We start from the raw sequence: 70,979 nt of genomic DNA, 5'->3' as shown, positions 1-70,979 counted from the left end.
ATATAAGAAAAGATGAGACTATACGCAAACCAGTTACGACCTGCATATTTTTCCGCATCTCGTGCATCAAAGCCTTTGTCCGCAGGATGTCTATAAAAACGTTCTTTTCGTTTTCTGTGCCTGTCTTTCATAAGGGCTTTCCTTTGGGTCTCAAATCCATGTCCCGCAGCCTTTGTGAGAGCTTATCTGCTGCATGCGAAACGATAAAGATAATAAGTGAAACATTAAGATTATATATTAGAAAATAAATTCGTCTTTGCATTTTGTACATTCTTTACTAAGTAAAAAATCACGATCCAATGAACTTTATTTTACCAGCCTTGTGTGGAGCGAAGTCATACAATATATCGTGAAAATTCTGCTTCCAACAGAGATCACACTCAATAGCAAGAATTGCCGAATTGTTCAATCTATCTTCGTGAATTGTTGATCTCATGTAATTCTTGATTAGTTTGAGGCGCGAGATGCTTCTTTCACCGATGCCACAGTTACGGGTATTGTACAATACCGTTTTTTAAAATCGCGCCTAGGATTGGCGTTTTCATTATTGAATGACACCCCAAAATGAGTATTTTATATATATTTCAGGAGATTTTTTTAGTTTTCAGGAGATTTCCATAACTTTTTCGTATATTTTGTAATTTCATGAGATTTGCAGGAGCTCCTGGAAAATTAGGAATCCGCTGAAACCCTGTTCTAAGTTGTAATGGTTTAATTTAATAATTTACACCAGTTGGAGCCAATAGAGAACAGCTTTATGCGCTTCGGACTGTCATCTCGATGGTACCAAGCTAGAAAACATTACGTAGTAATTACTTCTTGCTCTCCCTCCCCCGGGTGGTTTAAGCTTCCTGGGGAATACTAAAATTGATTTCTTAAAGAATATTTGAAGATTGAAGTATAGAGAACCAGCCCAAGGAGCATCCGAGTACCTTCAAGAATTGTGGATATTATAGGACCACGTAGTATGAATTAGGATAACAAGAGTAAAAAGTATGTGACATAATTTTCAGCAATATCTGAACATGTTCATCGGTAACAAGACTTCTAATTACACTTTTTGTTTTGTTATGTGTGAGATGTTTACCAGTCTATCTCTTACGTGACACTGCTTCCAAAAATCTGTGTTTAAATCCCTATATGGGGTTTTTGTTTGCTAGTTCGAATAACATCAGACAAGGATGACACAGAATAAGGAAATAACTTGGATAAGATAACAGGCCTCTTCAGGTTTATCACCAGTCACGATTGTCTGATGTGTAGCACAGGGATTCTCACATCAATTTAAAATGAAGGTCCAGATTATTAGTGCTCTATTTTTAATCTACGTAAACGTATGGGAGACTACCACAGGACAGCGCCAAAAAAAGCAGAGTTTATGAAATTTGCTTAATTATTTTTCAGATTTATCTCCAGAATGTACAACCGTTGTAAAAGTTGAAAAAAAAATTACTTATTTTGTCCCTTTGTGCATGGATCTTTTTTTTATTAATAATCAGTTGTAGTTATCTGTAGTTATTTTTAAAATATGTCCATTTAATACTTCGTAATGGTGTAGTAGAAGATATAGTTAATGAAATAAGCGGACCTGAAGTAGATTTCTGTAACTTTTCTATAGTTTTTAAGCAAATCAAAACGTTTTGTTTCGTTTTGCTTTATTTCTCCTTTTATCTGTCACCTGGTCTTCATATTTTTCTGAATCTTCTGTCATTCATAAAGAATTTTTGTAATACTTTCTTTTTTTTTTTTATTTACTTTGAGCTGACAACGCCCTGTTACGCACAGTTGACAAAAGTTAAGAAGTAAACTCTCTATTAACTCAGTCCGAGGAATTCTTCTCACAAAATGGTCTGCTATCGGAAGAAACTGTTACATTGTCTGAGAAAAAGTCTACTTTCTGCTCTTGTTTGACAGTCAAAGATTTACTGATAGATTACATTTATTAAATATTTAACGTAGTTTATCAAGTTTACTTTGTCTTTGTGTGTGTGTGTGTGTTTTGTCTTTTGTGTGTGTGTTTTGTCCTTTGTGATGCTTTGTCTTTCTGTTTATCACTGTGTATTACTGACTTTCTCTCTCTCTCTCTCTCTCTCTCTCTCTCTCTCTCTCTCTCTCTCTCTCACATACTTTCTAATGCACACACCTTTACGAATTAAAAAGTAAAGAACATCTTTAAGACCTTTCGATCTATCAGGCAGATGATGTAAAGTTCATCTGTTTTTTTTTTGTGGCGGACTGTTAACAAGAGTGTCATGTAGCCAGAGTAACGACCAACCGACGTTCATTTCTCCTACTGATGTCAGCCACTACGCCCCTTTTCGCGAAATTAATGAAAGTGAAATTGTAGGAAATATTTCCTTGTAATAACTTGACTTAGTCTATACAACAATCAACCATATCATTGCTTTTTTAAACAACTTTTGTCGTTATTAGGCCTATGTTTTACTCCCTAAAGCTAGACCTATGTTTCATTCACTACAACTAGACCTATAATTCATTCACTAAAGCTAGACCTATGTTTGATTCACTAAAGCTAGACCTATGTTTCATTCACTAATGCTAGACCTATGTTTCTTTCACTAAAGTTAGACCTATGTTTCATTCACTAAAGCTAGACCTATGTTTCATTCACTACAGCTAGACCTATGTTTCATTCACTAAAGCTAGACCTATGTTTCATTCACAAAAGTTAGACTATGTTTCATTCACTAAAGCTAGCCCTATGTTTCATTCACCAAAGCTAGACTTGTGTTCCATTAAAGTTAGAACTATGTTTCATTCACTAAAGCTAGACTTGTGTTCCATTCACTAAAGCTAGACCTATGTTTCATTCACTAAAGCTAGACCTATGTTTCATTCACAAAAGTTAGACTATGTTTCATTCACTAAAGCTAGCCCTATGTTTCATTCACCAAAGCTAGACTTGTGTTCCATCCACTAAAGTTAGAACTATGTTTCATTCACAAAAGTTAGACTATGTTTCATTCACTAAAGCTAGCCCTATGTTTCATTCACCAAAGCTAGACTTGTGTTCCATCCACTAAAGTTAGAACTATGTTTCATTCACTAAAGCTAGACTTGTGTTCCATTCACTAAAGCTAGACCTATGTTTCATTCACTAAAGTTAGAACTATGTTTCATTCACAAAAGTTAGACTATGTTTCATTCACTAAAGCTAGCCCTATGTTTCATTCACCAAAGCTAGACTTGTGTTCCATCCACTAAAGTTAGAACTATGTTTCATTCACTAAAGTTAGACCTATGTTTCATTCACTTAAGTTAGACATAGCATATTTCTTTCACTAAAGAGTCAGCAAATCCTCAGTTCCCTACAAATGTTTCGCTTTTTATTTCTACAATTTAAAACGTGCAATCTGACTTAATAATTTATTTATTTCTCCAATCTGTATTAGGCCTACATCTTAAAAGTTCTAGAAACAAAGACATAGCAGTGGCGGGACAGCCATTTAGGCATATGGTCAAAAGCCTCGAAACCCAAATGACCCAATAGCCCGTTGTCGATTGAATCGTTCGGTCGGTAATACACTAAAAGATTTATAGAAAACTAGCCAAATATGACCCGCGGCCTGAGGGCCTTACTTTTGGGTATTACTGATCTACTGAATTGAATTTAGATCTATGTCAGATATGGATAATGTTCCCTTCACATTTTAAAAAATTTGATACGAAAGTAAAAGTAGAGTGTGAAATTGGGTTTACCCGTTCAGTCGACATATTGATATCAAAATATAGAAATACTATGAAAACGGGTTTACCTGAGTTATTTAAAAGTTTCGTTCTTTAAAAAAGAAACAAATAGGTACTTTTTGTCTATTTTAGAGCCTCCGGTTGCGGAAGGGACATTGAACATACACTACGGTCTCCGTTATAATCTAAGTAACATTTATGCCAAGTTTTATCAAGATGGATCAAGTGATTTTGATTTTTTTTCGGGACATACATACATACATACTCTTTACATTGTGCTTTGTATTACAGATATTTATAGAGTAGGCCGACGGAGGGTCGCGATTAACAAACTGTTGTCATTTCGTCGTCTGCGAACAATAAATAATTGTGCAAAGTTTCTAATTGATCCTGGAATAGGAAGGTAAAGAAATACAGTTTTCGAAACTTGTACCCTACAGAAAGACAGACAGTAAGAGTTGATATAGTTTTTGAAATTTGTACCCGACAGACAGACAGACAGACAGACAGACAGTAAGAGTTGATATAGTTTTTGGAATTTGTACCCGACAGACAGACAGACAGACAGTAAGAGTTGATATAGTTTTTGAAATTTGTACCCGACAGACAGACAGACAGACAGTAAGAGTTGATATAGTTTTTGAAATTTGTACCCGACAGACAGACAGACAGAAAGACAGACAGTAAGAGTTGATGTAGTTTTTGAAATTTGTACCCGACAGACAGACAGACAGAAAGACAGACAGTAAGAGTTGATGTAGTTTTTGAAATTTGTACCCGACAGACAGACAGACAGACAGACAGACAGACAGAAAGACAGACAGTAAGAGTTGATATAGCTTTTGAAATTTGTACCCGACAGACAGACAGACAGACAGAAAGACAGACAGTAAGAGTTGATGTAGTTTTTGAAATTTGTACCCGACAGACAGACAGACAGACAGACAGAAAGACAGACAGTAAGAGTTGATGTAGTTTTTGAAATTTGTACCCGACAGACAGACAGACAGACAGACAGAAAGACAGACAGTAAGAGTTGATATAGTTTTTGAAATTTGTACCCGACAGACAGACAGGGAAAGTTGTTATAGATTTAGTAAAAAAACAGAGCTTATCAAAATTTCCTTTTTTTTTTACTACACCGGATACACCAAATAGCTAGCTATTTTTTTTTTCCTCCATTGTATGAAAGCCTTTAGTAGCTAAGACTAGGTAGCATTAACTTTTTTGTAGCACTAATTGATAAATGTGTTATAATGTAAGGTCCCTTTCAAATTGGAACCTAAATTAACAATCAAAGTAAAATATTCCCTACTGTAGTGAAAAAAAAACAGATTTTTAATTATTATTATTATAAATTGTATTTGTAGTTTAAGATATGGTAAATATGCTTTTACTTAAATATTAAATAATAAAAATTTATCAATTAACTGTTACAAAGTATATGTTTATTTCATCATTTATATAAATTCTTTTATAATTTTAATATATATCCCAAAAGTGAGTCCACTTATTAAAAAAGGTTGTGTAGGAAACATCACATTTATTTACGTTAATGCTCAATAAACGCTATGAAAGAATTGGGGCAAAAGATAGGATTGCTATAATTCGAAATCCTATTTAGTGAACTGAAAAAGCAACACAGAAAATTCCAATATCCAAGGTGAGCCAGTTTAATAACCACTCCTTACATTATAACAAATTACGTTGTCATTTTTAGCTTTCACATAGAGCTTAGATAAAGGTGCATTTCTTATTCCATATGCTAGAACAAATTCCTACAAGTCCTCCTTCTTCCATAGTGCCATTAGAGAATGGAGCGGGTTGCGTGAATCAGCCAGGAAAACCCTAAGACTAAGCAGAGTTTAAGTCATTGATTAACATGCATGACTAGATTGACATATTGAGTTATCTTCTTTTTTGAAGTAACGTCTGTAATATATAAGATAAGATGCGTTGTTTTTCATTCAGTCAAGGCGATTTAGAAGGTTAATCCATTTCTCCGTTATTGTGGCTAATGGGCATTTACACGACGAAAATTTAAAGGTCTGTGTATAGATGTAGCTGGACCTCCATAATCCAAACAGAATCACAATCTAAATAGGGCCTTATCATGACTTGCTGGCTTCACCTTCACCTCTGTTCAACTGTTTAGGCATATGATCCGTCGACCAGCTTTCTCCATTCCCATGTTCTTTCCCTTCAATACAATCTCTCTCTGATTGACAGGCTCGTCCATTCTTTGATGTTATTTCGCCATCATTTTCTCTGCCTGCCTCTCTCTTTCCTGGTACTATTCTCTGAATGAAAGTCTTTGCGAGCCATGAGCCCTTGTGAAATATCCAATAACTTTTAGTTTGTGCTTTTACAGCGGTCAGCAGGTCATCGTGGAGAACAATAGCCATTGTGATTCTGTTTTGAATTTCCTTATTCGTTGTGCGGTCATTGTAGGTGATATCTAGTATTCTTCTATAGGACTTAAATTTCATTGCTAGACTTCTTTTGTCTAGTTCAGGGGTCGGCAACCTTTTGAGTCGGAAGAGCCAAAAATTACAATTTACAAAATTTTTAAATTTTAAAGAGCCACAACGTTTTTTTTTTCCCTTGCCAACAGTACGTAGTACTCACATTACCATTTGTTTAATGAAAAAAAAAGAATTTTTTCAAATGACAAAATATTTATTTATTCATATATAAGTAGTGTTTTCACAGCAAAAGTAGATAATATAAAAATAGATATATATATATATGGCATTATTAGATAATTGTTTGGTTTATGTTGGTAGCAAATAAAGCAGTTAAACATTTATTTACAACACTAACTTGTACTTCAATAACAAGCAATTAAGCAAACAAATTCAATGGGAGCGATGGCTTTGATTTTAGAAATTTTGTATACATTTGGCTCATAACTTGTTGTTTTTAGTTTCAAACACGACTCTAAATTTCCATTTGTTTGTTGGCTTCTTACTTTTAATAATATCGTGCAAGAGAACGCTTGCTCGGACGAATATATAGATCCGAATATAGCACTCGAAATGCCAACTTCTTCACCTCAATGTTGCAAACTGGAAGATTATTCCTTGCGCCGAATCAACTCGCGGCATTTTTTTTAAAGACGTCCACTTGTTGCGTTACGTACATGCATTTCTGGACTTTCAACTCTTCCAACTTGCTTTTCAACTCTTTAAATTTTCAAGTCCACAAAGTTTTACTTTCAATCAATGGCATTTCTTGAAATCCAGTATCAATTTCAAATGGATCAATGTGGATTTCGTTACTATAAGTGTTGATTTACTAGTAATGCTAGAATGATTTTGTTAGTTTGTAATTCTTTATAACTGTCATAGAAAACTGTCAACAAATTCATCTTTGAATTATTTATTTTTTTTAACTGTGCTGAAGTAATTCGTGTCAACAGTTGCACTGATATTATCGCGATATTTCTTTAGACATTGAAAAAAAGTAACTTACCTCTCTTCTGCAATAATTTTTTTTTCCAAAAGAAGGCTAATCTTCTACCCAAACATCGGCTGGGTTTCCATTTCCTTGTGGTTTAACATTCAGCTCATTTAATTTTGCTGTTATGTAAAGTTAAAATTTTTGCAACCTTTTGTCGTTCTCTAATTCAGGGTGATAAATGTCTTTTTCATTTAGGAATGTATTTAATTCATTCAAGCACAAGCCAAAACGTTTCAACACCTTACCTTTGGAAAGCCATCACACTTTATTGTGAAGGAGATCGGAATACGCTTAAGAATTATTTAAACTGACGATGGTTAAGTGCTTTTGACAAGATGCTAATAACAATCTTACCGAGCTTATGAACTCAACTATTTTGGCCTGAATCGTTTGGTCTAAAAGCGCTTCTTGGTGTATTATTCAGTGAAACGTAAGAATTTCGCAATTTATTTTGCTTCGAAGAATCGTAGTTGCTCCTTGTTATTTAAACGATGTTAATGTCTTCAATGTATTATTGCTCGGCATACGCTCTATCATCCCCTCTAGTTTGTCTCCAGAGCAGTAGCAATCCAAGTTCTTCTTCAGATCAGCATTACTTGTAGATTGCTTCTAATTTTGAGAAGATAATTCGCTTCTAACTCATTTACCTGAAACAATAAACTATACGTCACAGCCGAAAGCGAATTAAAGCGTACATAGAAGCATCAGACGACGGCGTCATTCAAGAGCTTCCGACGGACTGATTACAGTGACAACGCGTGTAATGGGGAAGGGGTGTGGTGAAAAGCGAGTACAAGTGGCTGAAGATAGAATCAGTGCATAATCCTCGTTAAACGATTCAGAACTTTTTGAAAAAAAAGAATTCGATAAAATAAACAATATTTGCGTATGGAACGAAAGAGCCACAGCTTCACATCCAAAGAGCCGCATGTGGCTCGCGAGCCGCAGGTTGCCGACCCCGGGTCTAGTTCTACAGTTAGCTTCCATAGTTGTCAAGCATAAAAAGAATTAGGCCATGGCCATGGAGTGCATCAGTCTGATTTTAATATCGAGGGCTACGCCTTTGTCTTTCCAGATTGTTTTGTGCTTTGCAGGGGCTGCTGTGGACAGAACGATTCTGGCCAGTGGTTCTGGTTTGGTTCCTTCTTTACGTTATTTGCAGTGATCTACTTGTTGTGATACACTTGTTGTGATCTACTTGTTGTGATACACTTGTTGTGATCTACTTGTTGTGATACACTTGTTGTGATCTACTTGTTGTGATACACTTGTTGTGATCTACTTGTTGTGATACACTTGTTGTGATCTACTTGTTGTGATCTACTTGTTGTGATACACTTGTATTGATCTACTTGTTGTGATACACTTGTTGTGATCTACTTGTTGTGATACACTTGTATTGATCTACTTGTTGTGATACACTTGTATTGATCTACTTGTTGTGATACACTTGTATTGATCTACTTGTTGTGATACACTTGTATTGATCTACTTGTTGTGATACACTTGTATTGATCTACTTGTTGTGATCTACTTGTATTGATCTACTTGTTGTGATACACTTGTATTGATCTACTTGTTGTGATACACTTGTATTGATCTACTTGTTGTGATACACTTGTAATGATCTACTTGTTGTGATACACTTGTATTGATCTACTTGTTGTGATACACTTGTATTGATCTACTTGTTGTGATACACTTGTATTGATCTACTTGTTGTGATCTACTTGTATTGATCTACTTGTTGTGATACACTTGTATTGATCTATTGTTGTGATACACTTGTATTGATCTACTTGTATTGATCTACTTTTATTAGTCTACTTTTAGTGATCTACTTGAAGTGATCTACTTGTAGTGATCTAATTGAAGTGATCTACTTGTATTGATACACTTGTAGTAATTGTAGTGATCTACGTATAGTGATCTATTTGTAGTAATCTGTAATGATATACTTGTAATGATTTACTTGTGATATACTTGTATGGATCAGCTTGTAGTGATCTACTTGTAGTGATCTACTTGTAGTGATCTACTTGTAGTGATCTACTTGTAGTGATCTACTTGTAATGATCTTCTTGTAGTGACCTACTTGTAGTGATCTACTTGTAGTGTAGTGATCCACTTGTATTGTTCTACTTGTAATGATCAACTTGTAGTGATCTACTTGTAGTGATCTACTTGTAGTGATCCAATTGTAGAGATAAAGTGATCGACTTGTAGTAATTTAAATGTAGTGATCCACTTGTAGTGATCGACTTTTAGTGACATTCTTTCAGTGATCTAATAATACTGAAATGTAATCGTGCTCAACATTGACTAGACTCAAACGTTTAAACACCTAACAATTTCTTCCCAACTTACTCTGAAGTAGTTTCCACTAATACACAATAATACAAAGCTTTTATAAAACATTTTCAACTTAGAATATCACCCAGACATCTACCTGGAAATCTAATCACAAAGAGTGTCAAATTGAGATTGAAATCGTCATTTCAAATCGTTGAACAGGCGATGCCCTGAGATCTCAATAAACGCTCTGTAAATTTACCATGAATTTATTACATCATTTCGTCATGCATCTCAAAAGAAAAATGTATGAAGTTTGAGATATTCAGAAACAAATAGACTCTTAAAACTGGAGGTAAATGCTAGATCAATGACGAATTTCCTGGCCGTTATATTTAAAAATTAGATCTTTTTGGCAATAATCTTTTGTTAGGGTCGATACGTATTCTGCTAGACATGAGTGCACTTTGATTGAGATCCCAAATATTTGTTGAATTCAAAATTAAATAATTCAACAGAATACAAAATTTTTCATTTCAACATTGAATAGTTAAAATCTATGCCAATTGCATCTAAAAATCATGAAGGTTTTTGGACGAACAATTAACAAAAGAGAATATTGATGTGCAGTGAATTGACCTAGTTTAATTGAATGAAATGGGAGGGGGGAATTCTATATCGTCTGCTCTTAGTCACGCGTGACTTTAATGTAACTACATTAGCAAACAGGGGCCATACTACAAATATTGAAATATATGTCAGTGCTTTCTCAATTAATTAAAATATTTAAAGAGAATGGTTGGCTAGTGAGTCACATAAGAACTAATTGGTTTAGCAAGGATTAGAATGAGAGAAATTACATGGAAAATGATAATACATTTAACTGCAGTTGCTACACTCTACTTCTATTAGCTGCCCAGTGTATGGAATGAATGGAAATTTCTTATGGTTTTGTATTTTTAAAAAGAGGAAAAGTTGTACGGACTTTTCAATTTCGAAAGTATATATAACAATCGAGATGGTATGGAACACTACATTTTCAGATTTTGAGACTCCTCATTTTGACAATCCTTTCATGTCTGATTTACTCAGCGACGGTGTGAAACAGATCTACGAGTTGGTCAACTACGTCGTCTTCTGCAACATCTTCTCCGTCTTCGGAATCTTTTCCAACATCATCAACATCATCGTCTTCTGCAGGCAGGGCCTGGACAGCACCGTCAACATCAGCTTCACCGGCGTGGCAGTCTCTGACCTCTGTAGCCTCGTGACCTTGCTGTGGTTCAACGTCTGCGTCAATCCGCTGTTCGTGAACTCGGGCGTGCCCATGGCGCCGTCAGAGGTGCAGCACCTTACTGGAGGGTTCCCCCACGCCTGCTTTGCGAGGATCACCTGCTGGATAACAGTGTATATCACGGCCGAGAGGTGCCTGTGTATTGTCTCGCCCCTGAAAATAAAGCAAATCATTACCACTAAGCGGGCGACTTCGGTTATTGTAGGTATCTACATAATAATGATAGCGTCACTACTTCCCGAATACACTACCATGTATATTGGATGGAGGCAGTATTCAGAGAAGAATCGATCCATTATAGGACTTATTCGAACTAAAGAAAACGACAAAGTCTCTGGGTTAACATTTCTCTTATACGCTATTTACATTTTAGTTTCGTTTTTCGCTGTTATATTTTTTACAACGATACTCGTAGTGAAGTTGAAGCAGAAAACGAAATGGCGAGAGGAATCGACTTTTGACGATAAACAATCGAATACCATTAGTAATCGAGATAAGAAAACGATTCGTATGGTCATCATGATTGCCGCTGTTTTGATCATCTGCTACCTGCCGTCAGTTCTGCTCAGTGCTGCAGGATTTATCGTTCCTGGATTTTTCGTTGTCGGCCAGTACTCTAACGTCTTCTTTGTCACGTGGTCGTTCGCGTTTGTTCTAGACTCGGTCAACTCCAGCGTGAATATAATACTCTACTACACCATGAGTTCTAAATATAGACAGACACTACATGAAATAATGGCTAGCAAAAACTCAAACACATAAAATTATCTTATCTTATCTTATAATATATAAACGTTTTTTCAAAAAAGAAGATGATTATGTCCTAAAACTCATGCTGCAAGGTTAAGAAAATTAAATCTTTTCTTGTAGAATGGTAACACGAGTGATCCTGATTAGAAAAAAAAATGTTTTTTTGTAAAATGTTTTACATGTTTCGGATGTTCCTTCAGAGTTGAAGATAATTACTTCCTAGTCCAAACCTCCCGCAGGACGACGGGGGATGGGAGCGGGCAGGGTTTGAACCCGGGACCATCGATAAATCTGAACGACAGTCCAGCGTGCAAACCGCACGACCAGGCAGCCAAAGAGAAAGAGAATAGATGCCCTAAATATATTACACCAGAACTGTACGCCATTTCCTAAACAATGTTTCTTATGTACTAGCGTTTAACTTACTTAGTTAAATTGACTTGATTCATTATAATTGTTTTTAAAGTATTTTTGTCTAGATACCTTTGTTTAATTCAGATGAACTTGTGTGATTGTAGAGATGATTATGTTAATTATTTTAACCCGTTTTAATTCCATAACACATCTTTCTCTTTTTAGTACAATATTTGGACTACCAATACAATGGATCATTTATATCGATGTGCTTATATACTAGTTGTTGTTTTAATGTTGTTTGTATTTTGGGTCATCCTTTAGAGTTGAGGTTAATCTAATTCCTAGTCCAAACCTAACACAGGATGACATGGGGGTAGCTGCTGGCAGCGTAGACCGAACGAAGGTCCAGCGCGCTTTGCCGCAAGACCAGGCAGATGTCTGTTTGTGTGCCTGTTAACTTCAGGTCTCAAAACTGAAAGGGCTAGCGATAAATCGTCTGCTTTGTGCTCAAAATGGATGCCAAGGCTACTTTAGGTCTTCAGAAAGCTAACCATTTGCACATTAAGTGAACAAGATTAGAAAGAGAGTTCGTGTTTTCACACAGACTCAAATGCGGTCTCCATTACGCGATGCAGGTAACAACGCAGGTTTCGATATTTTATGCACGACTATCAGAAACAATGAAATACAGGCTATCAACAACCACAATCTTAGTTCACTAAGTAAAGAAGTAAAGTCCCCCTTTTAGACCATGCGGTCTATACGGCAGATGATGTAAAGGTCATCTGTTATTCGGCCCACGCTTAACGACGTTGTCATGTGGCAAGCATAACGTGATAATGACCATCCGCCTTTACGTTTCTCCAACTAATGTGAGGTACCTATTACTGGGTGGACTCAGAGGCACTCATAAAGATCCCGAAATTAAAAAAAACAAAATCACAGGATTCGAACCCGGGACCCTCCGGTTTGGAAGCCAAGCGCTTTACCATTCAGCCACCACGCCTGCACTCCAAACACTACAAATGAAAAAAAGATGGACAATACAATAACATAGCAGTGGCTTAGCTAGGGCGGGGGGCTGGGGGGTCCAAATTTGAAATTACCACCCGGCTCCCACTTGAAAAGGGGAGGCCCCAAAATGAGTATCCTAAATTTGTTTTTACATTAACTATTACGCCATTATCTCATGTGACGATATTGAATGTCAAAATGCAGGGGACCCTAAAAAGGTCAAGCCCCCCCGGGTCCCCAAATCACTAGCTACGCCACTGAGACATAGGCTTACACATATGAAACCCTGAACTAGGATGTTTTCATGTAAGTAAAGTCTATGGTATTTTTCTTAGACACAACAGACGTGCGTAAGGCGAAGGCGTTGCTTACACAGCTGTATTGTTTGTCTTTCATGTTTCGGATGTTCCTTCAGATTTGAAGATAAATACATCCTAGCCCTACTAGGGACCAAAGACCATTGAGACCACTGAACGACAGTCCAAAGCGAATACTACATGGACATACAGGCTGACGTTGTTTTAATTTTTATTACAATTTTAAAGTTCAAAGTCTTGAATGAATGCCAGGCTCACTCCAAACACTAAGTTAAGTAGTAATGTTTCCCTTTCAGACGGTATGGTCTTTTATATTTAGAGAACAAAATACCAAGATAAATGTAGACAGGAGAACGGGATTGTGTACTAAGGACTAACTTGTTGTTGTTGTTGGCCAGCGGGGAGGAGCAGATAAGTAAAAGTGCTTTTAAAACGGGCCCAAAATATGTAAGCGTTTAAGTGTGGGTGGGGGCGCATTATGAAGCGGTTTTTTCTAAATCAAGTCAAAAGTCTATGCTGGAGAAATTACGATGTGCAGGTTAAAAAAAAAAAAAGAGGGTTCCTGAGAGCGAGAGAGAGAGAGAAGGAGAGAGAGAGAGAGAGAAGGAAAGAGAGAGCGGACCGAGGAAATTTCATTGTAACAGATACACTAATTTGCAGGCAAAAAAGTATTCTATGTTGATCCTTAAAATATGTCCCGTTTATAAAAAAAAAGAATGGGGTGTTCCGGCATAAAGCCTAGGACTAAATCAACGAGTGTAGCCGGTGTGTACTGATTATCTTGGTAACATAGTTTTTACGGAATCCTACTTAAAATAAATTAATATTTAAACGCTGCGATTTTGATCGTGAATATAACTTAGTTGTTCAAGGCTTGATTAAGTAAAAAAAGGTTAAATTTTCGTATTTAATCAACCACGGCAAGTGGGGGAAATTAGTGATGATCACCAAGTCATCAAGGCCTAGGATTTTATATTGTAGTTGATGCGCATTACCACTTCCGGCGATAACAACCTTACTGAACAAGTAACTTTTCCTTTCCACCAAAAACAACAAACTCTCGCAAGGAAAAATGAAACAAAAGTCTTTGTCCAGCATCAAGTTACCAGATCATCATCTCATGCAGTCATTCCAAGAATGTTTAAACTAATTGTAAAAAAAAAATGAATAGTTTTATTTGAAGAAGAAGCACGTTTATCTTTTTACTAATTGTATGATATTAAATTAATTTCATTTACTCGTCCGCTTTCGAAACGTACTTCACGTGACATATACGTAATAAAAGCCTGATACAGCAGACTTTGTTTGCTTTGTGATAAATTCTTGTTTGCGCAATGATTTCAGAAATATTAACCTGCAAAGCTATATTCTTAAACATAATGTTTTAAGTTTGACACTAAACACGTACTCTTCAAAAGATTGCTTAGCAATGTACGAGTTAGCACAATTGCATTCCTTACAAAGACATGTAATGACTATTTGTTGAGATGTCTGTTCCAATGTCATTAGGCATTAATTATAAAACATTCTACTTATTCAATGAGATTGAAGAAAAATATTAGAGGAGAAACTTTTTCTTGTACAGATTGAACTAGGAATCTTTAATTATTGAGTGAATAAATTAAAAAAAAAAGACGAATAAAAAATGTGTCATAACGTTTTAAAAAGGTTCATAGCATCGACAACCCTTAACTAATTGAAACCGAGAATCAGTTTTTTAAAACTGTTTAATAAAGAACAAGATGACGCTGAAGATGGAAATACGTCTTATGATAGTAATGACAGTAATATACAAGGATAGATCACGTTTCATCCAATGGCAATTTAAGTGGGTATTGTATATCTGGAAGCATTAATGAGGTTGTAAAGATTCGGAAATTTCGCGACGGTATATAACTGAGATGACGCTGAACTCTTCTTTTACTAGTTTTGAGAATCCTTGGAAGTCTGACTTGATCAGCGATAGTGTGAAGCAGATCTACGAGCTGGTCAACTACGTCGTCTTCTGCAACATCCTCTCTGTCTTCGGAATACTTTCCAACATCATCAACATCATCGTCTTCTGCAGGCAGGGCCTGAACAGCACCGTCAACATCAGCTTCCTGGCTATGGCCGTTTCCGACTTTTGTAGCTTCGTGACCTTGCTGTGGTTCAACGTCTGCGTCAACCCCCTGTTCGTGAACTCGGACGTGCCCATGGACTCATCAGAGGTGCAGCACCTTACTGGAGGGTTCCCCCACAACTGCTTCATGAGGATCACCTGCTGGATAACAGTGTATATCACGGCCGAGAGGTGACTGTGTATTGTCTCGCCTCTGAAAGTTAAAAGAATCATTACCACCAAGCGGGCGACATCGATTATATTTGGCATCTACATACTAATGATAGCGTCACTACTTCCCGAATACACTACCATGTATATTGGGTGGAAAGAGTACCCAGAAACGAATCGATCTCTTTTAGGACTCATTAGAACCAAAGAAAACGACAAAGTCTCTGGGTTAACATTTCTCTTGTACGCTATTTACATTTTAGTATCGTTTTTTGCCCTCATTTTTTTCACAACGATTCTTGTAGTAAAATTAAAGCAAAAAACGAAATGGAGAGAAGAATCGACTTTTGACAATAAACAATCGAATACCATTAGTAAACGAGATAAGAAAACCATCCGTATGGTCATCATGATCGCCGCTGTTTTAATCCTCTGCTACCTGCCGTCAGTTCTGCTAAGTGCTGCAGGATTTATCGTTCCTGGATTTTTCGATGTCGGCCAGTACTCTAACGTCTTCTTTGTCACGTGGTCGTTCGCGTTTGTTCTAGACTCGGTGAACTCCAGTGTGAATATAATACTCTACTACACCATGAGTTCTAAATATAGAAAGACATTACATGAAATAATATGTAAGCCAAACTCAAATGCATAGAATTTAAATTTGTTGTTCTTTTTGCTAAATTTTATTTCTATCTATTATAGTATCCGCTACGTTGAAATTCGCACTAGATGTTATGTAAGAGTTTTTTTGTTGTTTTTTTTTTTGTTTCTTTGTTAGGTAGTTGAGTTTAAGGAATGCTAGAATTCACGAGACAATTATATGCAGAGCCAATAGTTGAAAAATGGAGAAAGCAACAACAACAACAAAAAAAAAAAGGTTACGGACAAAAAAAAATATACATTGTTTATTGGTGGAAGCCAAGACATTTCTGTTACCATTAATGTAAGGGATACTAGAAGTTAAGGGTCTATTGTATCGGGGGTTTTGGGCGTTATAGTGTGGAACCAGTGGCGTAGCTAGGGTTGGTGGGTCCAAATTCGAAAGTACCCACTGGCTCCCCACTTGAGGGGGACTCCTGTTGAAAGTTCTAATTTTTTTACATAAAATATTTTATATTAAGCCACTGCCATGTACTCACGTATAGTCAAAATACTAGACAGCATTGATCTAGAAGATGTTATAGATGACCTTTGCTGCACAGAAAACACGACGTGAAGCGATATGATTGAGATTTGTCACATGTTGCATTATTAGCCAATAAACAACGGTATTACCCATTGAAAGAGTCTTAATGATCATTTTCTGTTAATTTTACTTATATACTGTACCAATTTGGAAGGAACTTAGACTTAAATAGGCCTATTCATTAAGTACATTATCTTATGTCATAATGTCTAATGTCAAAATGCTGCTGGGGCCCATAGCTACGCGGGACGTTACATTGGAGATTAAAAATAAAGGATCCCGACAAAACAAACAGCATGAAACCTATCAACTATTTCAACGGTGCGAAGTACAAGTATTAGGAATTCTAGTGTTCACGGTAGGGGTAATGTACATTTCGGTGTACTCTGGTATTTAAATGTGAAAGGCAATGCTATACTGACTAGATCTTCACCTAGATTTGGCTTAGAGCGTATAAGGAATAAATTTGTGGCAGAGGATACTAGTCCTTATGGGTTTAAAAAAATATGTGATGGAGCGTTATTGTGCATACAAATATTGTAGTAAATCTAAGGCAAGCAACGCAACGCAGCTCTACAGTAAATAAATTTGTTTATTTACCAGGACAAACACATAACAACCTTCTACATTCAAAGAGTCCTGTTCTATACCCAGCGAACTTGAATATAGACCAACGACCAACATTCCCTGATTCTCTGCAGGTCCCTACCACAGTCTTCAGGCAGCACAAAGGACGGCTCCTTAGTTCCGAACAGACTCTTCCCAATCTCTTGATGCTGATGTTATCTCCACTATCCCAGCGTCCCCCTGTCCTTGTCCAATAGTGCGCTCGTACGCACCACAAGCAATGGTGCAAGACAGGGCTACAACAATATTTAAAAAACAAATTAAATTTTTAGTAGAGTTCATTTTTCAGCTCCATTTTTTTTCTTTTTATTATTTTCGTTACAATTTAAAATGAATGTTTCCTGGTAGCTAAGCACGACTATCAGTTATTGTTATATAAATATATACATTACAATCTTCCATTTGTTTGCCAACGTGTAAAAAAAAACAACTCAACATTCATGTTTACCAGAAAGTCAACAAACAGGACCAAATGGATTGTAGGACTTTCACATAATAAAAAACTAGACAGACTTCTTAACGGCAACAATCCTTATATATCGGACTCTTAACTATCAACATTCTATTTAGGTGACGCTTTCCATGACATTAGCACTTTCTTTTCTTTCGTCCTTAACCCTTTCACGTCTGGCCGGAAGCGATATCGTTTAACTTATTTGCCCAGTACAGTTCTGGATGGTGCGCACCTAGTGAAAGATCGCTAGTGGTGTGCAGAGAAACAACTCTATTAGTAAGTTTAAAAAAATTGTTTTCTATCCTGGTGTAATTTAAGAGAAAACGAAAGGCAATTCAACAAACCAGTTCACAAAAAAAAACTCTTTTTTTAATACCAACAAAATAATAAGACAAATACAGAGAGCCATCAAACAAGATATATAATTTTGTTTCTCATTTCTGCAGTTGACCCAGTTTAGCACACTTTTAACAGAAACTCTCTCTATAAAAAAAAAAACATTTTTTTTCCTCTGGTACAGAAGAGTGCACAATACATTGGGGGCGGGGGGGGGGGGGAGAGATGTGTATATTTACAACCCAACATTCTTCCTTTGCCCATATCAGATGAATCTGGAACATGTAAAAACAATACAGTGCTGGAAATCATTTGTCACAAATCAGTTCTTTGACCATAGACATCTCTTATCTCATATAATACAGACGTTACTTCAAAAAAAGAAGATGATTACGTCCTACGCGTCATGCATTCAGTCATGCATATTAACCAATGACCTAAATTTCTGCCAAGTCACTGGTTTTCCTGGCTAGCTCAGGCAATCCATTCCATGCTCTAATAGCACTAGGGAAGAAGGAGTGTTTGTACAAATTTGTCCTAGCATATGGGATGAGAAATATGCCTTTATCTTTGTGTGTATTTCTGAGTATTTTATTAAATTTTGTTTTTGTATTTGAAGATTATGGTTCAGTGTGTTATGTATAATTGCTACTTGACATTTGAGTCTTCTATCCTGAAGGCTTTCTAAATTCGGGGATTTAACTAAAGGTGTTACTCTTGTTTGTCTAGTCAAATGCGAATATTCGTTTGTTATGAATCTCACTGCTCTATTTTGTGTCTGTTCCAATTTCTTAATATTTTCTTGAGTTGAGGGGTCCCAAACGGAGGATGCAATTCCAAGGTTAAATAACATTTTAGTTTTATGTTCTTATTTGATGTATAGAAATTTCTTTTAATAAATCCATAGAAATGTAAAGATACGCAAACGAAAGGTTTTCTATTCGCACATATTTAATTCTATTTTTTGATACCCGGCTACCATAGTGACGAACAAAGAATCTTTTGAGTTCGCACCTCGCACAAAAGAAAACTTGTGATTTTAATTACAAAATATCTAAATGCAACACAATTCCCATATTTCCGAGATTTTTTATCCGTAATGATCATAATAATAATAATTATAATTTTTTTTGTCCGTATAGAAATTCGTCTTACAATTTGTGCATTACATGGCATTACACTAAACAAAAAACATTTTAACTATATCACACAAATTGCTTGTCGCCACAGTGCAGCGCCATTTTGAATGTCCTCCTTTTCGCGCGTATATCATCTGTCCGGCAAGCATTGGCCTAAATAGTGAAATATGCGGTCGTAGTGGGCCCCGCTCTTTCATAGGCCATGCGCTGATTCTAGGTGTAAGTTATTAAATTAAACCATTTTAACTTATATATAATAACAGGGGTTCCGCGGCCTCTTTATTTTCCAGGGCCGCCTGGAAATCTACTGAAATTATTAAAATCTCCGGAAAAAAGACAAGATTGTTATTCTTGGGATGCCATTAAATGAAAACTGCATTGTGAGCTTTCATTTAATAAAAATTTATTGCAAAGACGAATGTATTTTCTAATATAAAATCTTAATTTTGACATTTCGCTTATCCCTACCCAGAGTAGGCCCCGAGTACTCCGTTCAGCATGAGCCCCTTAATTATTAGGGCCGACCCTAGCTGCACTGTTAGCAAAAAAACTCGATTGCAAAGCTCACTGCAAAGACTCCTTGAAATAATAAAGCAAATACAAAACAATATTTAATAAAATACTTAGAAAGACACAAAGATAAAGGCACATTTCTCGTTCCTTATGCTAGGACAAATTTGTACAAATACTCCTTCTTCCCTAGTGCTATTAGAGCATGGAATGGGTTGCCTGAGCTAGCCAGGAAAACCAGTGACTTGGCAGAATTTAGGTCATTGGTTAATATGCATGACTAAATGCATGACGCGTAGGACGTAATCATCTTCTTTTTTGAAGTAACGTCTGTTTTATATAAGAAAAGATAAGTACAAGAAATAACTAGAAAAAGAAATGATACATCAATATTAGATTGATAAAGTAGAAAAAGATGTTTAAAAAATATTTTTTTTTATTACTTTTTCAGCTTATTTTTAAAACAAACTTCTGAAGTAGGGGAGGTAATTAAATTAATTTACTCGTCCATTTTTATGACCCACCTTTTACCAATGATTCGTGTAAAAATCATACAAAGTTTATTATTATAATTTTAAAAGTTTGCTTTTTAGCATAATATTGTTTGCTTTGGAAAAAAAAATTATCTGTGAGCTATATTTTAAACAGCTTTTAACCAATTTTGTTAGCAATGTGTGCACACGCCAAGTTGCGTTCCTTGCGATTACTGAGAATTACTATTGATCCAGAGCTATGCGTCCTGAGTTATTTAATATAAACTATTGACTTACTTGTTCAATGTGATTAAGAAAAGTGGAAGATAGACACTTAATGCTGTCTAGGGTGAACTTAAAGGCTTTAATAATAGACTGCATCAATCTATCAAAAAGTAAAATTTAACAGTGGATGTGATAACATACCAGTGTCGAAAACGCATAACTAATTAAAACCGAAAATAATTTTTTTTTCTACTGTTTCAAATACATTAAATGGCACGGAAGGTGGAAATATATTTAACTATTATAATGACTGTAGTATACTCTGATAGACTAGGTTTCAGCGAATGGCAGTTTAAATGGGTATTTTATTTCTAAAAGTGTCGGGTAGGTTTTTAGGATTCGGTAATTTAGTGGGGGCGCTGTTTTGTTGACATGGCGTGAAACTCGTCTCTTAAAGAGTTGAAGATTACAGATTATGACACCACGATGTCTGACTTACTCAGCGATGGTGTGAAACAGATCTACGAGCTGGTCAACTACGTCGTCTTCTGCAACATCTTCTCCGTCTTCGGAATCTTTTCCAACATCATCAACATCATCGTCTTCTGCAGGCAGGGCCTGGACAGCACCGTCAACATCAGCTTCACCGGAGTGGCAGTTTCTGACCTCTGTAGCCTCGTGACTTTGCTGTGGTTCAACGTCTGCGTCAATCCGCTGTTCGTGAACTCGGGCGTGCCCATGGCGCCGTCAGAGGTGCAGCACCTTACTGGAGGGTTCCCCCACGCCTGCTTTGCGAGGATCACCTGCTGGATAACAGTGTATATCACAGCCGAGAGGTGTCTCTGTATTGTCTCGCCCCTGAAAATAAAAAGAATCATTACCACCAAGCGGGCGACATCGATTATAGTTGGCATCTATATCCTAATTATAGCGTCTCTACTTCCCGAATACACTACTATGTATATTGGGTGGAAAGAATACCCAGAAATGAATCGATCTCTTTTAGGACTCATTAGAACCAAAGAAAACGACAAAGTCTCTGGGTTAACATTTCTCTTGTACGCTATTTATATTTTAGTATCGTTTTTCGCTATCATTGTTTTCACAACGATACTAGTTGTCAAATTAAAGCAAAAAACGAAATGGCGAGAGGAATCGACCTTTGACGATAAACAATCGAATACCATTAGCAATCGTGATAAGAAAACGGTTCGTATGGTTATCGTAATCGCTTTGGTTTTAATCGTCTGTTACCTGCCTTCAGTTCTGCTATGCACCACAGGATTTATCGTTCCTGGATTTTTCGTTGTCGGCCAGTACTCTAACGTCTTCTTTGTCACGTGGTCGTTCGCGTTTGTTCTAGACTCGGTCAACTCCAGCGTGAACATAATACTCTACTACACCATGAGTTCTAAATATAGACGGACACTGCATGAAATTCTATCTAGGAAGAAAACAAGTGAATAGAGGTTTTTATTTTGTTGAGAACAAATTTAATATCAAAGTGTGGAAACGAGGACAAAGAGGGAGGGGGGGGGGATTTCATTAAAAAAAAAACAATATGTAAAGCAAGACTTAAAATTTGTTTATTATTTACATTACATTTGAATTACGAAAAAAAAGTGAAATCCTATAGCTTTAAAAGAATAGGTACATTCCAAAAGAACTAATCTAGTTTGAATAAGATCTATTGAACGAAGGAGAAGATCCTCAAACGTTTTAAATACCTTTGATCACTCCCGAGTACATTTTATGTTTTTTTGCTATTGTGTTAATTATCTTAATGTTATGAAGTTTTACCAGCGTAACAGTTTGGTCCAAAAATCTCACCAGACCTGTTAACAAGCCAAGAGTACAGTAGTGGTAATAATTATGAAGAGTACAATAGTTGTATTAATTCTGAAGAGTACAGTAGTGGTATTAATTCTGAAGAGTACAGTAGTGGTATTAATTCTGACGAGTACAGTAATGGTATTAATTCTGAAGAAGGCAAGAATAGTAGAGATTTCGATGTCAATGAAGAATTTTACCAGATCCATGGAGACGATGATGTAAAGATCGTCTGCTCCTTTCGCCAAGGGTGTCATGTGACCTGCGCAGAGACTAAACGGTTTTATTTTCCCCCAACAATTATCATAGTGTCACTTATCCATTAGGGTGAACTCAGGGACCTCTAAAAATCTCACAATTTAACGATGATGTAAAGATCGTCTGCTCCTTTCGCCAAGGGTGTCATGTGACCTGCGCAGAGACTAAACGGTTTTATTTTCCCCCAACAATTATCATAGTGTCACTTATCCATTAGGGTGAACTCAGGGACCTCTAAAAATCTCACAATTTTTAAATCATATTTTTATATACACAAGTGTATACGGAGGCGCGGCGGCTGAGTGCTAGGCTTCCGAACTTGAGGGTCCGGGGTTCGAATCTGGGTGAAAACTGGTATTTTTATTTTCTGGATTTTTAGGACGCCTCTGAGTCCACCCAGTTCTAATGGGTACCAGACATTAGCCACATGACACTCTCGTTAACCGTGGGCCACAAAAACAGACGACCTTCAAATCATCTGCCCTATAGATCCCATGGTCTGAAAGGAGAACTTTACTTTTTTTTTCATTTAACTTTACATCATACTTTTACAAACATACATAAAGACTAGCTCCTACGTTTATATCGGGAATGTTCATCTTGACATTTGAAGACTTTCCACCTTTCCCCCCTGACATTATATATCATTTTTCTTGAAGTGTGTTTCTGCCTTGCGAATCAACAGACATAGCTTCCAAGTGAAGTGTCCAGCTGTTTGCTTGCCCCGTCACAAAATATCTGCTCACAAAAATATTGATTTCACGTGGGCCCTTAGAATAAATGTTTACATTACAACCGTGCCTGGATGAGGTAAAGCTAGAACAAGTTTCGTGAATTCAAATATGCTAACACGTTCCTCGTGTAGATAGATTACACAACTTTTGTAGAAATAGTTATGTAATTTTTTTTTCATTTATATACTATAGTTAATAACGAATTATTTGTACTTCGATCAATACAAAAATAAAGTTTGATTTTTTTATTTTTTTTTTCCAAAGCGTATTATCAATGTAAACAAATTTCCTAATTAGTTCCTAATTATTTTTTTCCCATGATGGAAAGAATATATTTCCAGGAAGCCCAACAGGCAGACGAGACTCCAGACAGAACCTGATCAATAAGACTTTTCAAAATAAAAACACAAGATGAAATATAAAAATTATTTTTTTTTGAGCCCAAACTGGCAACCGAATTTTGTTTTTACACTTTTAATGTTCTCATCTTAGTCTTAATGCAATAACAAGACTGGATTGTCTTTTCCTATACTTTAGTTTCGTTTATAGGCTAAATAAGAGTATTTCTTCTATTTCGGAAAAAAAAAAAAAAAAACTATAACTAGCTAGCTATTTGGTTATCCGGTGTACAAAAAAGAAAAGAAGTTTTGAAATAGACAGTTGTTGTTTTTTTTTTTTTTTTGAAGATATATAATAATTTTTAGCATTGCGGTCCGAGGGTGATATCACCCTTCATTTGTAGTTCAATTATGTTAAGTTGGCAACATTGTCTTTTTAAAAGCGGTTAGGTTCAATGTACATAAAAATCAACAAAAAATGCATGAGCTAAAGTAGTCACAGGCCCCTAGGCCCTAGGCGTGTATGAATGTTATCTGTGTCTTGATGGAATAATAATAAAATAATAATAAAATAATCATTTCATTTAGGCTACACAGCCCTGTTAACAAGGCTCTATGATAACATAACAAATATAAACACGAGAGTTAAAATGGCATACTGATCTAAAACAACACAAATAAAAATGATAATTTATGAAGAAAAACTTTTATAAAAACTTTTTTTTTAAAGCAACACGAAGTGTACTCAAATTAGTTTGGATCAGTCTTGTCATTAAATTTGTAATAGATCTAGAGTCTAGACCAACAACAATACATTTGTGCGATTAATAATTTTTTTTACCATTTGTTTTTGTTTAGTTCTATTGCATGCTTTTAGCTTTCCTGTCACTTATCTGGACCAGTTGGGAGAATGAAAGGAAAAGAAAGGCAGATCTGAGTGGATTTTAGCGGAATTGCGTTTTTAAAAGCATTTACAGAAAAATAAAGGGGGGGGGGAGGGAAAGCGACCTCGTGGCTAACGCCTCCTCGGGCAGACGTGCTAACCACTCTGCTAGTGACGCATTTATGACTAGAGAAGAATGTATAGTCTTATTTGTTTGTTTTAATTTACGCCACCACCTTAGTCAAGCACTATTTCTTTCTCTTGTTAGAGATAACACCCAGAATAATTAATTAAATTAATTACGAATAGCTAATTAACTAATCTGTTGTTGTTTTTTTGTATTGATTCTTGTGTTGGCGTGTAAAAGAAATAATTGTGCAATATTGCAGCTTGATCCGAGCTTGGAAGTGGTAGTAATAACTTGTACAAACTTTTGAACAGACAGACAGACAGACATAGTGAGTTGTTATAGGCGGCTTTGTAAAAAAAAGAAAGATAAAACCTTCTTCATACAACTTATAGAACAATTATTTTGCGGTTAATAACCAATAAATGTTAACATAAAAAAGAACTATGGTCTAAACTGCCCACATGTTGTGACGTTGCAAGTCAGTGTTCAGGCCTTCTATAACAGATAGTCTCGCCTGAGTTTGATTTGGACAGGGAGATAATTTTCCTTATTTCTGATGAAACGTCTGAATCATATAAGAGAAATAATATTATTTCTTACTATTATTTCTTATGATTTCTTATTTGATCTTTAAAACATTTGCATTGCGTTCTCCGATCTTATGAAATAGAAATGGAAAATGGCCGAGTCAACAAGGTTAAACATTGATTCAAGTGAATTCCTTCTTTTTTAAAAATTCCCAGCTTGCGTGCCGAATTCACACATTCCCTAGACACCCGGATGTCAGTTTAACTTTCTAGAATAGTGATAATAAGATGAGTGCGAAGCAAGGAAAGATAACTCAACAGGAACAAGGGAAAGAAACAAGGCTATGGCGGAAATGGTTTTCTCCCTTGATCTGAATGCACTTCATGATTAGCGTTATAATAATCATGACATCTACTGGCAAGCATTAATAGGATTATAAAGATATTCTTGGCACAACGCTAAGTATAAAATCAGCACAAGTAAAGCGTTGTGAATTTTCTACCCATTTTATCATATACTAATCTTTATTTCTGTTATAGAAAATGTAAAATAAATACTTAAAAAAAAAAAAATTGTATCCACTATTTTGATTCAATCATGTAATTCATTTTTAATAGATCTAGACTACCAATAATACATTTGTGCTATTATTTATTGTTTTAGTTTACCACAACTTTTATGCTTATAGTGCGCTATGGTCCAAACACTTTTGTTGACCAGTGGGGGAGGGGCTATCTTCGAGAAGGTTTCCGTGCTGCCTTTTCAAAAGCGATTTTTTTTAAAAAAAAAAGAAAGTTGCTCGAGTCTAAATTCGAACTCGAGCCTCCGTGATGGAAGGCCGATATGTTTACCTCTGAGCTTTTTAAGTATTCATAAAAAATAGGTTTTATACTTAGCTTAAAATTGTTAGTGAACGAACTAATTCTCTACAAAAGGTTTATCTCCCATTAGCTTAGTACAAAAATAAATACATTGATTACGACTAATAGATTTTACTAATTTTTTATTTTTTTTTTATTCGTGTGTTGTTATCGGTGATGAATAATTGTTCAAAGTTTCAGCTTTATCCGAGAATGGGAAATGGGAGAAATAATTTGCACAAGATTTTCGCCAGACAGATAGACTTGATTTAAACTTGGTACAATATTTTCTTTTATAAAGAATCTGTAGAACGATTTCGAAAGCAGTAGACCGGAACAGGTTTGCGGTCCATTACTCTGGGAAGGTTTAGAAGTTTAGACTAACTCATCCGAAAGTCTATTTCATGCAAAAAGGGTAAGCAACTCAAGATAATGGTAATACTAAGTTAGACAACTCAAGTCTATCACCATCGCCTGAAGCACATACACTGGCATCAATAAAATGCTCGAATAACTGTACCGAGTTAGGGAGAACTCTGTTCAATTTATGTCTGGCTTTATTCTTGTGCTTCATTGACAATGTCTGTAAGAGTAGTTCTCAAACAGAATGAGCGTACTTTCACGAGTTTATTACTTTGCTGTAGCCAAGGCACGTACTAAGATTCTTTTTGAAAAATACAGATTTAACTTTCTGGAAACTGGAGTTCTTTTGTGTGTGTGTTTGTGTGTGTCTGTGTACGAGTCGAGGATTCTTTTGGTGGATAAAAATACTTTCACTCTCCAACTCTCTCTCTCTCTCTCTCTCTCTCACGCATCTCACTCTTCTATTCTCTCTATATATGTATAACTCTAAAAACATAAAAAATATTTAAAACAAACAAAGTCTATACGAAGTGCGAGGTAAAGTAAAGTTCCCCTTGCAGACCTTGCGAATACGAGTGTAGTTGTGTCAATTAGCTTGCATCAGTTATGTGATTCAGTTTGTCATAGATGTAGACCAACAACAACACTAAATCTATGCCGATTAGAAATATTTTTTACCAATTGTTTTTGTTTAGCAGTATTTCATGCTTTTAGCATTCTCAATGCACTTGATTGGATCAGTTGGAAAGGGGTCAGTATAATAAAGGAGTCTCTGAGTGATTGCTTATTTATTTTTTTTTAAAGTGACCGACCTGAATTCGAATTCGACGGCTTAGGAATGTAAGTTTTATGGCTATTTACAAACTTTTCTTTCTACAAACAATACAGAGGACTAATTCCACATATAGGAGGCGCGGTGGCTGAGCGGTAAAGCGCTTGGTTTCTGAACCGGGGGTCCAGAGTTCAAATCCTGGTGAAGATTGGGATTTTTATTTTCGGGATCTTTGGGCGCCTCTGAGTCCACCCAGCTCCTATGGGTACCTGACATTAGTTGGGGAAAAGTAAAGGCGGTTGGTCGTTGTGCTGGCCACATGACACCCTTGTTAACCGTAGGCCACAGAAACAGATGACCTTTACATCAACTGCCCTATAGACCACAAGGTCTGAAGGGAGAACTTTAATTCCACGTATACCATTTAAAATAATTGTGCCAAATTTCACCTTGATCCGAGATTGGGTGTGAGAGAAATAACGTGTACTTCCTTTTTACCAGACAGACGGACAGACGGACAGACAGAGTGAGTTAATATAATCTTTGTAAAAACAAAACAAAAAACAACTTTGTAATGTCATTATGTAATGACAAAGTTAAATAGCAAAAAAATTTTTTTTACATTCTTATACAATTTTAGTTCAGTAGATTAGAAAAAAAACAAAATGAACACCTTATAATTTTTAAAAAGTCAGAACTATTCTGTATCATACATTGAAACATATTGATTACAACAAAAATCTTATCTTATATAATACAGACGTTACTTCAAAAAAGAAGATGATTACGTCCTACGCGTCATGCATTTAGTCATGCATATTAACCAATGACTTAAATTCTGCCAAGTCACTGGTTTTCCTGGCTAGCTCAGGCAACCCATTCCATGCTCTAATAGCACTAGGGAAGAAGGAGTATTTGTACAAATTTGTCCTAGCATATGGGACGAGGAATGTGCCTTTATCTTTGTGTCTTTCAGAGTATTTTATTAAATTTTGTTTTTGTATTTGAAGATTATGTATATCTATATCTATATTAAATATCTTTCAAAAGAGCAAGATATGATCCAATGCAACGTTATATAAACTAATTAGGCAAACCATTGAAATACGAGAAGGTCTCAGCTGACAACCTTAGTCTGACATTTATAAATAGAAACATTTCTGTGAGTGCTTGAAGGGAAATGTAATTCAAAATTCTCAAATAGCCAAGGGAGATCATTTTTGTGTTTTTCGTTTGTTTTTATATCCTCGGGTGGTAGTTACCATGGTTTCCAAGAAATCATTGCGACAGAATAAAAGAATTTTTCCTTTTAGATTTGGCAATAAATGGAACAGATGATGTAAAGTGCGTGTGCTTCTATGACCGATGGTTAACAAGGATGTCATGTGACTAGCACAACCACCAACCGTTTCATTTTTTCACAACCAAGGTTAATAATCAGCTGAGTTAATCCAATTTTGGATAACAATAATATACAATTTTCATATTCTTCTTCTTCTTCTAGCCAGCTTTATTGCTGCTGAGATGTGAGCTCTTTTGCAGACTGTGCCAAGGAAAAAAAAAGTGTTTCTGTTTTACAATTTTCATATAAAAGTCAAGCGTCTTATCACCCAACTACTAGGTCTCTAGGAGGGGAAAATATGAATGATCATAAACAAATCCTAGTTTCCAGTCAACATTACAACTTATTAGTGTATATTATTTTACGTCTCCAGTTCAAACCTCTCTCGTGACTAAACCTAGCTACACCTCCAAGAATCACAAAGTAGCCAAATGTAATCCACCAGATACTGCAGCATTTTCAGTCTCTGTTTCTCCCCCACCCCCAGCCTCTGGTGTGTTCGACACCTGCGATACCGAGCCGCTCCTTTGTGCTCCTTTATGCTTGCTCTCCATGTGGGCCTATCGTAGACAACCAAATTGTATTAGATAACATATTTCAATCCAAACAAGACATTCCTCTCTTTAATTTATATAGTGCAGTTAATATAATGTAGGCTCTCTGCTCTATGAAAACATATCAGACACAAACACGAGAGTTAAAATGACAAACTAATCTAAATAACTCTTGAACAGGTAGGTCTAGAAGAATGGAGTGAAGCATGTTGTCTGTCTGAGCTCAATTGGGAGTGAGTTCCAAACCTTTGGGTCGCAGACCGTAGCTTTTGAGGGACAAACGTGGCACCACTAGAAGCGTTGAGTCTATGGAGCGCAGGGTGCTCTGAGGGACACATATAGAGTGATCAGTTCCATAAGGTACTAGGGAATTCTTTTGTTGTAGATGCACTGATGATAAAATGTGGCCACCTTGTCGTCTATTCTTGCACTCACAGGAAGCATTGGAGTGTACTCAGGAGAGTTGTGGGAGAATCGTGGAGCTATCTGTGCAGCGCTTTCTGAATTCTCAGTAACCCAGCAATTTATCATCAGGTCTACTCGCCAGCATAGCATTGCAGTAGTCAAGGCTGGAGAGTATGAATGTCACAGATATCTTTTATTGTTGACTCAGTTGTGCAGTAGGTTCGGCTTAATCTTAATAGCACGCGCAGTGGATGAGTGGTAAAGTGCTAGGCTTCCGGGTTCGAAACCATGTGAAAACTGGAAGTTTGAGTTACCACATTATAGGGCGCCTCTGAGTGCAACCTAATCTAACGGTTATCAGACATTAGTTGGGGAAAAGTAAATGCGGTTTGTCGTTGTGCTGGCCTGGTGGTTAACCGTAGGTCACAGAAGCAGACCACAGAGGAAAACAGAAGACAGAAGAAGAAGACAGAAAAAAAAGGCAGCAGAGGAAGGCAGAAGAGGAAGACAGAAAAGGAAGGCAGAAGAGGAAGGCAGAAGAGGAAGACAGAAGAGGAAGGCAGAAGAGAAAGGCAGAAGAGGAAGACAGAAGAGGAAGGCAGAAGAGGAAGGCAGAAGAGGAAGACAAGAGGAAGACAAGAGAAAGACAGAAGACAGAAGAAGAATACAGAAAAGGAAGGCAGAAGAGGAAGACAGAAGAGGAAGGCAGAAGAGGAAGGCAGAAGAGGAAGACAGAAGAGGAAGGCAGAAGAGGAAGGCAGAAGAGGAAGACAGAAGACAGGAGAAGAAGGCAGAAGAGGAAGGCAGAAGAGGAAACAGAAGAGGAAGACAGAAGACAGGAGAAGAAGGCAGAAGAGGAAGGCAGAAGAGGAAGACAGAAGAGGAAGGCAGAAGAGGAAGACAGAAGACAGGAGAAGAAGGCAGAAGAGGAAGGCAGAAGAGGAAGACAGAAGAGGAAGGCAGAAGAGGAAGACAGAAGACAGGAGAAGAAGGCAGAAGAGGAAGGCAGAAGAGGAAGGCAGAAGAGGAAGACAGAAGACAGGAGAAGAAGGCAGAAAAGGAAGACAGAAGAGGAAGCCACAATTATAATTGGTGGAAGACATCAAAGCATGCACTGAACGATCCTTCAGGAGACTTTCCGGAACAGCTGAGACCCGAGAAAAATAAAGTAATAAAAATAAATATAAAACCATGAATAGGTTGACGGAATATGAAAGAAATATAATCTAATAGTTACAAGTATTATTTGAATGATATTCACAGATATATCTTGATACTCTCTACATTAATAAAACAAAGAAATAGAATGTATTTGTTCAAAGTTTTACTCCGCTTTCAACAGTATTTTCATAATCATTTAGTAACGAAGCAAAAAATGTGTTGACCAAAAAAACGTTTTATTTTTTACAATGAAACAACAATTTTAAAAATATGCAAATTAATTAGCATGATTTAATTAAGTAACATTATCAGTTTGTAGGACAATATAAAGCTAGCTAGAAACAACAGAGGCTATGTGTATATTGATAATTGCAGGGCTTTCGAACCGAATCTTCAAATCAAATCTTGGTGAAGACTGAAAGTTGAACTTTGGGATTTGTAGGGCGCCCCTGAGTCCACCCAAATCTACTGGGTACCTGACATTAGTTGGAAAAGTAAAGGCGGTTGGTCGTTGTGCTGGCCACATGTCACCCTCGTTATTCGTCTGCCATAGAAAGCGATGAGTTTAACATCATCTGCCCTATAGATGTCAAGGTCTGAAAGGACCACTTTCTTATATATACATATATAAACTTAGAGAGAGAGAGAGAGCGAGAAAGAGAGAGAACGAATAATTACTGAACTTTTTAAGTAGGCGCGGTGATTTTTTTTTTCAAAACCCTAACCCCAGTAAACCCTAACTCTATTAAAATAAATAAATTCACTCCGCCCCCACCCTCAACTCCCAATCCCTAAGCCCCATAGCAAACTCCCTGTTTCAACAATAACAACAACTCGAGAATTTCAAATGTTGAAAGAGACCCAAGACCTGGTGGATGCGCTCCCTTCGTTTCCAATCAGGTAAACATTAGCAATGTAGAAAAAGTAAACAATTTACGCTTAGAAAATTGTATATATTTGATTAGTTTGATGGCCTTTTATGGCAAACTGACCTGAAAAACGGTCCTTTGGGTCTGAAAGGTAAATAAAAACATCCTATTCATACATATATATATTAGCCAGCGTTAGCTCTGGTGTCCGAAGTGCTTCTTTGAAAGTAAAGTGGACATTATCCAGGGTGTGTAGCATTACATCTATTACAAGGTGACAAGGTACGTGACGTGGTGAATACTTGAGGTGTGACAATTATATATCTACAGAGAAATCAATTGATAGCCTTTTTTTTTTGGAGCGCATAATTTATAGATAAAACATATATATTTATTCAAATATATTGGCACCTCACTTGCAACGTCTAATCATACGAATTAATAATAGTAAGACTATGGTTTCATTCAGTTGAAAGATTACATCCCGTAAAGTTAGATGAATGCCTGGGCACAGAGCGGCCTTGTGCCACTGCAGCCCATACGGCCACATAAGTTTTCATTCAATTTGACTTTCATACTGTCTAACAAAAACACCTTAAAATCACGTGATCTGCTGGGTACTATCATTGGCGTCTGAGCAGATCACGTGAACTTAATGACGTCATGGTTCGCAAGTGATGGTAGAGGTTACATGCCAGGGAAGACAGTCTAACCGATACCATTCGTACAGACCCGTGCCGTGGCAACGAGCTATTGGTCTAAACTGCCCACAGGTTGTGACGTTGCAGGTCAGTGTTCAGGCCTTCTATAACTATTGGTCTCGGTCCAACTCTGGGATCTTTAAGTGACAAAGTTTAAAAGAAATGAAACTGTCACGTGATCCCGCTTGTGCAACATGGTTAACAACCAGTGAACCTGGCACAAATGTTACAGGAGTAAATAAGTCTTAGAATTTTCGAAAATCTACAGTGAAAATAAGTGTTCAAGGATCAGCTGTAATCAGAAAGTAATACTTAAAAAGACAGTGGAATCTGGTGCCGGTAGCGATGACAAAATAGTTCCAACATTTAAAGTTGACAGCTGGTAAATTAAACTACGGCTAGTGCAAATGTAAACGAAATTGAAATGGTGTAAGAAAACATAGGGCATGCGCTCTGGGCTGTTGTTCCGTGGTCTCAAAGGCTAAGGGTTCGAATCCGCCCGCTGCCATACCCCGTCATCCTGCGGGAGTTTTGGGCTAGGATGTAATTATCTTCAGAAACTAAAGGAACATCCGAAACATGTCAAACAAAACAAACAATATGTTTTGAGGCTAATTTAAGGCCTTAGATGAGCCTTGACGTACCGAAATATTGTAAAATAAAATTTCTTGTTTTTAAATGAGTGTCACATAAGTTTGTCATTATAAAGGCATTTTAGTTCTTCTGTTGAAAGACACGAGAGGAAGGCAAAGCAGGGAGGTCTAGATCTCGAGGAGGAAGGGTTTTGATTCAAACATACAGACTACGGATTACAATCTACTTAGCAGCTTGCAAGCATTTAGCATCGCAACAAATTATCTATTCATGAGTTTAATTTGAAAAAGCAGTATACAAATTCTGGACATTTTTCTAGGAGATTGAAGAGGAGACAGAGACTTTCACTCTATTGATCGGTCTCCTCTTAAAGCTGCAATAATAATTTCGTCACAAATGTACACCAATTGTTAATTTTGTGTTTCTACAATTGGCTCTAAAAAAAATTCTTTCAATTCAATTAATTTTCTGTTTTAATGCTTTTCTATGGATTTTGTTTTATTTCGGAATGAATCACCTGAATTTCAACAACTTTTGACTTGGAAAGTTGCGTTGTAGTGATTTGTATTAGAATCACTTTATAAGAATGAATTGTGGTCACACTCCCAGGGGATATTTTGAAATAGAAGTTGCTCTGTTTCTGAACAATGTAGAATTCTTACAAATATATTGAAAGTTTCGATTCAATTTATTATGCAATCATCATACACAGGAATGTGGCCTGAGAGAATGTGAGAACCACTGATTCAAGTAATGTAGCTTATCCCGAATATCATTTCCGGTAATCCTTTTGAATCTCAGCTTTGACCTTGGAGTCATACCTTTTTTTTTTTCAAATTTAGACAAAGAAAAAAAAAAGTTTGTTGTTGTTTTGTAGTTCTTGTTTTAATCCAATGTATTTAACTATTGTAACAAGTTTTCGCAGCGTAAAATGTGTCTGGAAACTTAATAATTCCGTTGGAGGAGTTATCGTTGAATATTTTCATGCTTACGTTCGTGGTTGAGGCGTCGTCTGATGAGGCGGAACTCCGAATCATGTAGCACCGCCAGAACAGCTTGTAAAAAGATCGTCTGTACTTGGAGCTCATTCTGTAGAAGAGAAAGATGTTCACGCTCGAATTGATCGTCTCAAAGAGGAAGCCGAACGACCAGATGGCGAAAAAGAGGTTCACATATCGCCCGACAATGCTGAATTCCGGTTCGAAGACGGTCACCATTGACAACACGATGCCGGGCGTGTAGCAGACGATAAGTATGGCCGCTATGATGACGATCATGTAGATCGTCTTCCTGTCTCTGTTGGATACGTTCTCAGAGTGTCTAGAGCCGTAGACGGACCTCTTACGCCATTTTGTTTTACGCCGCAGGCTTACGACCAGAACGACTGTGAAGAAAATTACCGCCATAAAAGAGAGTTTCCCCAAGACTCCGTACAACAGAAACGTCAATCCTTCCACGTTCTTTCTGTTTTCTTTGAACACCAAACCAAGAAGAGTTCTGTTTTTCTCCGGGTAATATTTCCAGTCCAGATAAGCTGTTATGTATTCCGGGCTGAAAGAGGCCATCATCAGCACGTAGATAAGGATAATTATGAGCGTGGTCTTCGCTGGGGTGATGAGGCGTTTTATTTTCAAGGGGAAGAGAATGCAGAGGCATCTCTCGGCCGTGATGTACACGGTTATCCAGCAGGTGATGCGAGCGAAGCAGTCGTGGGGGATCCCCGCGGTCAAGTAGATGACCTCCGAGGCGGCGAGTGGAAACAGGTCGTCTGCTTCTTCGAAGAGCGGGTTCACGCAGACGTTGAACCACTGCAAGGTCAGCAGGCTGCAGAAGTCTGAGATGGCCAGGCCGAACAGGCTGATGTTGACCGTGTTGTTCAGCCCCTGCTTGAAGAAGATGATAATGTTGATGATGTTGGTGACGATGCCGAAGAGGCCGATTACTGTGCCCAGGAAAACGTAGTTGACCACCTCGTAGATCTGACGCTCGTGAGCGTTGATGATATCCTCATCTGGACCTTTGTCGACTCTAGCGTTGGAGAGTTTCTGGGGATAGTCTGTTACCTCCCCTACATCCATAACCACTCCAACCTCAATATAGAGTTATGCCTCTTTCGTCCATTCTGTGTTTGTCTTGGGAAGTGATTTTAAAGAATCTTTCTTTCTCCGACCGAAATAAAAAAAAAAATACAAGAAACACCTTTTAAACTTATTTCTGAGTCTTTTCCATTGTTGTCTTTAGCACTTCAGGCGATAATCACTGTAGATGTAAAAAAAAATACAATTTAATATTTTAAATAAAAAAATAAAGGATATTATAAATATTATTAAAGCCAAAGGGTGACCAAGTGGTAAAGAGTTTTACTGATAGAAACGACGCCCATTTAAATACTGTAGCTTTTTATAAACATAAGATTATATGATTTGCATTTATTAAATGCTAAAAGGTATACATTACAGAATTTACTTCCAAAAAGAAGATGATTACGTCCTACTTGTTTCCTGTGTCAATCTAGTCATGCATGTCAATTAGTTAATCTGCTAAGTCGTTGGTTTCCCTGGCTTATTCGGGCAACTCATTCCATGCTTATATTACTTATAATAATGACAGGTGCTACAGCAACTTTATTACTCAAAAAGACACAAAGATTAAGAAGAAAGGAAGAAATACTTCTACAAATCTGTCCTAGTTTAGGAAATAAGAAATGTGCCTTTATCTTTGTGTCTTGCTGAGTATTTTTTTTTGTTTCTTTGTATTTGTAAATTATGATTCATTGTTTTATGTATTATTGCTACATTACTTTTTAAGTGATTTTACTGATGGTGTTACTCTAATGATCTACTCAAATGTGAATATTCATTTGTTATAAATCTTTTGACCGACTATATGTTCTGTCTGTTTTAGTTGCTATATGTTCTAAAGTCGAGGGGTTCCCAAATACGTGACGCATATTATAATGTAAATCAATGCTTTTACATTGCATACTTCCTATTCTTGGGTCGAATTAAAACTTTGCACAATTATTCATTATTTCAAATAAAATATGAATCAATTAAAAAACAACAACCAATTAATTAATTAGTGATAATTAATTTAGTTTGATATTGTTTGATTACATACATTATTGATAAAAATGGCTATAAATATACAGATTTTCCCCTTAGATAAGCTTTATTTTAAAAAATGTGTTTTTGTTTTGTTTTGGGAATGTGGACGGGAATTTTTCATTAGAAGGTAAAGTATTTGTTAAAGGTAGATGTGCTGGCCACACAGCACCGCCGTATACAGTTGACCACTGAAACTATGTGAAGTCTTTCTCTCATTACTAACGCTTCACTTGGTTTTAAATGTGAATGTCTATTGCCTGTCACTTTTCTAATCAACAAGCCAGCAATTCATCGATATAAAATCAATTGATCGCTAATTTCAATCATCAGAGTCAAGTATTTAAAGCAAAATCAGTGCTGCACACGTTTTAAGCGAATAATCTATTAAGGGAAAACAGAATGCACCATTATAGCCACGCTTGTTTTGTTTATAAAATCAAAGTCACAAAAAATATTTCGTCAATATTTTAAAATAATTATTTACTTATAATAATGACAGGTGCTACAGCAACTTTATTGCTCAGAAAGACACAAAGATTAAGGCACATTTCTTATTCCATATGCTAGGACAAATTCGCACAAGTGCGCTTTCATCTTTAGTGCCTTTAGAGCATAGAATGGGTTACCTGAAACGACTTTTTAGCAGAGTGTTAAGTCACTGATAAATATGCATAACTAGATTGACACATGAAATAAGTAGGTCGTTATTGTCTTCTCTTTTTAATTAACGTCTGTAATCGATAAGCTATGATAAGATAAGATAAGATGTAAAGGTCAGCGTGTAGACAATAAGTGCATGCAGTTGTTAGGATAAGGCATGACTTGACGATACTTGACATGAAGCTGTTTATTTATAAAATATTATGGCATTGGTTTAGAGCGCCAATTACTGATCTACTGACACACAGATATATAGTAACAGCAACAATCTTTGAATCACGCAAGGAACAAATGGATGAAAGATATTCAACAACTCAATCCATTGAATCCAATAAAATAAGGGATATGTCCCATGTCTTTTTTGAAGTAACGTCTGTATTATATAAGATGTGTGGCTGAGACGCCCAAACCGCTTTGCTCACTAACAAGGGGGCTCCGAATAACGAATCCTGACTCGACCAGAGTTGTCTTTGCTGAGCGTCTAATAGCAGGAAACGTTCTCTCCCACATACCCCCTCCCCTAAATGGTCCACAAAAGAGATTGGACCATATCGCGCTGAGCATGATATAAGCATGAGCTATATAAAAGCCATTTACAAAAAAACGTTTATATCAATTAACATGTCTTTATAGTTCCATGTCCCAAGGGCATCTGTAATGATTTTCGTCACCCTTTTTTTTTTCTGATTCTTATTTTTAAATTTTGCTAGCTACATCACGTCGCAGTCAAGTTTCCCATATCTATTAAATATGCAAGTGCCCATCTCTCAACACTGAGCTATAAGAATAGACATCTTCTCTTTCACTGGTTATCAGAACTCGTGGACACCATGTTGGGAGAGACTCAAAACTTAGCCCAAGAAATTATTTATAGACAATGTCACTGGAACTCGCTCTCTAGCATTAAAAAATAATAAAAGCAAGGATTTCAGTCTGTGATTTATTGGCTTGCAATGAAAAAAAAATGACAAGCAAAATATTTTTTTAAAAGTCTTTTTTTTTTTAAATAGCTAATCTAACAAAAAGATCCGCAATATAATTGCCATATGTCTTAATACTGCATGAATAAGGTCCCTTATTCTATATAAAAAAATTACAGGATTGCCACTTATTTATTAACTACCTGGTTATTTGTATTCATTGATTGTTTGTTTGTTTGTAAAATGTTTTACATGTTTCGGATGTTCCTTCAGAGTTGAAGATAGTTTACTTCCTAGTCCAAATCTCCCGCAGGACGACGGGGGATGGGAGCGGGCAGGGTTTGAACCCTCGACCGTCGATAAATCCGAACGACAGTCCAGCGCGCAAACCGCACGACGAGGCAGCCATGTGTGTTGTCGTGTCCTGTCATCAGCTAGGATAAATTATGCAAATTTTCAACTTGATCCGAGAATGGGCGTGGGAAAAGTAACGCCAAAAAAAATGTGACCAGACAGCAAGAGTGAGTTAATAGAGGCTTTGTATAAAGAGATGGGAGAAAATAAAAGGGGAAGAAAACGTAATAAGGGAAATAACTCCACATATACAGCCACATCTCTCAATAAGTAGCATTTGTGGCAATTATACATAAAACACTGAACCATAATCTTCAAATACAAAAACAAAATTTAATAAAATACTCTGAAAGACACAAAAATAACAATAAGTTTCTCATCCTATATGCTAGGACAAATTTGTACAAATACTCCTTCTTCCCTTGTGCTATTAGAGCATGGAATGGGTTGCCTGAGTTAGCCAGGAAAACCAGTGACTTGGCAGAATTTAAGTCATTGGTTAATATGTATGACTAAATGCTTGACGCGTAGGGTGTAATCATCTTCTTTTTTGAAGTAACGTCTGTATTATATAAGATTAGATAAGATATAAGCTTTGTAAAAAGAGACGGCAATTAATCAAAATAGTTCACGAGTTTGTTTTTTTAAACTATCGACATAGAGCAAAGAAATAGAGATACTGAGTTCGATCTACATTAAAAAGTTGTGTTAGAATAGCGATATAAAAAAAAACGTTTGTTAAGCCTATTTATTATTTAGACAAGTCAGTGTCAGTTTTTGAACTGAAGCCATATAACTGATGCATTCTCCCACATTGTGATGTCTTCGGGTCTCTGCTTTCTTGACAAGCTGAAAGTCTCTGACAAGCAAAGCGTGGGTTTAAAAATAGAAGCGGATCACTGACTTGTGATTTCACTTTGACAGATGAGTTTTTTGCTGGACAAACCCACGCGTTGGGTGAGCCTAGATAAGGACGTTAGTTAAAAAAAATGAAGTTTATGAATTTGTCTTGTAAGCGTTCTGACGTACTTCAGACAGGAGGATTATTACGTCCTATCCCAAACGTCCTGCAGGACGGCAGGAGATGACAGCAGGCGGGGTTCGAACTCGACATCATCGCGCTGACAGTTTGGACATACCGCGCATCCAGACGACGATCATCATCCTCTGTCACTTGACTTTCGTCGTGGGGGGTACTTTGACAGTTCGCGTAACCACATCCCTCCACTTCTCCAGTCAGCAGCGAGGCCGGTCTATTCTTATACAATGTCCAGCCAGCGTGTCTTTGGACGGCCTTTTCTTCATGCTCCTTCCACTGCGCCTTGAAGGATGACTTTTGACAGTGAGTAATGTCTTACAATATGACCAAACCAGTTCAGCTTTCATCTCTTCACAGTATTGGAAGGTTCCTTTTTTTTTGACAGCCAGTGTTGATTTGTAAACACTCATTCGTCTTATTTGCCTGGTATCTGATAGCCTGCATTTTTCTGTAGCATATGCTCTCAAAGGCTTCAAGCCTCAGTATACAACTTCCACAGCCATATAGTTGACTAAAGACAACTAAATAAATAATACAATTACACTTTTACTTGGAAGATGATCTTACTCTTCCAGATTTTCCAGTTTACTCATGACAGCGGTTGCCAAACTTAAATGAGTTTTTTTTTATCTCGTTTATAGACTATTAGAGCCCAAAACTTCTTCTCAAATGATCAAATGTTTGAATTCTATTTGTTTGTTCTTTTATTTTTTTCTTTTCGTTTTGTTTTATTGAAGATGTTTATTTTGCTTGAGGTTACGGAACAGCGTTTTCCAACCTGGGCAACGCCAAACCCAAGAGATATCCGACAGACCAGTTGGGGATTAAGATTTTTGTTACCTTCACATGTCCCAAATTCTGTTGGGAATCTAATCCGTTTCTTCCAAATCCCCTCATTCAGATTATGCCTGCCCGTTAGATAAAGGAGTCTCGAGAAGGCTATGCACTGTAGCTGTGTTCCATCTCGTGCTGCTGGTGAGACTAGTGTGAGCATCGAATGTTCAGTTGACCACTGCGAAGGCCATTCTATTTCAGCCGAAGCTTGAGCTGACCACCTCCTTTAATTTCGCTTCTGGCGTTTAGCTAATGCCAAGGCTGTTTTCTGTTGTTTGTTTGTTTTTTTGTTGTTTGTTTGATTGTTGTTGTTTTTTTTTTTTGGGGGGGGGGGTTGTCCACTGCATTTTTTTCGTGCTAATTTTCACAGCGCGGTGCCACAATGTTCTATCACTTTCTTCTGTCTCCCTTCTTAGGAGGAGGGGGGGGGGGGGCACCATCATAATTCTTGAGCCCGGCCAAGGGATACATTTCTATGTCACTGAAGCTGGAAACGACACCATAAAATGAAAATAAGATGATGTAAAAATGACTAGAAAAGAAAAACTAGTTTGATAAAAAAAATATATATATTTTGGTCTAAAAAAAAACAACATTTTAAGCAAAAACTAATGATGATGAATTCGATTTGAAACCAAGGGCTATAATTTCTTTTTAAAGCGCTATTTTTTGATAATGAATTCCATCAATATCCCGTGGATTTTTTTTTCTTTCCATTTAACTGCGGCTAGTAAAGGTCTTTCAGTCTATATATAGAGCACCAGTATAAAGACACGAAGGGATGAAAAGACTTGATTATGTTTTCTTATTGGTGTTCAAAAAAACCTAATCAAAATGTAAAAAAAAATAAAAAAAAAATAGATTTTCGTTTAATATCTGAAGAGGTTTGCAAAGGTGAAGGCCATCGATAAAAATAATTTATTAATGTTTCTCTCCGTGAAATGATTTTGAAAGAAGTTCATTAATTAGGAATATAGTTGGAATTAAAAACAAACAATAAACATAATTATTTTTTTTATTACAAAGCTTATATGAACTCATTCTGTTTGTCTGGTAAAAAGTGTGGACACGTTATTTCTCCCACGTCCATTCTCGGATCAACCTGAAACTTCGTACTATTATTCACTGACATAGACAAGACATGAATCAATAAAAAAAAGTAACCAGTTAGACATCTAATTAGCCGCAAGGCAGCGGAGGTTTGGATTCAGAGTTTTCCTTCTCCTAGATGGGTAGCCAACCAAGGCTTAGGAGCCCCTCCTGCCAGAAGCTTACTGATTTAGGCGGCAGTTGCTCGCCTTTGCCCCTTCTCCTGTTGGTGATAACAGTTCCGCCGGGCTCAGTATCTGAACCACACAAGAAGGCCTGACGTTGGACTGGTTGTCAGAGGCTATTTGAGACGCGGGCCATTGGAAAGCATTTTATAGGTAATGTGGGCTTAGAACCATTACCACTTCCGGCGTTAAAAACCTTGCGAAGACATCGCCCTAGACCGCACTAGTTGGAGAGAGACAGTGACCAAGAAAGCTATGGACAGCGAGAAAACATGGGCCTCAGCTCTTGAAGTAAAGCGTGCCATACCAAAAATGGCAGGCTCCTCTACCACGAAAGCGAAAGCCACCTTGATCTGCAATATATGTGGACTGGAGTGTCTCTCCCAAATAGGGCTCCACAGACATATGAAAAAGTGTACGAGATGAACCATAGTCATTCTACCACTGAAGGAGGCCAATATATATATAGACAATGAATTACTTGCAATTTATTATTTTGTTTAATAGCAACAAAGGAAACTAATACTTCAACATTCATAGATATGGCTAAATATGTCGGGTTTTGTCCCCTTAAATAATTGTTAACGCTATTTCTCCCCACGCATTCCACGATGAATTCGATACTTTAAACAACTACTTGTATGTACCTGAATCATTAAATAGAAACAATCAAATATAAACTTTTCACATGCCAATTGTAAGTGATTCTGGTGTGAATGTACATTTTTTTTTATAGTTGTAATGTTTTGTTTGGTGTAATGCACAAATTGTAAGGCAAATTACCTTACGTAAATAAAGATTATTATTATTATTATTATTTTAAAAAATAATCAATTAGTCAATTAATTATTGGTGATTTATTTATTTTTTTCCGAATAAGGGAAATAAATTATATATTATTGGTAGATATAGTTAAAAGAACGGATTTCATTCCCTTTAGATGAGCTTTGTTGTTGTTGTTTTTTTTAAAGGATTTTTATATTTTGCTTGTTATCAATATTATTGGTAAATAGGAAAGACAATAAGCGATGATTCAAATTTGCTAGAAAAAGAATATGGAAGTATGAACAAGCATTCACAAGATCGTCACCTGATCTACTAGCTTTTGTCTTAGAAGTTTCATAAAGAATATGGAAGTATGAACAAGCATTCACAAGATCGTCACCCTGATCTACTAGCTTTTGTCTTAGAAGTTTCAAAAAGAATATGGAAGTATGAACTAGCATTCACAAGTTCGTCACCTGATCTACTAGCTTTTGTCTTAGAAGTTTCATAAAGAATATGGAAGTATGAACAAGCATTCACAAGATCGTCACCTGATCTACTAGCTTTTGTCTTAGAAGTTTCATAAAGAATATGGAAGTATGAACAAGCATTCACAAGATCGTCACCTGATCTACTAGCTTTTGTCTTAGAAGTTTCAAAAAGAATATGGAAGTATGAACTAGCATTCACAAGTTCGTCACCTGATCTACTAGCTTTTGTCTTAGAAGTTTCATAAAGAATATGGAAGTATGAACAAGCATTCACAAGATCGTCACCTGATCTACTAGCTTTTGTCTTAGAAGTTTCATAAAGAATATGGAAGTATGAACAAGCATTCACAAGATCGTCACCTGATCTACTAGCTTTTGTCTTAGAAGTTTCAAAAAGAATATTTTTTTATGTTGGGGGGGGTTCAGATCAGTAATCCTATATCTAAGATGAACTGCGAAGTGGTTTCCAGTTTTTGTTCTATATGAGGATTTAAAATCAGGGTTAACTCTTAGTTTAATCATGAAAATTTATGATTAAGGTACCCTCTCCAGGTTGGTAAAGGGGTAGGCTCTATCACATTCTATATTGTTTTGTTGTTGTTTTTTTGTCAAAGAGGCATATTCATAGATTTTTATTATGATTGATCTACTAGTATTTATTTATCTAAATAGCTTTCATACAGACAGTCAGACCTTACACTTTACTTTATATATTTGATACATGGCCTACAAAGATATACATACTGACGATTAAAAATATCAAGGCATGAACAAATGTATGTGAGATCCATATGATATATGGCAGAAAGCACGCGGACAGATAAAGCTTTAGATCTTCGATTACATCTTGGGTGGTGGTGGGACGCTGGAAGAGAGGGGAGGGGGAGTCAATCCGTTGACGTCTGCTTGTCCGGCTGGCTTTCAAATGCTCGCCTTTTATCTCACGTTTTTCATAGCTCTGACATTTTGTCTGCTTAATATTAGGGTCATTCGTTGGACAAGTTCTCTGAAAAAAAAAGCTTAATGTCTCAAGGTAATTCTAAGCTGACAGACATTCTGGACATTATATCTATAATTTTTATTACATATACATATTTTAATGTATGTGTGCATTTCCTTCTCTCTCTCACTCTCTCTTGCTATCTCTCTCACTTTCTCTCTTTTTTTATCCTTCTCAATTTCTCTTTCTCTCTCGCTCTCTCGCTTTATATATATATTGTCATAAACTTGGTGGTGGCACAGATGGGGGTAGTGGTGTGAGTGTAGTCAGACGACGCAAATCGCCCCAGGCCAGCGCTAGACGAGCGGTCAACCGTGACGAGCTACGACGGTCAACCGAGTCGAGTATCAACAGGACGGTTCGGGAAGGATCACCGTCGTGAACAGAGCTCATGAGCGTCACGAGAGTTGTAGTCATCTGACCACCTAGAAACGTCGAGCGGCGTCTGTCCGGTTCGAGAAGGCCAGTAGGGACCCTATATAAAGAGCGGAGGTGTCGCAGTCAAGACGGTCGAGAAAAGGGGCTCAATACAGCAAGGTTCACGGCAGGGGGTTCAGAGCCCGGTTCACTACAGTCCGGTCGACTACAGCACAGTTCAGCGGTGTGGTTCTGTACGGAGCATTACGACGGTTCAGTGCGGAGTACTATCAAGTACAGTTGAGACGAACGGCGTCTTGATCTTGGTCTGTGATCGAGTCCGACACAACGAGCCTAGTGTGTGAAGTCAGTCCTGAACTGTTGAACCCAGTGCAAGCCCATAACGAGACGGAGAGGCCAGTGCAAGAGTTGATACGGCGGAACGGTGTTATCGGAGAGATATTTGTACAGTGTACGTGTTGCCAATTGTACAGTATTGGCTGTTATTTATTCAACTATTAAAGTGTTACGTTACTTTGTAGCCCTGAGTTGTCAAGTTCTTTAAGTTGGTGGTGTATGGTGCAGTTTGCAGAGAGCCTGAATAGTGAGATTCGTAACAATATATATATATATATATATATATATATATATATATATATATATATATATATATATATAGTTTATTTATTTTGTTTTCTTATAATTGTTGTTTTAGTGTGACAGAGATATGTGCAGAAACATTATTATTATTATAGCTTTTATATAGCGCTACTTTCATGCTTGTAGCATGCTCAGAGCGCTTTTGGTCCAATCATGAGTCAAGTATCGAAACTATTCTATTCAACAGTAGAGGTACCCCTTTCAGACCTTGCGATCTACAGAGACAAGAGGATGTCAAACCTACTAAGTGAGACGGTCAGTGAGGGTGTTCTGAGGTCGGCACAAAGACTGTCTTTAATTCCCCCCCCCCACGTCTGTTGAGTGCATTCGGAATCACGAAGCTCAAAATGGCAGTCCTCTACGATATTTGAACTCCATTCCTCACGGTACGGCAGCCAAGCGCTATAACCAACTCTTACACCACATTTTTTAGAATTTTAAAATTCATTTCAAGAATGATGGAAACGAAATGTGGATACCTTGATAAAGTATTTTTAAAAAACCTAGTCAGACATTAACATGTCAGTCCGGACAATTCTGTATTTGATTTGGTCGTTGAGTAGCAGGGCCGGTCTTAGGCCACTGCAACCTATGCGGTCGCAGTGGGCCCCGCGCTTTCATAGGCCCCGCGCTAATTCTAGGTGTAATTATTAAATTGCAAAATATATACGAAAAATTCCTGGAAATCTCCTGAATTTATTACAATCTGAAAACTCATAAAAATCTGACAAATATACAAAATTGTCATTTGTGGGCGTCATTTATTGCGGAAAACTACTATCCTAACGCGCGATAAAAGAAAAAAAGGCATTGTTAGCGTTCAAGTAATAAAATGTAATAATCGAGCGAATTCTCATCTTAATCGGAAGCTACAATACTTCATTTACTTTTATAGTTACTGGCATATAAATATGGTTACAATGTTCGTAAAGTAAAGTTAATTTGATCGCAATTTTGTACTTAGTAAAGTCGATTTTTTTTTCTAATTCAAAATCTTAATTTTCACTTATTATCCTTATTTTCACCCAGACTAGGCCCCGCGTAATCAGTTTCGCATAGGGCCCCGCAGTTGTTAGAACCGGCCCTGAGTAGCCTATATTAGAATATGCATACTATGTTTGGAATCATTTCACTTCACCAAAATTGTATAAACACAAAAATGCATCCTAATGAAATACTCATAAAAACACAAGAATAAAGCCACATTTTTATTCCATATGTTATGACCCAGTCATACAAGTGCTCCTTCTTCACTAGTACCATTTTGGCATAGGACGTGCTGCTTGATTCAGCCGGGAAAAAAATAGGTCTCTAATTAACATTCACGATTAGATTAACACATAGCACAAACTATCTTTTTTTTTTTTTTTTGTAAGCAACTTCTGCTATTTATCAGATAAAATAATATTTCAACTATAACAAAGGTCTAAAAATAGACAACTACCAAAAAAGTATTAAGTAACCAATTATAATTTTAAAAGATGCCAACTACAAGAAAGAAAACGAGCAACAAAAATTTAAAATAAACAACATCCACATAAAACTGATTTTGAAATCAATTCGCTTCTTCAGAAACAAAGAAAAATACTAAAACAAATTTATGTCATCGGAAAAAAAAAACACATCTAAACACCGAGACATGAATTTTTAATAACTCTATAAGCATGACTTTTTTATGTAAGGAATCCATTTTTAAAGATAAAATATGTGTTTTTCAAGATATGTTTTTAAATATTAAAAATATCTTTAGGACAATAATAAACAGGTTTTCACTCAATAAGTAAAGTTCCCCTTTCAGACCTTGTGATCCATAGGGCAGATGATATTAATGTCATCTGTTTCTTTGGAAGGCGGATAACGAGCAGGGTGTCATATGGCAAGCACAACGACCAACAGCCTTAACTTTCCCCTACTAAAGTCTGGTACCCATAAGAGTCAATCTCGCCCTAAAAATACCGAGATTTGAACCCAGAACTCCAGTATTAACTTCCTCCCCCGCAAAGAACATTCTACAATTTTCCATCTAAGAACAGGACACACACCACTATGAAATTACCACCTGAACAAATAAACTCCACACAACTCCCCCTTTGCAGACACTGCGCCCACCCCTTTGAAACTGTAAACCGTATCCTCTTTGAATGCCCCTCCCTAATCTACCTTAGGCAGACCCTACTTCCACTACAGCCCAACATAACCAACACCCTGTACGGCAGTGCTGAACAACTGAAGAAAACAGCACACTTTTTTTTCCTTGGCACAGTCTGCAAAAGAGCTCACAGCTCAGCAGCAATAAAGCTGGCTAGAAGAAGAAGAAGAACTCAGAACTCCGGTTTCAGAAGTCAAGCGCTTAACCACTCAGACACCGCACCCCCTATCAATTAGATTTTTTGTTCCGAAACTTTAGATTATAAAATTTTAAGGACAATGTAAACAAAGCAAATAGTTCATAATGAATTTCTTCTTTTTCTTCGATCTCATTGTTATGTTGGAGTGTTCAGACGACTAGACCAATACATGAGATGAACTGCTCAGTGGTTTCCAAATCAGGGAGCTCTCCATATAGTTTTCTTTCTATTGGGGTGATTTGGGACCAATGTCTTATACGGGCCTCTTGGTAAAGAGAGCAGTTTTGGAGGACGCGGTCGGCATTCTCTGGTGATACTCCACATGGGCAGATTTCACTGGTTCCAATTTTGAGCTTCCGGTACATGTGTTGTCGCATTCTGTTGTGTCCGGTCCTGAGTCGAAAGATTAGACGTTGGTCTTGTCGGGATAGCTTATAGTAAGCGTCATCTTTCTTGTGACTTGGATGAGAGCTCGTCCATTTCTCATTTATTTTATTTACAATCAATTTCTTCAATTCTTCTGGATAGTGTGCAGAGTTTATTAGCGAGTTAGTTCTCCCACTCTTGGCGAGTGTGTCAGCCTTCTCATTTCCTTCTAGTTCTATATGAGCTGGTCATAATGAATGATGTTCCTCTAAAAGTCTAAACGATTCTGTTATTAGCAGGATTCCTATAATGATCCGTAAGTTTTGCCTAGGACTCTAGATGAACGAGATATGATAAGATTCTACTAATTAAATGATCAAAATAAAATAATCCCTAGAGCCCTAGAGTTTGTTGTCTTTTGTTCCTATCATTCCTATTACCGCTCAGAGGATGTAATAGAACAAAAGGAAGTGACGCTCGTTGAATGCCCTAAGGCTATTGAATACAGTTAATGACATAGGCTCTCAGAGGGACGACTGGGCAACTGTTTAACAATTCTATTTGTTTCTTAACTCTTTCTCTCCGTAGTTATTTACCACATTCTGGTGGAATCAACGCTGGTATCGTCAGTTAGGAGAGAAAGAATTAAACAACATTCTCTTGATTGTGTCAGAACGTCAAACAGATAACGCTGTGAAGATTCATAAAACATCTCAAATAGTATTGTGCTTTCAAAAGAATCGTGCGATTAACTAGTGGGTGACGAAATATAGTTAATATTTCAATAGTAATGGTTTATGTAAAAGAAAGCCCATAAAAGAGGCAGAAAGGCCCAAAAAGAGGCAAAGAAAGAAAGCCCACAAAAGAGGCAAAGAAAAAGAGGCCTTGAGTTCAAGTATACCCATGATGAAGAAGCTTAATGAAAAGCATAAATACTGAGGTTTCCTTTAAAAATATATATACCGAATCTCCTAAATAAATGCACCATAATCTACTAATATTGCATTTTGAACAATACATAGACATTGCTTCTGGTAGGCTTACTAGAAGCTAAGCCTAAGCCGCTTTGTGGAAATCCAATTAATTTTAGTAGAGATGGAAAGAATTTTAAGTTATCTTGATTTTACGGGATATTAAGACAATATTTTAGCTCTGTCGACAAACAGAAAGGTTATCTGGTCGTGGAATACCGGCCAAGCCGTGCATTCATTGACATGTACAAGCAGCAGACACAGATGGAAATGATTGTAAATATCAAAAGAATCGATCTGACAATGAACGGTATATCGACTAGGAAAAAAAAAACTAATTTCTCTCTAGGAATAGTTAGGATGTTAAGAGCATCCAAGATTTTTTTTTTTTTTTTTTTTTTGTAATTTACAAACGAAGTGACTGATTCACTTAGTTATTTTCTCACTAATAATTTAAAAAAAAAAAAAAAACTACACAGGGTCATGAAGAAACCTGTCAAGTTGTGGCAACATTCTTTTCATTTTAGTGCTAAATCATATAGATAATCTTATCTTATCTTATATATTACAGACGTTAGTTTAAAAAAGAAGATAATTACGTCCTACGCTTTTCATGTGCCAATCTTGTCATACATGACAATCAATGACTCATATTCTGCTAAGTCGTTGATTTTCCTGGCTGATTCAGGCAACCCATTTAGTCCTACAATAGCACCTGTGGAGAAAGCGCTATCACCACGAACATATATTTATGTTATTATTGTTGGTAACAAGGTGAAAACGTTAATCCATTCCTGTATTAGAAAAACATGAAATCAAATTAAAAGACTGTTTGATCGAGAGTGCTATATTAACATAAGAACCCACTTCTGCTCGTGGGCGTAGCAGGGGGAGGGGTTGGTGTTGAAGCTAGAAAAATACCTCTTCAATATAAAATAAATGCAAATTACGCACTCAAAATTCTATGAGCGTAGCCAAGCCAAGGGTGGTTTTGAGTTTAAATCCCCCCCCTCCTCCAGAGAGCTTTTTTTTAAGTTTAAAACCCCTCCTGGTGGTTTTGAGTTTAAATACCCCCTACAGAGAGTTTTGAGGTTGAAAATCTCTCTCTTCAATTTTATTCTAAGGCAAACTACAATCACCAAATTCTATGACCGTAGCTAATGGGATTTTGAATTTAAAAAACAATTCACAGATTTTTTAGTTTAACCCCCCCCCCATGATTCTGACGATAAAACTTCTTTTTTTAATATAAAATCTAAAGCAAACTACAATCACCTAATTCCAAGAACGTAGCCATAGAGGTTACAAATCTCTACCAGTGGCTGGGTTCCATCGATAAAGTGCAGTGAAGTCATCTTTCGAAATTGAAAAAGTCTAAATGTGGCTCAAAAGCGCAAACAGGGACATCCTAGTACAACTTGGCGCTACACTTTCATGGAGGTCCTCAGAGCAGGTGCGAAGAGGCTTCAGACATTGCCAGTGACAGATTTTTGTGGAAGTAGCTTGCCGCCCAATGCGCCGAACGGCGCGGGAGGATCTAAGTCAGTAAGAATAGTACATAAGGTTTTTAAAATAAAACTTTTTAATAGCAGGATAATGCACTGTAGATACCTCAGAATATGCATTTTGTCGGCTTTCTCTACCGGAAATTGTGCTTGGAGGCGGGGCTCTGCCTCGCACTGGGGTAGCTCGCAGCGCTCCCCCAGACCCCCATTCTGGCAATGGCGGGGAGTCTACAATTTTTCCACTAAGTCCAGGAAGAATCATTTCTAGCGTACAATAAACGTCTTCCGAAAGAATGAAGGGATTAATTATGTACAAACACACGCGCACACACACACACTATGAATTGTTTTTAAGGGGGGGGGAGAGAAAAAAATCCCCCCTCCCCCCGAAAAAAATTTGCTTCTGCTGGTTTATCGAATAATAACATCAGTCGTTGTATTGTATTGTTTATTTTGCTGACACATTTTAAGTTGAGTATCTTAATGAATTTTGTTTTTTGTTTACTGTTGTTGTTGACGGCTGTTAACTTTTAACACCAAACTGCTGGTAGACAAATTAACCGCTTTAGGCACATTAACTAATATATATATATATAATTGAAATTAAGGAGTATGCATGTATGTTATGTATCTATTATCTATGCATGTATATGTATGTATGTATGTATGAATGTATGTATGTATGTATGTATGTATGTATGTATGTATGTATGTGTGTGTATCTATCTATCTATCTATCTATCTATCTATCTATCTATCTATCTATCTATCTATGTACAAAGGTATGTATTGGGTATTTCTGTATGTTTGTATGTATGTATGTATGTATGTATGTATGTATGTATGTATGTATGTATGTATGTATGTATGTATGTATGTATGTATGTATGTATGTGGGACCCCAAACTAAGGCCAGCAGGCCGTGGGTAATATCCGGCTAGTTCAAATTTTTATCAAGAATGTTAAAACTGTGTTAGCGGGAAGGGTTGAGATGTTCAAATCTGTAGTTCACATTTTTCGTTTTATCATAAAAGTATTTGTTTTCCTAAACCACGTCAGTAATCTTTTGTTTGGACATCTTGGTCACGGCACGGCTGATCTAAGGCCAAACTTTATTGATCATCTTTAAAACACAAACATGTCTGGCAGGTCCAATGTGCAGGGCGCCATCTTACAAACCATAGCCCACCTTACGGTGTGGAGAGTGGGGCACCACCACAGACCCCACGCCTGAAAGGGGGGCCCCGCGATAGCAGAAAATATTATCTAATTTGTTCATTTATTTTTTTTTGTGCACAATGTGTCTAACTTATTGGTTACAATGATTAGAAGGCCACAAGATCAATACTATAAGACAGGGGACAAAGTCTTACAAGCAAAATCTTTCTTGCACAACAATTACCTTACAGTGTGTAATGTAGTCATATGGCCAATAGTATAGTACCTACGTAATGTACCTTATTATGTACTAACGATAAGGCCTACAAAAAAAAAAATAGCATCAGAGGCGGACGAGCCTGTTAGTGTAAGGTGGTAGGGTATATTTAGTCTACGCTTACGGCTCACGGACCTGCGTCTGACACTTTGCTGGGGGCCCCGGTTTTGACACTCTCCCCGGACACGGGGGTACTGCTAATGTCGCCTCTGGATCAAATCATTGTTGAAATCCAGTTGTCATGTTACTGTATGTATTTTATAATCGTTCGTAATCGACAGTCGTCTCTCTTATTGCCACAGTATATTTTTGATGTACCCCCACACACACACAAAGAAAATCGCAAACGTCTAAAAAGAATAAATTAATCCCATAGTATTGAGAGATATGGCTAAATGTTTGAGTTTTTTTTTCCTTTTAGATAATTGTATTCGTTATTTCTCCCATTCTCGGATCAAGTTGAATTTTTAAACAATTATGTATTATACCTAACAAATCATGAATATAAAAAAAACAACATTTTGTCCATTAATTCTTATCAATTAATTTTTTGTTTGTTTGTTATTAAAAAATGGAAATAAATTACACAGTATCTATATATATATATATATAACTCTCTTCTTGGCTCAACAGTCCGGATACCACCAATAAGTCATGGAAAGATCGCTCTAGACTAGAGTTACCCCACGTAACTTTAGTGGCAAAAAAAAAGAGGGTGGAGGGGAGAACAAGTAATATTCACCCGTCACTAAATGGCAGGGCAGGACCATTTTGACCAAGAATTTATGGAAAGATCGATCTTTTATTTCTGCAAGTCGGACTAGAGTTACCCCAGGTAACTTTAGTGGCGAAATAAAAAAAAAAAGGGGGGGGGGGGAGAGAATAAGTAATCTACTTTGTATTCACCCATCACTAATTACTGAAATAGCGGCGTATGCTACGCCGTGGGTCGACTAGTTTAGATATATAGGTGTAAATGGGAAGTTCACCCTTTAGATAAGCTTTGTTGCTGTTGTTTTTTTAAAGTTAATAATGTTTTTACACTTACGCGTGTACTTCCAAATATATTGACTGAATCAAATGTTATTCACATTGAAACAACCCAGGAGCGATGTGTGACCCTATCTAGTGGGATCTAGTTTGAATCCCGATTAGTGCTGAGTAATGTATGCTAACCCCCTTCAAATATGTAATGACACAAGATGCGTAGAAGTTGATGTTAATCGGGTTTTTCCTAAGTAATGTGACGAGTGATAAAAGAACAGGACTACGAACGAGAGGAGTAACGGACAAGACGCCTTAGAGGACGACGCTAGGCTAGCGACGACAGAGGACTGTGCCCTTTTTATTGTTCATTAAATTGTTGAAGTTATCAGCCTGCGTTATCAAGTATATTCTTGATTCATTCTGTTGTTGTGTCTGCTATGAACTCGCATGCACCATTAACATATATAATCATCAACAAAATAGACCATCAACACATGGCATAACATGAAAGATGCGCTATATGAAGGGCAGATGATGTTAAGGCTATCTGGTTACTGAGGGTGTCATGTGGCCAGCACAACTACCATCCGTCTTTACTTTTCCCCCAACTAATGTCAGGTACCCTAAATTAAAAATCCCAGTAAAACCGAAGACCTTGGTTCGAAAGCCGAACGCTTTACCACTCAGCCACCGCGCTTCGATATGCAAAAGAGTAAGCTGAAATATACTCTCACAGCGGAGGGAGGCAAAAAAAACGAATTTTACAGACTGGAATGCCACCAACCTCCCGTAAGACCCACTGATGGAAACAACTCGAACCCTGGCCTGTATAAGTGGGTGTTCACCCTTCCATCACGTGATCGACCGAAATAGTTAACAAGAAACACGTTATTCGAAAATCAAAAGCACCAAAAAAAAAAAAAAACCCAGCAAACTTTGTGTTTTTGTTAAAAGTGCGTGCTATTATGTACATCTTCCATGATCAATGAAACATTGAACACAGACACAGAAATCAAAGTCTTGTATTCTTTATTCGTCTCGCTCTTTCATTTCACAGGGCTTTGAACAATTTTCTACATCTCAAAGGAAGATATCTTCGTGTTATGAAAACGTGAAATCGACAGTTATACAATGGAGATTTTTCCCCGATTATGTGCACAATGTCAAGGACGCTAAAGTGAACTATAATGCTGCCAACTAAACAAGCAAATTTATTTTTTTTTAAATACTTTTAAAGAAAAACTTATCTAAGTGGGTTAATTGCACATTTACTCTTAATATTGTAATGCTTTTTTCCCTTTTTACCACTATTTAATGTATTTATTTAATTTAATTAATTCCTATGTTGTCATCAACAATAAATAATTGTGAAAAGTTCCAACTTGAGTCGAGAATGGGAAGTGGGAGAGCTCCCAACGTGTTCAAAATATCTATCAGACAGACAGACAGACAGACAGACAGACAGAAGCTTTGTAAATTTAAAAAAAAAAACTATAATTTTATCAATATCTTAATGCGTAGCAGTTCATCTTCCTATTAAATCTCATTTCTCACCGCTAATTAGTTACCCACATTTGTTTCTGCCTAGATTGTAATTCATTGAGTGAAGGTACAATATCCCACAACTATTGGAACTATTTTGAGCCACAAAGTCCACACAAATTATCATGAACTCTTCAAATATCAAAAACAAAAAAAAGATACAAAGACAAACATTCTCGAACTTAGCCCCCTAAGAGGTCCACTCAGGTAAAAAAAAAAAAAAAAAGTAGGTTTAAATATTTTTAAAATAAATTTAAAAAAAACTACGAAACTATCAACAGCCACAACTCCATCTCCTCCATTACAAAAGGAAGAGCCGATACTATTGTATTGTTAGTCCGTCTGACGGCATGATATCACACGATACGGAGATTTATCCATGTTATTATTTTAATTATTATTACAATGTTAATATTCATATGTATTCAAGGAACGGATAACACAGAAGTTAAAGTTCAATGTGAACCTGGGCTAACTGATGTTATTGAATGCTTATCTAATCGATAAAATTGTTTTGTCAAGGGCCGATCTATAATTCAAAGCCTCAACGAAGAAACTCTTTTTTTTAATTTGGTGTCTTGGTAAAGTAGCTGCAATGCAAATTGAACTTCTTTTATATAATATGCAACATTGCTCATTAAATATTGTTTTAAATTATATTTGGCTTGTATATAAATGTATATTAAATGCATTCTGTCTCTTTTAAATTAAAAGGGAACTTTTATTTAAAATGTAGCTAGCTTGTATCACAGCAAATATTTAATTTAGTAATACACATTTTTTTTAAATCGTTTTTCAATGTGTACTAATATATACTTGTGAGTTACCTCCTTTATTTTATTGTCTCCCCTATTTTTCATATTAATTGTGAATAGTTGTAAAAATGGTTTATTTTTAAGGGAAAAAAACTGCTTGATTAGTTAATTTTTTTAATTAAACTTTTCGCTTTCAGATAACAAAATAACCGTTGCATCCTAACTTTGCAAGATCTAAAATACCATGATTTCTGATTTTCAATAACTTTTCTGGTTTTTTGAGATCTTAACGGGACGGACGTATGTACAGACAGACCACACAAAACCTAGTGGCTATTTCCCTTGCTACCTTATCAAAACTTTCCTTATTGTGTATACCGGATATACCGAAAGGAAAATGGTCGCCATTTTAGTTTTGTCCGCCATGTATGAAACTCTCTTATTACTAATGTATTCTTTTGATAGGGTTTTGAGAAATGCGCACGGTACTTGTGATTCAAGTCAACCATGTTCTGACGAGGGCGTGCATAGCAACTCACAAAGATTTCTTTTTTGAATATGTCCCAGAGAACCTCGAAATGAATGCATAATGAAGTGGCACTAAACTGTGCATGGATCAAAGTAGAATGTTTCGAATTCCATCAACAGATTGACAGATAGATAGATAGATAGATAGATAGATAGATAGATAGATAGATAGATAGATAGATAGATAGATAGATAGATAGATAGTCAGATAGATAGATAGATAGATAGATAGATAGATAGATAGATAGATAGATAGATAGATAGATAGATAGATAGATAGATAGATAGATAGATAGATAGAAATGTCCTCTTTATAAACACTCACATACAAGTGATGGAGGATTTAGGGAGTGAGGAAAGAAGTGGGGAGGGAGGGTGGGAGGGTGTTAATGGGAGGGAGGGTGTTGAGAGGAAGAAAGATGTAAAATGGTGAGGGAGGATGTTTAGGGAGGAGGGGGGATATTTTGATGGGAGAGGGTGTATGACAGGGAGCTACAGACCTATTCCTTAACAAGGTCGGTCTAATATGTTTTAGGCTTGGGTGTCAGTTTATATTTATAAACGAAACTACCTGTTGCATAACAAACTAGATTGAAATCATTTTAAATAAATGGTTAAGTGGCGCAATGGCGCCCCCCCCCGGGGGCAGCACGTGACCCGTCTCACCTTCGGCTGCTAACGCAAGAAGAGTAAAATTGGGGTCAACATTAAGTTGAACTAAGTCTCTCCTGTGCACATGCCCTGGACATAGGATCATTGGTGCACATGCCCTGGACATAGGATCATTGGTGCACATGCCCTGGACATAGGATCATTGGTGCACATGCCCTGGACATAGGATCATTGGTGCACATGCCCTGGACATAGGATCATTGGTGCACATGCCCTGGACATGGCATCATTGGTGCATATGCCCTGGACATGGCACCATTGGTGCACATGCCCTGGACATGGCATAATTGGTGCACATACCCTGGATATGGCATCATTGGTGCTTATGCCCTGGACATGGCATCATTGGTGCACATGCCCTGGACATGGCATCATTGGTGCTTATGCCCTGGACATGGCATTATTCGTGCACATGCCCTGGACATGGCATCATTGGTGCACATGCCCTGGACATGGCATCATTGGTGCTTATGCCCTGGACATGGCATCATTGGTGCACATACCCTGGACATGGCATCATTGGTGCACATACCCTGGACATGGCATCATTGGTGCTTATGCCCTGGACATGGCATCATTTGTGCTTATGCCCTGGACATGGCATCATTGGTGCTTATGCCCTGGACATGGCATCATTCGTGCACATGCCCTGGACATGGGATCATTGTTGCACATGCCCTGGACATGGGATCATTGGTGCAAATGCCCTGAACATGGGATCATTGGTACACATGCCCTGGACCCATTGGATCATGTGTAAACAATAGCGAGCCTCCTCTCTTCACAAAGAAATTGTGTCAAGAAACTGAAGTTGCCTTTGTGAACTGGTGCGGCCTCTCGACCGAGTTATGTTGCAATCTCTTGATATTTTTAGGCTATGTTTATCCTACCCTGTTCTAACAATGAATCCATTTAGCAAAAAAAAAAAAAGTTTTTTTTTTAGAACTTTAAAACATGCTTGTTAAAAACCCAGCCAGCAAATGAATGAATGCTTTAGATTCGTGTTTAAAATATATTAACAAGTTGGCACGGTCAAGTTTAGACATTAATTTAGAGCCCCCCCCCCCCCCCCCCCCAAAAAAAAAAAAGAAGAATCAAGAACTTTCTTAAAAATACATACACATACTTAAAATAAAAAAATAATAATAATAATCAAGAAAAACATTAAAAATATATTTTTAAAAAGCTTATACGAAATGTAATTGTATCAATTAGTTTGGATCTGTCATGTAATTAAATTTGTAATAGATCTAGACTAACAACAATAAATCTGTGCGATTAACAATATTTTTACCAACTGTTTTTGTTTAGCGCTATTTCGTGCCTTTAGCTTTCTCAATACACTATTTTCCTATCACTTGTCTGGACCAGTTAGGAAAAGGGCAGGGGGGGTGGAGAAAGGGTTATACCTTCATACTAATCAGCTCTTAGATAGAACAAGACCTTAAACTCCTTATATTATCACGTGGTAAGAGAGCGCATTGTTTCTTTCTTTTAAAGTATTTTATTTGGCATCTTGTTCCTGGTTCAGTGGGTTTTAAATAAGAACATTCACAAATATAAAATGTTATATCCTGAGGAGGGGGTGGGCGGCAAGGGAGCCGAAAAAAATTATTGTATATATTTTAGTTAGGTAATGCATTCTAAGGTTATTTGAATTATACTTTTATTAAATACCTTTTATTTATAAGCCTATATTTCTAAGTGATGCTCAAGAAAAAATAGTGGGGGGGGGGGGGGGGCAATAAAGTTTCTTGCCCCGGTCGCAGGTCTGGCTCATTACGCCTCTGATCCTAAATCAATCTGATGATCACGATGATCAAGGTCCTCAGAGCTTGCAAAGACCTTCCTTCAGGGAACAGTACCAGGGAAAAAAACAAAGACAGAAACAGTGATGAGACTACTTTCATCAAGCCCTGGCTATACTACAAAAAACAGAAATGGAAAAGTGGTTTGAGTGCTGGGACAAGTCCCAAAAAGCCCGTGGAGTCTGGGAGCGCATGAGGCGCCCTGACCGCACTTCCCCGTGGTGGAGGCTGTCCAGGCCTGAGCAAGCTATTATAGCACAGTGCAGGACAGGCCACTGTCCTGTTGGCTCATATTTCTCGCAGCTATGGCCAAATTTCGATTCACGGTGCCCTCGCTGCGGGGAAGAAGAGGAAACCGTGCCTCATATTCTGTTTGACTGCCCCAGACTTGCTGATCTCCGTCTCGACAGGTCTGGGAAACCCAAAATTCTCGACCTGTATGGCGACATTCATGCACTACGCAAGACAGCAGGGTTTCTGTCCAGGGCTTTTGCAAGAGAGGATTTGAGCCTCTCAAGCCCTCACTCTAATGGAGTTTGATGATGATGATGATGATGAGACTACAACATAAAAGAATAGACAGGCCTGTCATTGAAAGAAATTCGATCTTCTTCTTATCCTCTTATCTTACATGATACAGACGTTACTTCAAAATCGACTAACTTCCGAACTAGAGGAACACGAGTTTGGATTAGAAGATTTGTGACCACACGACAGGGGCGTAGTGAGCAAAACGTGCATCTGAGGGTGGCGCCCCTCTTGCCCCTCCCCCTCACTACGCCTCTGCCCAAAGATGGCCTGTTGATCATTGTCAAAAAACCGCAAAATTACTGTCCAAAAACTCAGACTAAAATTGTATGGCCATAGCATAAGGTCCTCAGAGCTTGCAAAGACCTTCCCTCAAGGAACAGTACCAGGAAAAAGAAACAAAGACAGAGACAGCGATGAGAAGACAACATAAAAGAATAGACAGGCCTGTCATTGAAAAAAAAATTCGATCTTCTTCTTATCTTCTTATCTTATATAATACAGACGTTACTTCAAAAAAAAGAAGATGATTACGTCCTACGCGTCATGCATTTAGTCATGCATAGTAACCAATGACCTAAACTCAAGTCACTGGTTTTCCTGGCTAGCTCAGGCAACCCAAGGTTAAAGGCGAGGAGGAATGGATAAAGACGGTCAACAGATCTTGTTTGGTGCCCCAACGTTTCGACAGGATAAGTGAAGGGGAGGGGTATCACTAAGTCCACCCAACTCCAATGGGAACCTGACACTAAAGGCGGTTGGTCGATGTGCTAGCCACATGACGTTTTCGTTAACCGTAATAGAAATAGATGAGCTTTGCATCATCTGCCCCATTGATCACAAAGTCGGAAAAGAACTATCCCATGTCCTAAATCAACTCAATAATAAGGTGATATTGAAACAAGCAAAATATACAGAATCCTTTAAAAAAAAACGTATCTAAAGGGGAAGAACTCCGCTATTAAAACTATATCTTTCAATACTATACAAAGTTTTTTCCCTTATTTGACATCAAACAAAATAATTTATTGCCAATGATTAATTGACTAATTGGTTATTTTTAAAATTGATTCATGTTTTCTTAGGTACAATAAATAATTGTTTAAAGTATCAACTTGATTGGAGAATGCTTGAGGGAGAAATAGAAATTAAAAATTATTTAAGGGGACTAAACCCAACACATTTAACCATAATTATGAATACTGAAGTATTAGTTTCCCTCATTGGTATCAAACAAAATAATTAATTACCAGTAATTAATTCTCTAATTGGCTACTTTTTTTTATTGATTCACGTTATGTCTATGCCAATGAATAATTGTGCGAAATTTCAGCTTGATCCGAGAATGGGTGTTGGAGAAATAACTTGTACACACTTTTTTACCAGACAGACAGAGTTGATATAAGCTTTGTAAAAATAAAGAAAGTTATAGTCTACCACTTTAGCGGTAAAATGTTTTCTTAATAAAAAACGACTCAAAGCGATATAAACTGTAATAATAGTAATAATAATAATAATAAAATAATTATCACTCCTTCTATTCAGTTTCTCTGCCTCTTATAATACTAATGTAAGTTAAAATAACATATAATTACCAGGCAATGAAAAGTCTAGAAATTTGTTTCCTTTAAAATATCCAGTCCTTCATATTTTTAAATTTTTTTTTTAGAAAACTAGATCTAAGAAGTAACTCTTCTTCTTCCGAAGGTAAACATACCTTAACAACGAAAACCTTGTGATTGTTTGGTTGTTTTTTTTTAACCCAGAAGACGTAGAAAAGAAAAACTGAGCTCTAACAAGAAACCTGTAGTCACGGCAGCGGTCATTCCGTCATGTGACGTATCCGGTTCCAGCAATGACCAGTATCATGACAACGTTGAATCTCACTTCCTCCCCCGACATTCCGTTCATGACGGCCAAGACAGTCCAGACAAGTGAAGAAAGGAGGGAGGGTGCTAAACGAGGCAAATAAAGGGGGGGGGAGTCTGGGGCTTAGAGGGAGGCGAGAAAAATATGATCACAGTTTCAATGGAGTGAGTTGCTGCTGACACCTTCAGCGAATGGTGAGGGTCTTTGTATTTCTTTTAGTCTCTCTATTACTTTTTGACTTTTCTCTATCCAAGCTTCTTTCATACACACACGCTCTGTCTCTCTCACTCTCTCTCTCTCAGTCTCTCTATCACACTTTTAGTCATTTCTCTCACACTCCCTCTCTCTATCTCTCTTTCACTCGCAGGTTAACTCTTCCCATCTCTCTCTCTCTCTCTCTCTGTCTCTCACACTCTCTCTCTCTCACCCTCTCTCTCCGTCTTTGTCTCTCACACAGTCTCTCTTTCTCTCTACCCGTCTGTCTCACAAATTCTCTCTCACCCTCTCTCTCCGTCTCTCTCTCTCTCACACACTCACACTTTCTCTCCAAACTCTCTCTCACACACACAAACAATCTTTTTCTGTCTCTCTCTCTCTCTCTCTTACTTTCACTCTACCCGTTTCTCTTTTCTTCTCTCTCTCCATCTCTCTATCACACACATTCTCTCTTTGTCTCTCTCGGTCTCTCTTTCTCACTCTCTCTCCATCTCTCTATCACATTCTCTCTTCGCACCTCACCATCTCTCTTTCTCACTCTCTCTCCATCTCTCTATCACACACAATCTCTCCCCGTCTCTCACTCTCTCACTCTCTCTCTCTCTTTCCCACTAGCAGTACTGCTAAATATTTACAAAGTCCGTATGTAAATAGCCTGACATTGACGCACGTGCACAGCTCTGTTCAAGAAGTACACTCCGTAAAGAAGTAATGTTCCAATGCACATTATTAAATAATAAGCAGAACGAATGAACAATAAAACCTAATTCTAAGTAAATAAAACACACAATCAAAAAAAAACTTTCTGATCGATAGATGACAGATGATTTATAAAGAATCATGAATAATTCAGAGGCCAATAAAACGATTTATGGCTGGTCTGGTGGATGAATGGATGGAGAAATATATCTTTTCTTATATGATCCATAATGTAGATCCATAACAAGACTGTCTATACTCTATACAGATCTCGAGTACTTACTACTATAAATATTGCAAAACTATTTTTTTTTAGTAATTCTTCTTGTCTTAAAGATAAGAATGTTTGAGAGGGAGTGCGTGTTGTGTACAATCTGCAGTCCAATAGGGTGTGAAACTATATGTATCAATTATTATATTTCTTCAAATGTGTAACTGTTTTCTGATATAGCTCGTTCGGGGTCAACGTTCGACCGGAGAGAGAGAGAGAGAGAGAGAACCTTAAACCAAAAGCCTGATCTGTTTTAAAACGGAAATTATACACGTTCATTTTTTTTTAAATAATAGTAGCGGTTCCAAAAATTATTCAAATAACCCAAAACCAATTTTTTTGTGTGTTCTTTTTATTTTTATTTGCCATAGCCACATTTCTTCAGTAGCAGAGGAGCGTAGCATAAAATTAATTTAAAACAGTTTTAAAACTCTAGTTTTGAGTAACTTTCTTTAAATGTAGCAGTGAATAAAGTAAAGCACTACATTTTTTTTTAAGTCAAAAAAAGTGTTTTGGCCACGCCATTTTTTTTCCCTGTCCCTTGTAAGAGAAAATATAACGTTAGGTCTTAAAAGAAAGAAAAACAAAAGAAAGATACAACTAAGGATGACAATAAAATAGATTGTTAGTTTCAAACGTTTCTTAAGAAATGAAGATTATTACATCTCAATCTACACCTCCCGCATGATAACAGGGGAGTTCAAACTCTGGACCCTCGTGACGAAGTCCGAAGCACCCAGTTGTAGCCCACACCTCCTTCAGGACAGCAGGCGGAATTGGAACTCTGGACCATTGTGACGAAGTCCGAAACATCCAATTGTAGCAAGCACCTCTGGCAGGACGCTATGGAAGGACAGCAGGCGGAGTTGGAACTCTGGACTATCGTGAATAGATCAGAAGCATCCAATGACACTAATTTCGTGAAGATACAGCAGTTCTTCTTTCTATTGACACCTTGGCTGCTAAAAGATGTATCCCTGACCGGGAGGGAGGGTGTGGACGTCACGGATAGCAATAGTTCTTTGTATCCACGACCTTTGTCTTCACAATGCTAGCTTTCATTAAAGTATGAGTCTTAAATTATCGACCCACAACAAAAGGAATGTACAATATATTTTTATGTTGGGGAGAAAGGTATTCTAGAAAATTGAGAACCACTAATAAAAACACACACACACACAGACTTCACTCTTTATTTTTGGCATTTTTTAATGGTACCAAGGGGTTTAACTCTCTAGGCGGAAATTGGCTCAAAGTAACGTCTGTCACAATTTTAGGATTTTTTTTACATCAAAGTTCAAATTTAAGAAATGAAAGATTTTAATGTGGATCTTTTTTAAATTGAATCACGCACAGTGCGAAATTCACGAGACGTTAATTAGACTTACTTAGACACCGAGAAAGAAACTCACTAGTACATGAGTAGTACATGAGTAGTATATAGAATAATAAAGATCACAATCTCCAGCCTTACAGTGTGTACACAGTGAGGGTTAGTGGACTTAAACAACTTAATTACTAACTAAATGTTTCAGCATCGATCAGATTTCGAACGATCCGAATCTGAACGATCCAGTACTAAATACATTTTATTTACATTTGTTGGAAACTGCATAGTAATGGAAATAGATGATTTATAATAGCTGATCTTATCTTCTTATCTTATATAATACAGACGTTACTTCAAAAAAGACGATGATTACGTCCTACGCGTCATGCATTTAGTCATGCATATTGACCAATGACTTAAATTCTGCCAAGTCACTGGTTTTCCTGGCTAGCTCAGGCAACCCATTCCATGCTCTACGGAAGAATGTTATTGAGTGTGTGTGTGTGTGGTTCTATGGTGACGGTTGGAAGAAGCTAGCGATTGGTTCTGAATGATGCAACATAGGTGGCATTGTCGTCACATGGCCTCAGTTAGGACAGACGACTCCAGAACGTGAGACTGAAAAGATGTTTGATTGTAGTTTTTTTGTTTACAATATCATTTTATATTATTACTTAAAGTCTGACCTAGTTATTGCATTTCATCACAAGTTGATTACGTTTATATTATAATAAAAGTAATATGTAATACTGTTCACAAAAGAACTTATTTAAGTTATTTCACGTTAAGATATAATACTCCTACATAGGTTTAGTTGTCGACCAGAAGTTTGGTGCTACAAGTCGACGTCCGTTAGCAACTAAGAGACCTCTTTTATTTTCTTCTTATCTTATATAATACAGACGTTACTTCAAAAAAGAAGATGATTGCGTCATGCATTTAGTCATGCATATTAACCAATGACTTAAATTCTGCCAAGTCACTGGCTAGCTCAGGCAACCCATTCCATGCTCTAATAGCACTAGGGAAGAAGGAGTATTTGTACACATTTGTCCTAGCATATGAGATGGGATGTGTGGCTCTATCTTTGTGTCTTTCAGAGTATTTTATTAAATTTTGTTAAAGTCTGATATAGTTATAGTTATTGGAAACTGCATAGTAATGGAAATGGATGATTTATAATAGTTGATCATTATGGAAGAGTGTTATGGAGAGTATGTGTGTGTGTATTTAGTTGTCATATTACGGAAATTAACACCGTTAGGTTGTCAGCATTTGTAATATGATTATAGGCGTGTCTTGTGAAAGGGCGGTAGGATGGGGGCCTCTAGACACTTTTTTTTAAGTTAAATTAAGTCGTAATTCGAACGAAACTTGGTCGTGAATATATATTTTTTTTCAACTGCTGTTGATGTTGTTTTTGCAATTTTTTTTAAAAATTTCAACTGCTGTTGATGTTGTTGTTGCAATTTTTAAAAAAATTTCAACTGCTGTTGATGTTGTTGCAATTTTTAAAAAAAATTCAACTGCTGTTGATGTTGTTGTTGTAATTAAAAAAAATGTTCAACTGCTGTTGATGTTGTTGTTGCAATTTAAAAAAAAAGTTTCAACTGCTGTTGATGTTGTTGTTGCAATAAAAAAAAAATTCAACTGCTGTTGATGCTGTTGTTGCAATAAAAAAAATGTTCAACTGCTGTTGATGTTGTTGCTTTCGTTGTTGTATCTGCTTTTGTTGTTGTTGATGTTAATGTTTGAATTGCTTATGTTGTTGCTAGTGTTCTTGTGGATGATGCAGATGTAGTCAAGTTTGGATTTAAGTGAGGGCAGATGGGTTTACTGGGCAGAGGAATCCACAAGGAAGCCACCCCCCTTTTTTTTCCGATAGAGAAAAAAATCTATATTTTGACGGGTCAGCAACTTTATGTTTTCTTTTAATAATTTTGTTTCGCATCTTTATTGACAATTCTTACAGTAGGCAACACTTTTATAGCTAAAAAGTGTCGCTTATGGTGTGCTCATAGACATAAATAAATATAGACTGGAAAAAGGAAGAAACTTCATGTAACTTGAAAACATGTATATCTATTGTATTCGGATTTCCGAATTATGAAAAATTGCATGATCTTCAAGCTGAGAGATTTAAAAAAAACACTAGTGAAAATAATGTAATACTTATATAGGTTACGGCTGAAATAGATATGAATACTTAACTTTTATACTGCTCATAAATGCTGTATAATAAAGTACACAAAATTGCAAGTCACAAATTTTCGTTTCATAAAACTCTTTAATCGGCCAGTCTATATTTATTTATGTCTATGGGTGTGCTTGTATTATTCTCCAGATTTACCCTAAGGATTTACTTTTTATTACTAAAATATGCATATTACATATTTTTTGACGAAGGAAAATTTAATTAAATAAGTACTTAAGTTTTTTCATAATAGGGCAAGCTTTTAGATAGTAATATTTTTGTTAGTACGTGTTAATAATTATATAAGTTTTAATGAGTGAATTTTTATTAAAGGTTTCGAAAAAGTCTCCGGGACTCAAAAAAAAAAATTCTTCCCCCGGGGCCTCCACATCCGGCCCTTGCTATAGTTGCTGATGCTGTTGTTAAAGTTTCTGTTGAAGTTAATGGTGGCGGTATCGTTAATGTTGTTGATCATGTTGTCTTTATTATTGTTGTCATGCTGTTATTGATGACAATGAAGTTGCATTTGTTTTTGTAGATATTGTTGTTGTTGCTTTCGATGTTGTGTTTGATGTTGTTGCTAATGTTATTTTTGTATTTGCAGTTGATGTGCTTCTGTTTATGCTGTTATTTCTTTTGCTGACCTTGCTTCTGTTATGACATGATTAGGATTTAGTCATTTGTTTCGGGAATAAGGGGAAAGTTTTACTTAGCGACAAGTCATGTGACAGATAGTTAAAAAACTAGAACTCTCTAGGCGACGCTTTTAGAATCAATACGCTTTCTTATAAGAAGAATTATATAGACGGCTAGTAATAGAGGACATCGGACGGTTCCCGTATTAAGTATTAAAGTGTTTGTTGTTTCAACACCAGCGTCGACTCTATTTATCGACTGTTGGCCTTTCGTCGGTGTTCCAGTATTGAGTTCAGTGTTACCTCCAATTGGACTTAGTTACATTTTCAAGTACTTAACACCACGGAAGAGCATAACAGCTGTTATTACTTTTGCTATTCTTGCTGACCTTGCTTCTGTTGTTTTGGCACTTGCTATATTTCTATTGCTGTTGTTGAGGTCTAGATACTAGGTAGCACATACAAAGACCGCATCACCAATGATGAGATTCCAAACAGGATCTCAATGGCTATCGGGCTTCAAGATGATCAGCTGACTACTGTCCAAAAAAAAGCAAACTAAAACTTTATGTCCATCTCACATAATCCTCGCAAAGACCTTCCTTCAGGGAACAGTACCAGGAATAAAAAAGAAAAAGGTACAGGTAATGTGATGGTAAGATAACATCAAAGAATGGACTATTCAAGGCTTTGACTAGAGTAACGCCTTTAGTAAAATCACTTAATTTAGAAAGCCTTCAGGACAGAAGACGCAAAAGTAAAGTAGCAATTATACATAAAACACTGAAGCATAATCTTCAAATACAAAAACAAAATTTAATAAAATACTCTGAAAGACACAAAGATAAAGGCACATTCCTCGTCCCATATGCTAGGACAAATTTGTACAAATACTCCTTCTTCCCTTGTGCTATTAGAGCATGGAATGGGTTGCCTGAGCTAGCCAGCAAAACCAGTGACTTGGCAGAATTGAAGTCATTGGTTAATAGGCATGACTGAATGCATGACGCGTAGGACGTATTCGTCTTCTTTTTTTAAGTAACGTCTCTATTATATAAGATAAGATATAATAAGAATGTCACCAGATCTTATCTTATATATTACAGACGTTACTTCAAAAAATAGATAATCTTGTGCGGTGTCCCAAAGGCTCAACAAAGGGACAGGTGAAGGTTGTTGCTGTTGTTGTTGTGGTTAGCGCTGTTTTCATTCCTGTGGTCTTAGCTGTTGATGAACTTGTAGAACTAAATGCTGTAGCTGTTGTTAAAATTACTGTTGTGACTGTTTCTGTGGATACAAATTTTTAAAAAACTTCAAAAAATTTTTTGATGTGCTTATTATTGAGACAGCAATCTTTCTAATGGGCCCCCATTTCAGCTACACCCATGTACTCAAAACAACTTGAAATGCTTGTGTTTAATATTTGAACTCTTTGCCCTAATGTGCTTCAATTGGATCTACTCCACAGTGGCAATGTCAACAGTATTCCGTATTGTCCCAACTAATGTCGATAGCCTACTTGATCGTTGTTACAACAGGGAAAATTGAGTCCGGCCCAGAATGACCACTCTAGTCGCTTATCCCGCTTCCTTGGGCAAACTATCGATAAATCAATTCTTAAGTAGGGAAATAGAGCCACTTAATGTCTGGTGTCAATATCAAACAACTCTCGCCTCCCTCCCCCATCCACACTCTCAGACCAAGCACACACACACACACACACTTGATAGCTTCTTTGTCTTCATCTTCATTTGACTCTTCTTGTATTTTGGATTACCTCCCGTCAAGTACTTTCTGGTATTCTACATGAGCTACGACAGTGTTTCCTAAACGTTTGACCTATGTGTACTCTTTGTATAATTTTTGTAATGCTGAGTACCACTCGCCTCCCCCCTTCTTTTTTTGTTTTATTAACAGAACGTAACAAATGGATATTTAAAAAAAAATCAGCATAGTTAATGAGGTGCAACGCGTACCCTTCTCCAAAAGTCTTCCCGTACCCCCTGGGGGTACGCGTACCTCACTTTGGGAAACACTTGAGCTACACGAAAGTCAAGCCAAAATAGTTCCAATGGACCTCATTCACCAAACGTAAACAAACAACATTTAATCACGTGATAATATTGATAAAACAACGGGGAAAAAAACTGTCCCGTGACAGACTGTGTGTATTACGTAATTTGTATAGAAGAGATAGAGAATCCCGTGGCTAAATGTTGTTTGTTAACGATTGGTGAATGAGGTCCATTATTGAAGAATAAAACCTTGTAGAGCTCTAGGAGTGTGATTTGTTTTTGTACATTTGGCGTGATGATATAGCATACATTTAAAAAAAAAACTGTTTCCATACGAGCACACTGTTGTAGATTAGATGACACGATGAATTATTATGGGGCATCTAGGCCTACATACTTAAATCCGGCCCGAGTTACGCACTGCATCATCTGTTCCATGGACCACAAGCTCTAAAGGGCAGTTTTTTAATGTGTCGATGTACTAGAGACGATCAAATCAAGTCTCAAGTCTGCTAGGAGGGGTTAAAGTGCAAAACAAAATTTTGTTCTTTGTCTTTAGCTATTTGTTTTCGTTTGTGCTATAAATAGCGTAATGGCTGTGTCATTTACTTTTTTTTTTTAAATCTTGCCCTGGAAGTAAATGCACGTGTTGGGCCCAGAGGTAAACACATACAAGCGTGTCTCAGGTGTGTTTTAACATCACAACATCGGCTCAAAACAAGTCTTTATCAATCATTCACACCTAGAGTTTTGTCCCTTAATTTATGGCTTACAAAGAATTTGTTTTTCTGCTTTAAGGCAATTTCTTATATGGCCATATGATTTGGCAGCCAATCTATTGCTTTGAAGTTGTATGAAAAATTGCATTTACGTTGTCCCAGTAGGCCTACTTATCGTATCTTATATAATACAGACGTTACTTCAAAAAAGAAGATGATTACGTCCTACGCGTCTTGCATTTAGTCATGCATATTAACCAATGACTTAAATTCTGCCAAGTCACTGGTTTTCCTGGCTAGCTCAGGCAACCCATTCCATGCTCTAATAGCACTTTTGTGCTACTTTGACCTTCTGTTGTTAAAGTAGTACAGTTCACCTTTCAGACCTTGTGAATTATAGGGCAGATGATGTAAAGGCCACCTGTTTCTGTGGACCACGGTTAACGAGGTTGTCTCGAGGCCAGGGCAACGACCAACCACTTTTACTTTTCCACAGCTAATGTCAGCTACCCTTAGTGGACTCAAAGGCGTTCAGAAATCCCGAAAATTAAAAATCCCAATTTTCACCAGACAGCCAAACGCTTTACCGCTCAGCCACCGCGCCAAAAAAAGACAAATCTGGTCAACAGAATGGACCTCATTCACCAATCGTAAGCAAACATCATTTAGCACGTGGTGCTCTATCTCTTCTATATAATTTACGATCTCATGTTTAATTCATGATGGTTGTCAGGTGACAGTTTGTTTCGTTGTTTTCTCAATAAGATCACATGACTAAATGTTGTTTGTTTACGATTGGCGAATGAGGTCCATTCTAGTTATTGATGACCTCTTACTTCTCATCGACTTTGTCCTTGATAGAAATCTTACAAAAGTGAAGCAGACGTAAAGATTTATCGCCTCATTATTTTGTAAGTGTTCTAGTTCTGTGTGAATCATGGCGACCTACTTCTTTGGCAGAGGGCAGCTTGACATCAATCGCAAGCTTTCCCTCTCCTCTTCCCTTATTATTATTATTATTATTTGCAGATCCTACAGAGGTCAGATGATGTAACAATAATTTGTTTCAAGGGTTCCCCGAGTCCACCCAACTCTAATAGATACATGAAATTAGTTGGGAACATAAAGGAGGTTTCTGGGCCGGCCTTAGGCAATTGGAGGCCCTAGGCGAATTGATTAGGGTGGTCGCAAATGAAATAGAACAACAAAAAAATTAAGGCAATTAATTAAAAACCGTCCTGACTATATCAAAATTAACAAATATGTTAATTCTTTCACTCCTAATTGACGATATCAACGTTGATTTGACCCCATTAAATTAATTTTTGGTTTAATAAAATTTAATTTGTGTTATAGAAAAAACAGCATGCATTCTTCTATGATTGTATACCTTATATAACATTTCCTGATGGCATACAAAAAAGTTTTAGCATAATAAATAAATAATTCCATCGGAACGTGGAAAATAATTACGGAGAGAAAGAGTTAAATTCTTAGAGCCCCGACAGGGCAAATGTACTACATGAACGATTCTTGATCACCGGACTAGAAATAACGTTTCAACATTTCATCAATAAGAAGCAACAATGGTCTTCAAACATATGTAGACTAACAAGTAGATCTAAACATTCGCGAAAAAACTTTGAATTATAGCAGAGACTTAGAACTAGGCTAGTAGACATTGAGCCGTAGAGTCCAGCTACGCTTGAGATTTGATCCATGTTTTGCAATATTTTTCTATTTAAAAAATGTCCTGTGTGAGACCCCCCACCAATCGGAGGCCCTAGGTGGTTGCCTAATTTGCTTATGCCTAAATCCGGTAATGGTGATAAGTTTTTTTTTGTACTTTTTTCCCCCATGTTAACCGTCGAACTTTCCATTAAATTTCGCGTGATTTGACTAAACCTAATGTTGCCATCAGACGTAAAAATGTTTGTAAGAATTCAAGACGTTATGAATTTAAATCATCTTCTCTATTGAAGTAACGTCTGTATTTTATAAGATAAGAAAAGATTGCTGGTATATACGCACTACGCAAGACAGCAGGGTTTCTGTCCAGGGCTTTTGCAAGAGAGGATTTAAGCCAATCAAGCCCTCGCTCAAATGGAATTCGATGATGATGATGATGATTAATTTAAATAAAGTACTTCCCCTTCTCCATGCAGCTTTTGGGTCCTAGGTAATAGCAATAGTCGACACAGTTTGGGGTCAGCAGCGTAGCAAAGAGTTTGGCATCAGTTGCTGATTTTTTGTTCTCTTCACGTGACCTTAAAACTAACTAGACAACTAAAGCAAGCTTAAAAAAAAAAAGCATTCAGAGTCATAACAAGTTAAATTTTTAAAACTCTCGGTTAAGAAAGGAAAGAGTTGCTGAATTTAGAAACACCATAAGACCTTCTAATTAGAGACAAAACAAGCGAAATATATTTTTAAAAAACTTAAAAAAAAAAAAAAAAAAGCTTTTCTAAAAGGGAAGAACTACGCCCTTGAAACTATATCTATCAATTATGTACAAGTTATTTCCCTTATTCGATATCTAAATAATTAATTACCAATAATTAATTGACTTATTGAGTATTTTTGTCTATTGATTCATGTTTTGTTAGGTACAATAAATTATTGTTTAAAGTATCAACTTGATGGGAGAATGCATGAGGGAGAAATTGCGTTCACCATTATTTAATTGGACTAATCTCAACACATTTAACCAAATCTGTGAATACTGAAATATTAGTTTCCTTTGTTGGTATCAAAAATAATAATTAATCACCAGTAATTGATTGTCTATATGAATTTTTTTTATTGATATTACTTGAATTTACTTGATATAACTTGAATTTACTTGATATAACTTGAATTTACTTGATATAACTTGAATTTACTTGATATTACTTGAATTTACTTGATATTACTTGAATTTACTTGATATTTGACTGATGTGACTTATTACTTATACGTATTATCCCAACTCAAGATGTTTCTAGATACAGAAGACCTTGCATCCTATGGAATAGCAAGGTCTGAAAAGGGCTTACTTACGTTACCGATACAAAGGCAACGTTCACTACGATCAAGAACAATTACCCGCAATGACGTTATGTTGCCATGGTAATGACATTAAACAACCTTAAGTCGTCTGCTAGTCTTAAATAGCGTGTACGAATGAAAGATAAGATAACATTTAATAACTGATATTCAAAATATGATTGACATTTACGTATCGTGTTAACAATGATTGTACATTATGTATCCCTATTCAATTAAGGAAACGCGTGGCAATGATCAGATTTAAAATATGTGGGCAGAAACTGTTATTGAGCAATAAAATCTGTTTCTTTGTCTACTAGAGGTTTCACATCTGGCAAAATATATAAAAAATCAGTGGAG

The 70,979-nt window shown here is 36.8% G+C and overlaps 3 protein-coding genes across 3 annotated transcripts; 2 read left to right on the top strand and 1 right to left on the bottom strand.

The window, feature by feature from the left end:
• The first annotated feature begins 10,480 nt into the window (after positions 1-10,480).
• LOC106063893 (uncharacterized) lies at positions 10,481-11,653 on the top strand. The gene is made up of 2 exons (XM_013222381.2): positions 10,481-10,957; positions 11,627-11,653. The coding sequence occupies exons 1-2, from the start codon at positions 10,481-10,483 to the stop codon at positions 11,651-11,653; spliced, it is 504 nt and encodes a 167-aa protein (XP_013077835.2).
• A 3,442-nt stretch (positions 11,654-15,095) lies between these two features.
• On the top strand, positions 15,096-15,491 carry LOC129924850 (uncharacterized). Its single transcript, XM_056022157.1, has one exon. It carries the CDS (start codon positions 15,096-15,098, stop codon positions 15,489-15,491), a length of 396 nt encoding a protein of 131 aa, XP_055878132.1.
• An 18,146-nt stretch (positions 15,492-33,637) lies between these two features.
• Positions 33,638-59,370, bottom strand: LOC106063900 (growth hormone secretagogue receptor type 1-like). Its single transcript, XM_056022156.1, has 2 exons — positions 59,240-59,370; positions 33,638-34,997 (listed from the first exon to the last, which is right to left on the bottom strand). Exon 2 carries the CDS (start codon positions 34,814-34,816, stop codon positions 33,638-33,640), a length of 1,179 nt encoding a protein of 392 aa, XP_055878131.1. The 5' UTR covers positions 34,817-34,997; positions 59,240-59,370.
• Positions 59,371-70,979: the final 11,609 nt, after the last annotated feature.

The sequence above is a fragment of the Biomphalaria glabrata genome, chromosome 2, assembly GCF_947242115.1.
Source record: "Biomphalaria glabrata chromosome 2, xgBioGlab47.1, whole genome shotgun sequence".
Classification (NCBI taxonomy): Eukaryota; Metazoa; Mollusca; class Gastropoda; family Planorbidae; genus Biomphalaria; species Biomphalaria glabrata.
The sequence above is the reverse complement of the archived record's forward strand: the minus strand, read 5'-3'. Positions and strand labels throughout refer to the sequence as shown.

What these genes read in the sequence shown, in the direction of transcription:
- LOC106063893 (XM_013222381.2), top strand. Translation starts at nt 10,481, where the DNA reads ATGGTATGGAACACTACATTTTCAGATTTTGAGACTCCTCATTTTGAC. An exon ending in AGCGGGCGACTTCGGTTATT is followed by an intron (nt 10,958 to 11,626) that starts GTAGGTATCTAC and finishes CTTTTCTTGTAG; the next exon opens with AATGGTAACACGAGTGATCC.
- LOC129924850 (XM_056022157.1), top strand. Translation starts at nt 15,096, where the DNA reads ATGACGCTGAACTCTTCTTTTACTAGTTTTGAGAATCCTTGGAAGTCT.
- LOC106063900 (XM_056022156.1), bottom strand. Translation starts at nt 34,816, where the DNA reads ATGGATGTAGGGGAGGTAACAGACTATCCCCAGAAACTCTCCAACGCT.